We start from the raw sequence: 72,089 nt of genomic DNA on the forward strand, positions 1-72,089 counted from the left end.
CATGGATTCATACTCATAAAAGCAGAAGCCAGGAATGGTTATAATACACTTAATTAACTCTAAGCTTATTTAATGCCGTAGTCCAGATGAACTCTAGATAGAAAGACATAATACATATAGCTCATTAAAAAATAATTTGGAATTCTCTGCTTTATATTTGCATAAAGTTCAGGTTCTCGTCCTGAAGGTATTAATTATTTTCTAATATTATTGTTGAAAAATGGATTCCCATGAAAAAATGGCAATTACAAGAATGGCAGCTAACACAATTCAATTTCCCACAACATACTCCTGCCAATTATATGTAAGGTTTCTTTGTTTTGAGGAAACACCCTCCTAAAATGGGTTCTCATAGAAAATCATGTATATGATTTCCTGGCAAAGAGCAATGGAAAAATAAAACACACGAAATTAACCTATTTATCTCTGTTTATATGAATGAGAAATACACTTGCTAGATCCTTTGTGTTTCTAAAGGGTATAGCTTACTTTTGCCTCGATTGTGTTTGGAAACTCATTTCTTCAATGAGAGCATGCTTTATTTTTGAAAAAATATATGCAGTGAATTAAAAGAACCTGATTAACTCTCATATAACAAAATCTCATGTGAAATACTACTTAAATTTTACAGTAAATTGCCAACAGTGAACAGTCTGGCAATCAGCATTCAGCAAGGGAGACAGAATAGAAATAGATATGAAAAGCAACTTGAAGGCACTACTAAATGCTTCTTCCAATTTTATGTATGACTTTTTTCTCAAGTGTTTTCTTCACTTCATATGTATGTATCAGGTCTACTTTTTATTTTTTGTAAAGACACGGGTACAACGTTGCACCCAATATCTTATCTATGTATAAGCAAATAGATTAAAAAAAAAAAAAAAGCAAGTAGAGAACAAAAGGGTGAACGTGAGACAATGAGCCACCAGTTTTTATTCCCATACTATGGACACTTTGCCATGTGTGCAACCCCATTACACGATCTCTTATGTTTTAATATTATTGTGATTTTCTGCACACTATATGTCTTATACAAATGGGGGTACTTCTTCCAAATATCTACCTTCCCTCTAGACTACTAGGCTTTCCAAGGTCCTATATCTTATTTGATGACTTTCTCTTTAACAAAGATAGCTTGTACAAATAAACAAAGTAGGCAAAGCCGAAAGATACCAAAGAATAGGTTTTAAAATAGTCATTCAGAGGCAGAAGAAAGAGTCATTCGGGGACTGCCTCACCTGGGGATCCATTCTGTCAGCAGATACAAAACCCTGACACTGGTGCTATTGCAAAGGGGTGCTTGGTTACAGGAACCAGGTGTGGCTGTTCCCTGGGAGGTTCTGCCAGCACCAGACCAATGAAGATGCAAATGCTCGCAGCCTATCATCAAACTGAGCTCAAGACCCCAGTCGGGGAGCTGGTAGAAGGTCTGGATGAGTGGAGGGGGTTTCAACCCTATAGGAAGAAGAATGTCGGCAGGCTGGACCACCAAGGAGTGTACAGGAAGGAATCCATGGCTCCAGATACATATGTAGCAGAGGATGCCCTTGTTTAACATCAATGGGAGGGGAGGCTCTTTGATGCCCCAGAGTAGGGGGATGTTGGAATGGTGAGGCAGGGGTGGGTGGGTGAGTTGGGAGCACCCTCACAGAGACAAAGGGGAGGAGGGAAAGGGGGAATGGGATGAGGGTGCTGTGGAGGGGTAACCGGGAAGGCAGATGTCATTTGAGATGTAAAAGACAGGAATGATTAATAAAAAGAAAATATTCATTCAGTAAGTTTCTTTGAGTCTGAAGTATCATCTCAAAGTTTCCCTCAAATATGGTGGGAAGTTTCATTAGGTATATTTTCTTCTTTACATTCCTTCTTCCTCTGTTTCTAAAGTGATACCCTTCCCTGCCACCACAACCCTTCAAAGTACCATAGGTGTTACTGGTCATTCAATAGAGTTATGTTTCTATACTACTATATCAAAACTGCCGTTCTCTGGCACAGCAATAGTTATTGCTGTTGGTGCAGTCTCTTCATTAGACCAATTTGATTAATATTTAAGGAAAGAGAAGCTATTTTTCTCTTTATTGGTGAGCAGCTGAAATCCGTGTGCTCCAGCTTCGAGCACCCAGGGCAGCCATTTCATGTCTTGGTTCCCTCATTGAGGGTTTTTCCAAAAATCCCTCTCAGTTTTTGTTTGTTTGTTTGTTTGTTTTGTTGTGGTTTTTTTTTTTTTGAAGCCAAGTTATGTGGGACATGAATATGATGCCAGGAGGCTGGGATGAAGAATAGAGTACACACATTCCTAACCACTTCTTCTTCCTAAGTGGACATGATTATCACAGAGAAATCATCATTTACAAGGAAAAAAGTATTTTCTAGGGTATGGGAAAGTAAAATAACCTCTGGTGGGCTCAACCTGCACATTTTTTGCAGAATTTTTCAGTACAGTGGAAAGCTTGAGCACAGCTCATGACTGCACTGGGCACAACCTTCTCTTTCCTCTCCCCATTTTTAGCTCGTGTGTCATAAAGCCGATTTGCTGGACCAGATCTAATGACTTTATGGTAGTTCCATTTAACTAATGTTATTGTTTTCAGGGGATGGAGGTAAGTCAGGTAGAAAACAGGGCTTGAGTGTATGCTCATGAAATTCCTTCTGTGCCCGTTATTTCAGAGACATTTCAATTTAGTTCAGGCCATTTTTGCCAGTGTCCATTGCTGTAAAGGACTGGAGCCTCATTATGGATGGAGCAGTTGGCTGCCTGAGAGTTAACAGTGCAGCAAGACGTAAGAAAATGTCTCGATTTAGTGGTTGGAGAGAGACAAAGAAAATATCTAAGGTCAAAGATGTATGCATTTAAAAGCCACAAGGATAGAAAGGAGTAAAGAGCCTCTTCTGACTAATACTGAACTTCCGAGACAAGCAAGGAGGGTTGTCTGTGAAGCTTAGATAAGCAGCTAATCAATATGGGAAAGGATTGGTTATTAATAGTAACAGATAGGATTTTTGCAGGACAGTGACACATATGAGACTATCAATACTGATGAATATGAGCCAATATGAGCATGTGGAGCACAGAGAGAGATTTCCAGTGAGGTCTCCTTGGCAACAGTAAAAAAGAGACCCTTTATTTAGACTACTGAGGGCTGCTTTTTGTTTATTTCCACGTACATGAACTTGTCTGCTGAAAGTGCTTCAAGAACCCTTTTAAAATAAGTTGTATGTATCCTTTGAAGAGTCATGGGAGCCTCAGGTGAATCGTCTGCTGCCTACAGTGAAGCATCGAAGTCAGCCATGAAATAATAAACAGAAAAGCTCACAAAATGGGGCTTTCATGAGGCAGCTCTGTTCTTCCCAGAAAACAGAAGGCATACAATGACCTCATCACATACAGAACTTGAAACCATTTTTTATAGGTGATATCATCTCATAGAAGAAATATGAGGTTTTTAGTACTATGTAGGAGTACTAGAAATATTTCAAACTTTGACAGAGAGCAAAATAGTGCATTTAAATATCCACTGAATACCAGGTACAGTGTTGGCACTGTAGAAATATGATAGGGTACAAAATGTTACCATGTTTGCTTTATCATTTTAAAAACGTTTATTTATTATTTATGTGTGAGTGTGTATGTGATATGTGTTTGCATGTGTTTGGGTATGTGTGTCTCAATGTGTGGAACATTGGGACTCAGAGAAAAACTCTGTGGGAGTATTTCTGTCCTTATTCCACAGGGACTCCAGGGATCAGACAGACATCTAGGCTTACATGAGGAGCCATATCACTAGCCCATGACTTAATTTTTGCATATTAGCAGATAGTATTGCTTAAAGATAGCCACAGATATGTCTCCTAATATACTCCTATTTATTTTACCTATTTAAAAATCTTTATTATGCCCATGCATGTACTGTTGAGCTATTGTGGAGGTAAGGGGATGACTTATAGAGTTGGTTAAAACCTCCCACCAGGTTGTCATAATGGACAGACTATCCATCTGGAGCTGAGTCTGGATTGTCCTCTGCCTGACTGGCTAACCAATGTCATTTTGAATATCTGGAAAGAGCCCTAGACAGAATCACTGATTAAAAAGGAACGAGTGGCATATTGCTTGCTATAGGTTTTTGGTTTTAGGGGGCTTGAGAAAGATTTAGATTTCTCCAATCTGTTTTTTATTCAATATCACGAAAATAAGAATACATTTAGAACTCACAACTTTTTCATTGCAAATGAAACCTCTTCCTATCAACTGTTTCTTATTTTATTTAGCCATTTAATATGTCAACACTAGGATAGGGAGTTAAAAGATGAATAAATAATTTAAATGAGGTGACACTAGTAAAATCAAGTGAAGAAAGATATAAGAAAAAGGGGTATTACTATAATTATTAATAAAGGCCACAGTAGAAGGAAGTGGTGTCCAGTAGGGCAGGATGAGGTCTGAAACATGGGCCATCTAGGAAAAGTTTCAGCTGACTTGAGATGATCCATAAACTGGGAATTGACAAATGCATGCCTCCATTGACTGAGACTTTGCCAAAGGTTATGAATCCAAGCAAGTGTTTGTCTTCATGACCCACCACATCATTATCCCCACCATGGGTCTTAAGAGGTAATGTTGTATTTTTACACAATTAAATAATTATTTTAGCAAAGGTCCTTTGCTAGAGTTTAGTTTCTCTTGTGTTAAGATCTATATCTAGCAAGTGAGATTCAAATTTACTTCTCTATCATTCTAATGTATGTGCTTGTATTTATGTTAAGTTTGAAAAAGCAAAGTCACATGATTCCAGGTTAGTATTCATATAAGGTAATTATAATTTATTTCAGTTCACTATTTCAAGTTCATATCTGCATATGCTGAATTTGCTATGTAAAAATGAGATATCACCAATCTTAACTGTTTTGTTTGTTGTCAATTCTCTATATTAATTTTTACAATGTAACTGTTCTATAAAGATTTGGTATTTGTGTCATGAGTAGAAAATGCTAAAAAACAATTCTGTACATGTACACTATAGACTACTTGTTTTGAAAGTTTTAATCCACATTTGGTTGGTTGAGTCCATTAATGTGGAACCTACAGGGAAGAAGCAAATGTATAATATGTAAGTTGCTTCCAAATATCTGTGAATTCATTCAAATAAAATGTTTCTTTGTTCTATTCACATCTAGTGTGTACAATAGAAGTTTGCTTGTTTTTTTGGAAATCAAAATATTTAAGAAAAACAGTTTGTACCTCCCATGAGCTGGGAAGACATTTATCAGAGGACTTAAAAAAAATCTAAGTATTCTTTTTGAAAATTCATAGCTCTTTGCCAGGTAGATTTGCAGTTATCCTTATGGAGAGTTAGAGTTCATTTCTCTTTGTCTAGATCCTAAGTCTAACTATGTATTTTTTTATTAAACTGAAATTAGCAATTATGATTCATGAACTGGCTTAAAACACAAATATAGACTTAGACAACAAAGCAGACCCATGTCAAATCTATTGGCAATCTCATGATAAAATCTTGAACTAAGAGGGAAATTTTTACGTTGAGCAATGTTTACCTGTGAAACATGTAGGCAGCTGAAATAGAGTACATGGTGGGAGATAAGCAAAAGACATGGTATTTCTGCTTTCATTCATTCACTTTCCTCTCAATAATAGCTAAGATAGTTCATGTGTAAGAAACTCATGAAGCAGAACTACAGTGGTTTAGCTACCAGCTAGATAATACATGAATAGGCCACCAGACGATAGCCACAAGAACCCATAGAACCAAGTGAGCTCATCTGAGGCCAGAAGAAATGTATAGCTTAGCTCCAATTAAACTATCTCCCTATAGACCTTAATAAAAATGCTTAGTGTTGCAGACTGCAGAAGCATCCTTCTCACTTAGTCACAGCATTATTGTGTAAACAGACAGCAGATAAAAATGAAAAAGATGAAATTAAATGTGAGATCTTCTTTTTCCTATTTACACAAAGAAAGTCATAGCCAAGAACCATCACTGAGAGAAACAACATGCCCAGAACCTTGTGCTTATGAGTGTACCAAAGAGAAAACCAATTTACTAGGTGCTAAGAGATAGTTTTGTAATGAAAACTTTTGTTGGCCAAGTCTGGGTCTACGCGCCAACACTTAGATTTAAAGGTGATAAATATTTTGTTTGGTATTCAATGAAGAAGTATTTGTATTGATTTCCAAGTATGTGAATTGATATCAAGTTGCTTATATTATTTTTAACCCTACTCTTTCAGAACATAAACAATCATTTTCTGATATCAGGAGAAATATGTTACGCATACAAAGTAGGATGGTGGGCATTTCAGGACAATGGAAACAGAAGACAATGAGGTAGTGAAAACTGTGAAGTGCAGAGGTTATATATGTGTTTAAATTGGTGAGTTCATTCTTGTCCTACACAATACGGAGTAATGTGTTTATATGGATATACTTATATATTGAAATTAATTTACAAATGCATCTATTTACATATATATAATTATAATTATATAACACATTTATAAGTAAACTCTATTATGTTTATATATACTTATATGTTAAATTATATTATTTTTATGTAAAATATATTATTCTGGGAATATATATTCTTTCTTCTTTCCTTATTTTACCTAGAAGGCATACAAATGATGCAGGGGTATTTAAATAAATACTGAAAGTTAACATGAGTGAATCCAAAGAATAATGAGATATTATCACATTCAACTTAGAATAACTGTTATGAAAATTTATGTGTGATGATATAGGGAAAAGAAAATTTAAACTCCTTTTGGATCATGTAAACAAAACACAGTCGTTATGGCTATTTATTTACTTATTGCTGTGAAAAGAATATCTCAAAAATACTGAGGGAAGGAAGAATTATTTTGACTCACAGTCTGGGTGCACATCATTGTACAGACGCTATAATGGCAGGAGCTTGAGGAAGCTTAAGTTGCATCTGCAGTTCGAAAGCAGAAAGAGATGAGTGCTTGGGTTCAGCTAGTATTCTTCTCCTTATGCTACCTGGGACCCCAGTTTTTGGAATGGTACTGTCCACATCAAATACTTACTCACAGGCATGTCTATCTTTTTCTCTTTGGTTATTCTATCTCCTGCCAAGTTAACAATGAGTAATAACCATCACAATGGCAATTTCTATGTAGGCTCCCCTTAAAATTTAAAAATAAAACTATTAACCAGAAATCCCACTACTTAACGTGTATCCAGAGAAAATGCCATCAGCATGTTCAAGCCATATCTTCTCCCTGTCTTTGTTGCAGCACCATTCAAAACAAAATATCTATTTAACAAATATCTGAATATTTACTAAAAACTGGAGTAGGAATATTGTGGATAGTTTTTTTTTTAATGCTTTTATTTTTCAACTACCTTTCTTTGTGCTTTAAAGTTTTAGGTCTCCTTTGCACATTATTAGTTCTTAATTTCTCTTTGCTCCACTCACACAATTGTTCCTAGTATCAAGTACTCTTTCAGAAAGGACAATACAACGGCAATAAGATACAAGATGTCAACTGAGTATCCTCACTGTCCTAGGTAAGTTTAAAATATTTATTTAATTTTTGTGCTTCATTTTTCCTGAACACAAGAATAACAGTGATTTTACATACATGATATTTAAATGGTTTCCAAGTATTTGATTCTTCTGAAACCTGAAATGGAAAAGATTAATATTAGACAAATATATTGACCCTACTTCCTTGACACAAATAAAGAAAATGAGATTCAAAACAACTTAAATAATATAAACTCAGTCTCAGGATTCGTAGATAAAAAAGTGGGTTCCAGGATTCTGAGGTTATCCCTAGTACCTATCCTTTTCCATCTACTCTGATGAGTATATTTTGAGAATTTTTAAAATGTTGCAGGAATTGGATCTTTCCAGAAATTAAGCTTATGATCAAAGATCGTAATGAGAGAACTTCAGATGCTTTAGAGTCTTTCCAGTGGTTACAGGGAAACATTTTTATAAATAAGTATTGGTACAGGTAAAATCTGCTGATTTTCAATATATATATATATATATATATATATATATATATATATATATATATATGTACACATACACATACACACACACACACACACACATACACATACACATACACATATACATATATATATATATATCACAGTTATAGATGAATTATCATATTACCTGATGGGGAGAATTTTGACTCAGGAAGATCTCAACTTCATATGATATTGCTAAACCATAAGCATACATTGGGGCACTCCTAGGAAAACTAGACCACAAACACATGTATTAGGGTCAACAGTCAAAACACTGATGGTTTTAGAAACTGGTAATGGTTGGACATGTAAGGCATTTTCCTGAGTGAGGTAACCCAATCACAAAAGAACTCAAATGATATGTACTCACTGATAAGTGGATATTAGCCCAGAAACTTAGAATACCCAAGATATAAGTTACAATTTGCAAAACACATGGAACTCAAGAAGAACGAAGACCAAAGTGTGGACACTTTGCCCCTTCTTAGAATTGGCAAAACACCCATGGAAGGAGTTACAGAGACGAAGTTTGGAGCTGAGACAAAAGGATGGACCATCTAGAGACTGCCATATCCAGGGATCCATCCCATAATCAGCCTCCAAACGCTGACACCATTGCATACACTAGCAAGATTGTGCCAATAGGACCCAGATATAGCTGTCTCTAGTGAGACTATGTCGGGGCCTAGCAAACACAGAAGTGGATGCTCGCAGACAGCTATTGGATGGATTACAGGGCCCTCAATGGAGGAGCTAGAGAAAATACCCACGGAGCTAAAGGGATCTGCAACCCTATAGGTGGAACAACATTATGAACTAACCAGTACCCCAGAGCTCTTGACTCTGGCTGCATATGTATCAAAAGATGGCCTAGTCGGCCATCACTTGAAAGAGAGGCCCATTGAACTTGCAACCTTTATATGCCCCAGTACAGGGGAACGCCAGGGCCAAAAAGTGGGAGAGGGTGGGTAGGGGAGTGGAGGTGGGGAGGGTATGGGGGACTTTTGGGATAGCATTGGAAATGTAAATGAGGAAAATACCTAATAAAAAAAAAAGAAACTGACCCCGGACAAAAGCCCCTTCCGCTCCACTCGAGCCCAGAGCTTCCTGGCCAGCAGAGTTGCCTGACACCCTCAAGGGCCCACACAGGATTCCCCACGGGATCCTAAGACCTCTAGAGAGTGGAACACAACTTCTGCCAGGAGTCCGGTTCGAACACCAGATATCTGGGTACCTTCCCTGCAAGAAGAGAGCTTTCCTGCAGAGAATACTCTACCCACTGAAACCAAGGAGAGTGCTACCCACCCAGGTCTGCTTATAGAGGCTAACAGAGTCACCTGAAGTACAAGCTCTTAAAAGAGACAACTATAACAGCTAGCTTCAGAGATTACCAGATGGCGAAAGGCAAACGTAAGAATCCTACTAACAGAAATCAAGACCACTCACCATCATCAGAACGCAGCACTCCCACCCCACCTAGTCCTGGGCACCCCAACACAACCGAAAATCTAGACCCAGACTTAAAAACATTTTTCATGATGATGATAGAGGACATCAAGAAGGACTTTCATAAGTCACTTAAAGAATTACAGGAGAGCACTGCTAAAGAGTTACAGACCCTTAAAGAAAAGCAGGAAAACACAGCCAAACAGGTAGAAGTCATTAAAGAAAAACAGGAAAACACATCCAAACAAGTAATGGAAATGAACAAAACCATAATAGAACTAAAAAGGGAAGTAGACACAGTAAAGAAAACCCAAAGCGAGGCAACGCTGGAGATAGAAACCCTAGGAAAGAGATCTGGAACCATAGATGCGAGCATCAGCAACAGAATACAAGAAATGGAAGAGAGAATCTCAGGTGCAGAAGATTCCATAGAGAACATCGACACAACAGTCAAAGAAAATACAAAATGCAAAAGGATCCTAACTCAAAACATCCAGGAAATCCAGGACACAATGAGAAGACCAAACCTACGGATAATAGGAATTGATGAGAATGAAGATTTTCAACTTAAAGGGCCAGCTAATATCTTCAACAAAATAATTGAAGAAAACTTCCCAAACATAAAGAAAGAGATGCCCATGATCATACAAGAAGCCTACAGAACTCCAAATAGACTGGACCAGAAAAGAAATTCCTCCCGACACATAATAATCAGAACAACAAATGCACTAAATAAAGATAGAATATTAAAAGCAGTAAGGGAGAAATGTCAAGTAACATATAAAGGAAGGCCTATCAGAATTACACCAGACTTTTCACCAGAGACTATGAAAGCCAGAAGAGCCTGGACAGATGTTATACAGACACTAAGAGAACACAAATGCCAGCCCAGGCTACTATACCCGGCCAAACTCTCAATTACCATAGATGGAGAAACCAAAGTATTCCACGACAAAACCAAATTCACACAATATCTTTCCACGAATCCAGCCCTTCAAAGGATAATAACAGAAAAGAAGCAATACAAGGATGGAAATCACGCCCTAGAACAAACAAGAAAGTAATCCCTCAACAAACCAAAAAGAAGACAGCCACAAGAACAGAATGCCAACTCTAACAACAAAAATAAAAGGAAGCAACAATTACTTTTCCTTAATATCTCTTAATATTAATGGACTCAATTCCCCAATAAAAAGACATAGACTAACAGACTGGCTACACAAACAGGACCCAACATTCTGCTGCTTACAGGAAACCCATCTCAGGGAAAAGACAGACACTACCTCAGAGTGAAAGGCTGGAAAACAATTTTCCAAGCAAATGGTCTGAAGAAACAAGCTGGAGTAGCCATTCTAATATCAGATAAAATCGACTTCCAACCCAAAGTTATCAAAAAGGACAAGGAGGGACACTTCATACTCATCAAAGGTAAAATCCTCCAAGAGGAACTCTCAATTCTGAATATCTACGCTCCAAATGCAAGGGCAGCCACATTCATTAAAGACATTTTAGTAAAGCTCAAAGCACACATTGCACCTCACACAATAATAGTGGGAGACTTCAACACACCACTTTCATCAAGGGACAGATCGTGGAAACAGAAACTAAACAGGGACACAGTGAAACTAACAGAAGTTATGAAACAAATGGACCTAACAGATATCTACAGAACATTTTATCCTAAAACAAAAGGATATACCTTCTTCTCAGCACCTCACAGGACCTTCTCCAAAACTGACCATATAATTGGTCACAAAACAGGCCTCAACAGATACAAAAATATTGAAATTGTCCCATGTATCCTATCAGACCACCATGGCCTAAGACTGATCTTCAATAACAACATAAATAATGGAAAGCCAACATTCACGTGGAAACTGAACAACACTCTTCTCAATGATACCTTGGTCAAGGAAGGAATAAAGAAAGATATTAAAGACTTTTTAGAGTTTAATGAAAATGAAGCCACAACGTACCCAAACCTTTGGGACACAATGAAAGCATTTCTAAGAGGGAAACTCATAGCTCTGAGTGCCTCCAAGAAGAAACGGGAGAGAGCACATACTAGCAGCTTGACAACACATCTAAAAGCTCTAGAAAAAAAGGAAGCAAATTCACCCAAGAGGAGTAGACGGCAGGAAATAATCAAACTCAGGGGTGAAATCAACCAAGTGGAAACAAGAAGAACTATTCAAAGAATTAACCAAACGAGGAGTTGGTTCTTTGAGAAAATCAACAAGATAGATAAACCCTTAGCTAGACTTACTAAAGGGCACAGGGACAAAATCCTAATTAACAAAATCAGAAATGAAAAGGGAGACATAACAACAGATCCTGAAGAAATCCAAAACACCATCAGATCCTTCTACAAAAGGTTATACTCAACAAAACTGGAAAACCTGGACGAAATGGACAAATTTCTGGACAGATACCAGGTACCAAAGTTGAGTCAGGATCAAGTTGACCATCTAAACAGTCCCCTATCACCTAAAGAAATAGAAGCAGTTATTAATAGTCTCCCAGCCAAAAAAAGCCCAGGACCAGACGGGTTTAGTGCAGAGTTCTATCAGACCTTCAAAGAAGATCTAATTCCAATTCTGCACAAACTATTTCACAAAATAGAAGTAGAAGGTACTCTACCCAACTCATTTTATGAAGCCACTATTACTCTGATACCTAAACCACAGAAAGATTCGACAAAGATAGAGAACTTCAGACCAATTTCTCTTATGAATATCGATGCAAAAATCCTCAATAAAATTCTTGCTAACCGAATCCAAGAACATATTAAAGCAATCATCCATCCTGACCAAGTAGGTTTTATTCCAGGAATGCAGGGATGGTTTAATATACGAAAATCCATCAATGTAATCCATTATATAAACAAACTCAAAGAAAAAAACCACATGATCATCTCGTTAGATGCAGAAAAAGCATTTGACAAGATTCAACACCCATTCATGATAAAAGTTTTGGAAAGATCAGGAATTCAAGGCCCATACCTAAACATGATAAAAGCAATCTACAGCAAACCAGTAGCCAACATCAAAGTAAATGGAGAGAAGCTGGAAGCAATCCCACTAAAATCAGGGACTAGACAAGGCTGCCCACTTTCTCCCTACCTTTTCAACATAGTACTTGAAGTATTAGCCAGAGCAATTCCACAACAAAAGGAGATCAAGGGGATACAAATTGGAAAAGAGGAAGTCAAAATATCACTTTTTGCAGATGATATGATAGTATATATAAGTGACCCTAAAAATTCTACCAGAGAACTCCTAAACCTGATAAGCAGCTTCGGTGAAGTAGCTGGATATAAAATAAACTCAAACAAGTCAATGGCCTTTCTCTATACAAAGAATAAACAGGCTGAGAAAGAAATTAGGGAAACAACACCCTTCTCAATAGTCACAAATAGTATAAAATATCTTGGTGTAACGCTAACTAAGGAGGTGAAAGATCTGTATGATAAAAACTTCAAATCTCTGAAGAAAGAAATTAAAGAAGATCTCAGAAGATGGAAAGATCTCCCATGCTCATGGATTGGCAGGATCAACATTGTAAAAATGGCTATCTTGCCAAAAGCAATCTACAGATTCAATGCAATCCCCATCAAAATTCCAACTCAATTCTTCAACGAATTAGAAGGAGCTATTTGCAAATTCATCTGGAATAACAAAAAACCTAGGATAGCAAAAAGTCTTCTCAAGGATAAAAGAACCTCTGGTGGAATCACCATGCCTGACCTAAAGCTTTACCACAGAGCAATTGTGATAAAAACTGCATGGTACTGGTATAGAAACAGACAAGTAGACCAATGGAATAGAATTGAAGACCCAGAAATGAACCCACACACCTATGGTCACTTGATCTTCGACAAGGGAGCTAAAACCATCCAGTGGAAGAAAGACAGCATTTTCAACAATTGGTGCTGGCACAACTGGTTGTTATCATGTAGAAGAATGCGAATCGATCCATACTTATCTCCTTGTACTAAGGTCAAATCTAAGTGGATCAAAGAACTTCACATAAAACCAGAGACACTGAAACTTATAGAGGAGAAAGCGGGGAAAAGCCTTGAAGATATGGGCACAGGGGAAAAATTCCTGAACAGAACAGCAATGGCATGTGCTGTAAGATCGAGAATTGACAAATGGGACCTAATGAAACTCCAAAGTTTCTGCAAGGCAAAAGACACCGTCAATAAGACAAAAAGACCACCAACAGATTGGGAAAGGATCTTTACCTATCCTAAATCAGATAGGGGGCTAATATCCAACATATATAAAGAACTCAAGAAGGTGGACTTCAGAAAATCGAACAACCCCATTAAAAAATGGGGCTCAGAACTGAACAAAGAATTCTCACCTGAGGAATACCGAATGGCAGAGAAGCACCTGAAAAAATGTTCAACATCCTTAATCATCAGGGAAATGCAAATCAAAACAACCCTGAGATTCCACCTCACACCAGTCAGAATGGCTAAGATCAAAAATTCAGGTGACAGCAGATGCTGGCGTGGATGTGGAGAAAGAGGAACACTCCTCCATTGTTGGTGGGATTGCAGGCTTGTACAACCACTCTGGAAATCAGTCTGGCGGTTCCTCAGAAAATTGGACAGAGTACTACCGGAGGATCCAGCAATACCTCTCCTCGGCATTTATCCAGAAGATGCCCCAACTGGTAAGAAGGACACATGCTCCACTATGTTCATAGCAGCCTTATTTATAATAGCCAGAAGCTGGAAAGAACCCATATGCCCCTCAACAGAGGAATGGATACAGAAAATGTGGTACATCTACACAATGGAGTACTACTCAGCTATTAAAAAGAACGAATTTATGAAATTCCTAGCCAAATGGATGGACCTGGAGGGCATCATCCTGAGTGAGGTAACACATTCACAAAGGAACTCACACAATATGTACTCACTGATAAGTGGATATTAGCCCAAAACCTAGGATTCCCAAGATATAAGGTACAATTTGCTAAACACATGAAACTCAAGAAGAATAAAGACTGAAGTGTGGACACTATGCCCCTCCTTAGAATTGGAAACAAAACACCCATGGAAGGAGTTACAGAGACAAAGTTTGGAGCTGAGATGAAAGGATGGACCATGTAGAGACTGCCATATCCAGGGATCCACCCCATAATCAGCATCTAAACGCTGACACCATTGCATACCCTAGCAAGATTTTATTGAAAGGACCCAGATGTAGCCTTCTCTTCTGAGACTATGCCGGGGCCTAGCAAACACAGAAGTGGATGCTCAGAGTCAGCTAGTTGATGGATCACAGGGCTCCCAATGGAGGAGCTAGAGAAAGAACCCAAGGAGCTAAAGGGATCTGCAACCCTATAGGTGGAACAACATTATGAACTAACCAGTACCCCGGAGCTCTTGACTCTAGCTGCATATGTATCAAAAGATGGCCTAATCGGCCATCACTGGAAAGAGAGGCCCATTGGACACTTAAACTTTGTATGCCCCAGTACAGGGGAACGCCAGGGCCAAAAAGGCGGAGTGGGTGTGTAGGGGAGTGGGGGTGGGTGGGTATGGGGGACTTTTGGTATAGCATTGGAAATGTAAATGAGCTAAATACCTAATAAAAAATGGAAAAAAAAAATGAAAAAAAAAAAAGAAACTGGTAAAACTGATACTGGTGAAATAGCATTTAATTCTCCCCTTGTTAACAAGCATGCATTGATGTCTGTCTTCTAGGAGGCTCCATATACAGCCACCATTTGGATTTAAGTTAACTAAAACCTTATCCTTTGTCTTCCTCTCCAGGTGGTTTTTGAGATAACTCCTCTTTAATGGTATAATTTGTTCATTATTTTAGTTTAAGACTATGAACTTGCTGTTTATAGAGTTCATACGAAACCGTCTCTTACTGGTTGCAAATTTTCAATGGTCTCATAAAATTTATTATAGTTTCTGGGTCACCCAAAACCTTAAACACTTTCTCTACACAAAACAAACCACCCAAACCCCAGATTTCTGCCAAATCCCCACTTCAGCACAGTGGTTCTCTCTTGCTTTCAAAATAATGAATTAATCATTACAATATGCATTTGTCCCCCAGTTTATATGTGGAAACTCTAATTTCCTGTATGTGAGCCTGTGATTGCTTTAGGACAAAAGGTCATCTAAGTTTAAAATGAATGGTGTTATGAATGAGATTTTATCTAAGTTTAAAATGAATGGTGTTATGAATGACATTTTATCTATGTTTAAAATGAATGGTCTTTTGAATGAGATCTTGTCCATTCTGATTGATGTCTTTTTAAGAAAAGGAAAGTTTAGATATACTTGGAGATGCTGAAGTCTGTGTATGAGCATAGAAACAGGCAGCCAAACTCAGAGCAGAGACATCTGCTCCAATATTGGTCATCAATGCCATCAATATCAAGGTTTCCAAACCTGTTACAAAATCAAGTTCTTGTTCAAACCTAACTTGTGATATTTTGTTACAAAAATCTCAGATTACTACCACATTAATATTGTATATAACCTTCATTGTTGCTAATGTACATACTTATTTTTGTAGTTCTACAGGTCTGTGCTTTATCATTATTGGAGTTAACCTTGGTATTTCAGCCCTAGTTTATCACTGAAATATATTATAAAATGTACACATTAAAATCCCTTGGCACATTAATTGAAGATGATCCCACAGATCCTAGACAGAAGTGAAGTAGCCAGCTCTTCCAGGTAATGTCCAGTATCCTAGTTTTCTTAAGGTCTCCAAAGACAATGTTGCCTCCAGTCAGCAGGAAGTATTCAGATGGATCCCATAAACAACCACCAAACCCAGACACTATTGTGGATGCCAACAAGAGCTTGCTGACAGGAACCTGATATATAGCTTTCTCCTGAGAGGCTTTGCCAGTGCTTGACACAGCCATCCATTGGACAGAGCACAGGGTCCCCAGTGAAGGAGCTAGAGAAAGGACCCAAGGAGCTGAAGGGGTTTCCAGTCTCATAGGAGGAACAACAATATGAACTAACCAGTATCTCCAGAGCTCCCTGGGACTAAACCACCAACCAAAGAAAACACATGGTGAGACTCAGGGCTCTAGCTACATATGTAGCAGAGGATGGTTCAGTTGGTCATCAATGGGAAGAGAGGTCCTTGATCCTGGGAAGGTTCTGTGCTCCAGTATAGGGTATTGCCAGTGCCAGGAAGCAGAAATGGGTAGGTTGGTGAGCAGCGAGAGGAGGAAGGGGATAGGCGATTTTTCAGAGGGGAAACTAGGAAAGGAAATAACATTTGAAATGTGCATAAAGAAAATATCTAATAAAAAAATTAGTACAACAACCTACTCTTGTCCCACTGTAAATCTTTTCTAGTTCCTTATTTTTAATTGAACAAAAAGTTGTCTTGCTTGCCTCAGTGGGAACGAAGACTTGAAATGCCACGGTGGGATGTGCACCCCTCCCATTTAGAGAAGAAGGGGAGAGGGTGGGGGAAGTACTGTGGGAGGGCATGGCCCCGAGGGTGCAGTGAGTGGGATGTAAAATGAATAAGTAAAAATAAATAAATTGATTCTTTTTTTCTTTTAAGGGAGGAATGCTGGCTTATGGGCAATTCTTCTAGGCTCCTTCTGGGGACCTAGCAATGGCTTACACCATCATCTGTTGCCTCTGCCACATGCAAGCCAGGTGCAACAACTTATAAAAGGACTGTTCAGCACCCCAGCACCAGAAGTTGTCTCTTTTTCTTTCTGTTTCCACTTGTTCCCAGCCCATGCTTTCTGTGCTTCTTTCTGATCTTCTCTGCACACACTTCTCTGCTGCCCTGGCCCTGCTCCTGTCTGTCTGCCTCTACCTCTTCTCCAGTCCCTGTCTTGTGATGGAAAAAATTCCTTTAGTACATTTATATATTAAAGTGTTCTTAAATAGTTATTGTGAAATTTTAAAACATATGATTCTTTAAAATATGTGTTCATATTAAAAAATAAAAAATACAGACTTAAAAATGTCCATCCTAGATCTAGAAAATTTAAAACAGTAATGTGATAGATATCTCAGTGATTAAAAACAATTCCTTCTTTGAAGAAGATCCTAGTGTGGGTCTAAGCATCACATCAAGTGTCACAAAATTGTGTCTTCAGTTTAATGGGATAGAAACCATCCACATGAACTGTGATGGATTCTAAGATACTATATGAATTTAAGGCATCAAAAAAAGTTTCAAGTTAACTATGGATAAATATCACAGCCATTTATTTTACCCTAATATTTAGTAACTATTAGTAATTTCATCATAGCATTAACTTTTTATATATTTTTTAATTTTGGAGAACATAATGTAATCATATAATTTTTCCTTCATTTACCTGCTTTTAAGCCTTCCCATCTACTTTAATAGAGATAAAGCACCTGCATTTAAAAATCACACATACTTTAATCAGATATTTAAAAAGTGTTCAGACATATACAGTTTTTAGTTCCATAATTATCAAATTAACTTGTGGCTCATATAAAAGTAGTTTGTATAAGGTGCATTGTTTCATATTTAACAAAATGAGATATACCCACTCAAAAACCTCCACTCTAGATATTATAGAGGCAGTAGTGATTTCCAAATGTAGGTTGAAAATAGAACCATTAAACTATCCATTGACATAGCTGTAAGTCCACAGCTGTGGTTAGGCTATCAGTGTCTCTTTGAAAACTGAAGTAGTAAAGACATTATTTTCCTACCTCTTAGCTCAAGATGACAAAAATGAGCACTGCATCTGTTGTTTGGCATTATGAGAGATGCCATGATTGTTTATTGTATACTGCTGTTGTGTTCTGCAGAAAGCAGAGCATGTGCTAATCTCTGGGCTGTCTTGTAACACTCCAGTGGCTCTTGGATAACTAGGACTTTCTAAGATTCTGACTTCCTTCTTATTAACAAATGTCAGAAATTGAGATAAGAAAGGAGCTTGAGGTTGAAATTTTCCTCCCATAGGAACACATTTCTTAGCTCTTATGGATTTAGCCAAGTTTTAATATTTTAATGAAGGCTTTTTATGTGTCTATGCTGCTTAATATTGCAAATTAAGGTCTATTCTCCTCCCGATGTGCACATGTAACTCCATTATGCACCATCAAGAGGGGTGTGGGAGAAAAGCCTCTATCTGCACAGAGCAAGACATGCTTTAAGCACAGAAGGTCAACAATCACCCTTTGAGTCAGCAGGGCTACTTAATGAGAACTTGACTGCTTCAGTAAAAGTATTTCACATTTTAGTCAAAGCACCAGGACTGGATAATGATTAGTTTCAATATGCTCTAAAAAATAATTCTATAGTTATTCTAATGTCATTCTCCTTTCAAAAGAACAACACTTGCTATCTATGGTGTGAAGGTTACCTCAGGAATTTTTCAGCACACATTTAAACTTCAGCAGTTAAACTAACTTGCATAACTGCTATACTTTTTAAAATTCAGGTCCCCATGATCTGAGTTCTTTAGTTTCCTCACTAAGGCTCAGTGGTCTATCATCAAGAAATAAATACTTGAAATACAAGGAAGAACTTCCATAAGCGAATGAATGATTAAATGAACGAATAACTAGAGACTTTAAATATTGTTTAAAGAAGAAATAGTTCATCAATATATTGTCATCTCTAACAGTCGATTAAATAATAGATAGGCACAAGAGAGCACTTGAACAAATCAAACATATTTACTTAGTTTGAAATATCCAGATATATTTCAAACCCAGCAGTTCACTGATTTAATGGTGTTTCTGCATTGAAAGACGTGCTCACCTGAACACAGTAGGAAGGATATGTGATCTTTTGTGTAAAGAGACCATGTGGCTTATGTAATTCCTTACATAATTTAAGAAAGACTTGACATCTCTACCTTAAAAATGATCAGTTAAGACAATCACTAGAATAGAAGTTATCTTAGACTTATGAGAATAGTAATCAAATGGATGAATAAAATATTTTGTAATGAAATCATGCCCGCCCGACACCATAGATGCTTCAAATGAACATCTAGAAAGTGTCAATAAGGAAAAATTGAAAGGCTCCTAAAGGATTACATTGAATGTACTCCTTGTTTGGTAGGGAGAAAGGTGGAGATTCAGAAGCTGCAATAATTTTAACACACTAATATTTTATTATTAAGTGTATCATATCAATTTTAAATCATAACTGAGTATGATTATTTTTTGATGGATACATTGCTCAGAAAGAAAGAAAAGGAACTGGCTGATGTTTTGAGATGAGTTTCAGTTATTCCTGTTTGATGAGCTAAAAGAAATGTTAAGATGCTAAGGACAGAAGTAGCTCAGTGATTAAGAACAATTCGTAATCTTTTCAGCTCTTCCAGAAGATCATAGTTTAGGTCTAAGCATTCACATCAAGTGTCTCAAAATTGCTTGTATCTTCAGTTTAATGGAATACAAAGCTCTCTTCTAGACTATGGCTCTGCTGAACACACATGTACACACACACACACACACACACACACACACACAATTCATGCTCATAGTTTGACCAATGTATTGGAGATTACTTAAGAAAAGGCTGGACACTGTAACAGTGGAATGGAGAATATCCTCTGCACATGGTCACTCACTGCTCAGACACCTAGAATGAAAGAGTAAAAAATGGCATATACAGCTCAACTGTTGCTCAGGTTCCAAAAGTTCTAGGATAGAAGATGAGAAGTGTCTCATACATTTATGTGATCGAGCTCAGAAAGCCATTCAGCATAGTTTCATCGTCCAAACAATCACGACCTTGCCCGTTTGAAAAAGAGGTTTCGATTTGCATTTCCCTGATGATTAAGGATGTTGAACATTTTTTCAGGTGCTTCTGTGCCATTCGGTATTCCTCAGGTGAGAATTCTTTGTTCAGTTCTGAGCCCCTGAGATTCCACCTCAAACCAGTCAGAATGGCTAAGATCAAAAATTCAGACAGCAGATGCTGGCGAGGATGTGGAGAAAGAGGAACACTCCTCCATTGTTGGTGGGATTGCAAGCTTGTACAACCACTCTGGAAATCAGTCTGGCGGTTCCTTAGAAAATTGGACATAGTACTACTGGAGGATCCAGCAATGCCTCTCCTGGGCATATATTCAGAAGATGTCCCAACCGGTAAGAAGGACACATGCTCCACTATGTTCATAGCAGCCTTATTTATAATATCCAGAAGCTGGAAAGAACCCAGATGCCCCTCAACAGAAGAATGGATACAAAAAATGTGGTACATTTACACAATGGAGTACTACTCAGCTATTAAAAAGAATGAATTTATGAAATTCCTAGCCAAATGGATGGACCTGGAGGGCATCATCCTGAGTGAGGTAACACATTCACAAAGGAACTCACACAATATGTACTCACTGATAAGTGGATATTAGCCCAAAATTTAGGATACCCAAGATATAAGATACAATCTGCTAAACACATGAAACTCAAGAAGAATGAAGACTGAAGCGTGGACACCATGCCCCTCCTTAGAATTGGGAACAAAACACCCATGGAAGGAGTTACAGAGACAAAGTTTGGAGCTGTGACGAAAGGATGGACCATCTAGAGACTGCCATATCCAGGGATCCATCCCATAATCAGCTTCCAAACACTGACACCATTGCATACACTAGCAAGAATTTGCTGAAAGGACCCAGATTTGGCTGTCTCTTGTGAGACTATGCCAGGGCCTAGCAAACACAGAAGTGGATGCTCAGAGTCAGCTAGTTGATGGATCACAGGGCTCCCAATGGAGGAGCTAGAGAAAGTACCCAAGGAGCTAAAGGGATCTGCAACCCTATAGGTGGAACAACATTATGAACTAACCAGTACCCTGGAGCTCTTGACTCTAGCTGCATATGGGTGGGTAGGGAAGTGAGGGGGAAGGTATGGGGGACTTTTGGGATAGCATTGGAAATGTAATTGAGAAAAATATGTAATAAAAATATATAAAAAAAAGAAAGAAAAAGAGGTTTCATAAGACTGTCTATAAGAATGACCTAGCTAATATAAGGCTGTGTTGAAACATTTCAGGCTGCTAAACTTGACCTTTTGTTTGGGAGAAGTAAATAAAAAGCAAAAAGAAAAGCAGCAAGAACAAATCTCTGTCCTTAAATTTTTGGGTAGTTTTTTTAAGTAATGTTTTTTTCTCTGAGACTGTGTAGAAAGGTCAGACAGGACAATTTTTGGAAACCAAAGTAATGACAGGGAAATGACGATTGTGTGTATGTGTGTATTAGCTTATAATGAACACATACTTATGTAATATATATATATATATATATATATATATATATATGTTAGATAATGTATATGTGTAATAGATGAATTAGCTCATGATGATTACATATGTAAATACATATTACATGTATAGATATATGAATATGTGTATTTATATATGCTTATTTCTTTAAGTCATCTCCAGTAACTGGTGCAAACATGAGCATTAATTATGTGTGAGTGTGTGTGTTACTGTGTTTATCTGTAAGTGATGCATAGGTGTTTAGTGGAGGCAAAGGCTAGATGAGAACTTTGTATTCCATTAATCATATACATTTACATATACATATGATTATATATACATATACACATATATGCATATATATATATGTATATATATATTGTCTCTGTGTGTGTGTGTGTGTGTGTGTGTGTGTGTGTGTGTGTGTGTAGGTACAGTTATAATTCAGGGTGTTTAGCCTAAGTAGTTCATACTGCTGTAAATGCGCACTGGACAGGTATATTATTCATTCTGGGTTTGAAACTTTCTTTAGTTTTATTTATTTTTGTTTTTTTTTATCACTATAAATATACAATCTTGAAAAATTTGTAGTAAGACCAAATAAATTGACCTATCTATTTAAGGAGAATGAAAGATAAACATGACAAGATAATCCGTTTAATAACAGGATGAATCCTTCAACCTAGTCAAGGTATTTTGTACTATTTGCTTGCATGAGTCTTGGTATTTCACTGACCGTCTGCTGAACAACACACAGTTCCATGGAGTATGTGATTAAATCCTACAAACAGACCACTGAAATACTGAGGGAAAGAGACAAGTAAAATTTGATGTGTTATATTTTTACTGTTTTTATTTTCTAGACTAAAGGTGTCAAAGCTAGAATGGGTCAAGTGTTTTTTTTTTGAGTGAGATGTAAGTAGAAAGCTGTGTACACATATTTTTGTTATGAATTTGAGTAAACAGTGAAATGTGAGAACAAATTTGAGACTAAGAAGAGCGGTGGACAGGCCACAAAAATGAGTCAACAAACAACAATGAGGTATACAGACAACTGTCTAGCTTCCTAATGGCTTTTCAAAATCCTATTGTTATTTTTGTTGTGATTAGTTATGGAAAACAAGACTCTGGATATATTCATTTAAGTTTCATAATTATTCATTTGGAGTAGAGACTTCCTACTCTACCAGAGGTTATGCTGGCCACCAAAGGTCTAGCCCAATCATCAGAGTGGCTTTTTCTAGCAGCTGATGGGAGCAAATGCAGAGTCCAATAGTCCAATATTTGGTCGAGAAAGAACCCAATTTGTATGTTCCCATCATGTTGATGTGGGGGGGAAGGGAGTTAACAACTGTAGGATCCAAAATAGTGCAGAGCCTGTCAGTCTGCAGAATCAATTAAACAGGGATCATAGGGGTTGTCAGAGACTCAGTGGCAATCACAGAACCTGCCTAGGTCTATGCTTAGTCCTCTGCATATAAAATATGGTTGTTTATCTTGCTGTTTTTGTGGGACTCCTAACAGTGAATGAGGAGGCTGTCTCTGCCTCTTGCCTGTTACTGGGACAGTTTTCTCTTACTGAATCCCCTTGTCCAGCCTTGGTAGACTAGGTTTGTATCTAGTCTTATTGTATATTGTCATGCCATGTTAGACTGATATCCTTGGGATACCTGCTCTTTTCTGAAGGAAAGACAGAGGAAGAGTAGGTAAGGGGGTGGGGGATATACAGGGAGGAGTAAAGAGAAAGTCAATTGTAATTGGGATCTATTGAAAATAAAAGTAAAATAAAAATAATTACTTTTATTACAACAAAAATTATTCTTCAAAAGTAACTGTATCATCAACTAATTATACGTATTTAAAATTGTTTCCTTTGTGGGAAAATCACCCTAGTATTTAATCTGAGAATCAAATTAATGTGACCTTTTAATTTTCAGTTTACTTTTTCTTTTACTGTTTTCAAACTTAATACATTACCAGTTTGGGGCTTTTGAGTCACACCCTAGCTCCTGGTACATATTCCTCTGCCCTTCCGTGTGTTTGCAGGATCCCCAGGCCAGTAAGTGTATAAGGCAGCTGACTCTGCCCCTTTGGCTGCTCCTGGACCCTGGTTCCCCCACCTCTGACACAATTGGGTAGGCATTCATGTGGGCCTATGTGCCTTGTCATACCGGTCTGGGCCTGAACTATGATTTCCACTGCTCTGGTAAGGTGGCTCCAGGCCACAGAGAGCTGTATCTTGTAGGTGCAGACTCTGAGCTTATTTAGTTCAGGTTATCAGTGTCTCTCTCAGCAGCAGAGAGCTGTAGTGTTAGCCAGTTAAGAAGTTATGCCTGTGACATGTGCTGTGCCTCAGTTCCCCACATTTATACAGCAGCTGGCTGACTCTCTTAAAGAGACAGAGCTCAGAACCTGCCCTTTTCTCAACAAGTGCTAATTCCTGAGCCTCTTGCCCTGGACTTTCCAAACTTCGATTCTATATCCGAACTTAGGGGCCAAATGTAGCCACATGCTTTTATACCCTGGCTTTTTGTTCCCAGAATAATGACTCTGAGACTTAATTATTTACAAATAAATTCCTATTCCTTAAGTTTTGGCTAGTTCCATGACTAGCTTATGGCTTATACAACTCATTTATTCTATTCTATGTGTACCACAAGGTTGGTTACCTGTCCTCAGTTTGTGCATATATAATATACATATACACGCACATGCACACACACACACACACACACACACACACACACACATACACACACACACATATATATATATATCACCATCTCATCAAAGTCTCCCCCTCTCTCTCCCTCTCTCTCTCCCCCTCCCCCTCCCTCCCTCCCTCTCCCTCTCCCCCTCCCCCTCCCCCCTCCCCCTCTCCCTCTCTCTGCCAAATAAACCACCTTTCAATCCTCCCTCAACTTATTGGCCATTGGCATTTTATTGACAGGTGTTGCTTCTGTACTGTGCCCAAGAGATTGTCTCTCCCATGAAAATGGCAAAAGCAAAATCTCAATTTTGCCTTCATCAAAAACGAGGACAATGGTAAAAAGACATACAAAAGATTACATCCAGGCTTCTGAGTAAGTTTCTACAAGAATGATAATCTGCAACTGGAGCTGAGGGAAGAGGAATGCCACATGGAAGAACATGAGTTATGCTTTAAACTTCTTGTATTTGAAAAGCTTATTAAACTCTCTGAAGTGGTATCCTGTAGGCGACAAGAAACATAAATCTTGATAGTGATGAGAAAACTGAGTAGAACACATCAACTTATGAGTCATTGGCAAAAATATTTACAGATACAATGTAGAACAAGTTCACCAAATAAATAAATAAAGATAAGAATGAAAAGGTGGTCAGAGATTGAACTCTGGAGCATGATAAATTGATTCAAGGGGAGAGTGCTATCTGTTCAAATAATAAAGTTTGTGTAAAATAGATTGTTTAGAGTATGGAAACCTTTAGCCATTGAAATAGTTCAGCAGGTAAAATTGCTTGCCTCACAATTCCGAACAACCTTAGTTTGTTCATAAATATACACATAAAGAAACCCTTTGACTTTTACACAAGCACTCTAGCATAACCACAGCCATACTCATGCACAACAATTACAATACAGGAAATAACATTTTAAAAGAAAATTTCCTGATGAAGTAACATTTAAATTGAGTTCAAAGAGTGAGAAGAATTTTTCTAATGGTCAAATTTGGAAAGAAGTGGGTTATAGATATAAGGAGAATAAGAAAATGGGAATATTTGAAGAAGAATGATCAGGTGTTTCACCTAGCCAGATAATATTATATTTCAAGGCATATTCTTGAGTTCCATAAATAACATAGACTCTATGCTGTAGTTAATGGAGAACTATGGAAAAATCTTTGCACACAAAAAATGGTGAGGAGAGTGTTTTAGAGGGTTAGTCTGTCAGCTAAATTTTATTAGTTTCAAAAACCTTGGATTTATGTCTTAGAAACATAGAGTTAGAGAATATAGAAAGTAATACAGAGGGATGTTTTTTCTATAGTATTTCTTTTTGACCCCTCCTTAATCCTGTCTGTCTTGTTTGTAGTGGCACACTGAGTCTTCTTGGTAACTCTTGCTTTTTTTTTTTTTTTTCTACCATTTCCCTCACAGCTCCTAGAATATAAGTTTCATCAGTGTAGGTGAGCTTTCTACTTTGTCTTTCAATGTATACTCATCTCCTAACATAGTGCCTGGAACATTGGAAGTATTCAAGAAATAGTTGTTGATTAAATGACTGATTGGGTTAATGAATTGAAATATAAGGAATCTGATATTATATACATATGGTAAAGAACACATTTTATGAAATTGTCTTTTACACTGCATTTTTTTTCAGATTAAATATTTTCCTTGGTGGTAATAATCAGTTTAATGTTTTCTCTCTGCTTTGTAAGTGTTAGCAATTTAATATTTGATTTTTTAAAATTACTTTTTAAAATGTATAAGAGACCAAAGTAAGAAGACAGTTTAAGAGATCATATTAAAACTAGCTAATAAAGGTCAGCTATTTGTGTCAATATGGTTAAAATGTAAGTATATAATGTAGCAGATAAGACGGTGTGCTTGGGCTAGGATTAGGTGAAAGAGTCATGGGAAGTTCAAATGACCTCACAATTAATTGTAAGGAGGACTTAATAGTTTTATATGTCTAAAGCTTGGTGTATGAGAAAATCCCAAGCCATTAACTCAAATAGTGAATCCATCAGTAGAATTGATATTAAATATAGATCCATGATGGAGGTCTTTATTAATTTAGTCTCTGAGGTAGAGTATAAGGTAGTTAGAGATGAGGAAAAAGAGCTGTTGAGCATGCAGACTTGCTGGGGACACAAAGAAATGATACAGTAGAGCAAAGATAGGACTATCAATAAAACCAGAGACATAAAAATATGTGATGGGAACACATGTTTTGGAATATAAGATGAGAAAAACCATTTCTGTGACGACAGAGGATATATAGTTATAGAAGGTCAGAGGAGAATCTGAAAGGGACAGGATCAGGGTACCAAGCACTGAAGACTCTGGTAGATGTTTAAAGGTCATGAGAAATTGATATCAAATCATTGTTAACCTTCAGTATAAGAGTTTGAGTTCTCTGACAAGACTTATTGGGAATTAAATATGAGAATAAAGAGAAAGTTGTGGTAAAAGGCCAATGTTTTAGAAGGATTATTAACTTTTCATCTGAATCCAGGTTAAAATATCTGATTCTTTAAGCCTTTTGAGAATTCTTGTTTTATAAAATGTTTTGTCTCAGGATAGCTTGTTTTACTATGTCTGAATCAATTGTTCTTCTCATTGTCAATTTAAATATAGTATTGGAGAATCCATCTGAATAGACAGACACATTGTACAAGAGTTAATTAAGGAGAGCATTGATGAAAACATGATGTATTTCTGAAGTTTATCTACCAAAATGGATATTAATCACATTCTTGCAAGATAGCAGGCTCAAAACACCTATTTCCTAGTGTGCCAAATTGTGGTGATTTCTGAAATATTGCTTGTAAGACTTTATGATTCAATAATGTAAGTATATTGATATTGTTCATTACTTTATTATATAGCATAACATACCCATATCTAGCAATAAAATAAACTTTCAGAGAGTTTTCTTACTATCATAGAGCCTGAGTTTTGTTACTACCATAGAGCCTAGGATCACCTATGGGTGACTCAATTTCTGCAAAAGAGTGTCTTATGTAATTGCCTATATGCAGAAGTAAACATTACAGATTTCAAGTGTTCTGATAATTGTTTTCCTTCATTCACTGAAGGAATGGCATAAAAATATGACTGTTAAAACTCAATTTTGATTATTTTGTTTTAAATAAATCTACCCAAAAGGTATGGATGGCAGGAAATAGTCAAACTCAGTGTGGAAATCAACCAAATACAAACAAAGAGAACTAAACAAAGAATCAACAAACAAAAGCTAGTTTTTTGGGAGAATCAACAAGACAGATAAACCCCTAGTGAATCTAATTAATGGGCCCAGAGGCAGTATCCAAATTAACAAAATCAGAAATGAAAAGGGAGACATAGCAACAGAAATAGAGGAAATTCAAAAAATCATCAGATCCTACTACAAAAGCCTATACAAAAAAATTGGAATATCTAGATAAAATGGATGGTTTTTCTAGACAAATACCACATACCAAAGTTAAATCAATTGCAGATATACTTATCTAAACAGGTCCATATCTCATAAGGAAATAGAATAAGTCATTAAAAACCTCCCAAACAAAAAAAGCCCAGGGCCAGATAGATTTAGTACAGAATTCTACAAGACTTTCGAAGAAGGCCTGATATCAATATGCCTCAAAATATTCCATAAAATAGAAACAGAAGGAACACTACATAATTCATTCTATAAGTCACAATTACTTTGATAGCTAAACCACACAAGGATACAACCGAAAAAGAGAACTTCAGAGCACTCTCACTTATGAATATCAATGCAAAAATACTCAATAAAATTCTTGCAAACTGAATTCAAGAACACATCAAAATCATCATTCGCCACAATCAAGTAGGCTTCATCACAGGAATGCAGGGATGGTTTAATATATGCAGATCCATTAATGTAAACCACTATATAAACAAACTTAAAGAAAAAAAAATCACATAATCATCTCCTTAGATGCAGAAAATGCACTTGACAAAATACAACACTCCTTCATGTTAAAAGTATTGGAGAGATCAGGAATTCAAGCTCCACACCTAAATATAATAAAATCAATTTACTGTATACCAACAGCCAGTATCAAATTAAATGGAGACATACATGAAGCAATCCCACTAAAATAGGGGACAAGACAAGGATGCCCACTCTCCCCATATCTATTCAATGTAGTACTTGAAGTGATAGCTAGAACAGTAAGAAAACCAAAAGAGATCAAGGGGATATAAATTTGCAAAGAAGAAATAAAGGTATCACTATTTGCAGATGATATGATAGCATACATAAGCGATCCCAAAAATTCTACCATAATGAACCATGTTGCCCTATATATACTCAGGCTTATTTAATTAAAAAATATATTTTATTCCCTTTGTCAAGCTTATAATAGCATTGGAGTATGTGATATATATCACACATTAATCTCACCCAATTTTGGTGTAACAAGAATTTGAATTATTTTTGAATATAATTGTAGCAAGTGACTGACAGAGACAATAGATATCATAGCTGTAATTACTCTGCTTTAGAAATTGAGAAATTCTATTTTATAATTGAGCTATTTTAGCTAAACTATTTGAATATAATGGGTTTTTTTTACAAGTGACATCTAGAAATATATTTAGGAAATCTTTGATTCATTATTAATAATGTTTTTCAAAGATATAGACCTTTTATGTGAATTTTCACAAATACCACGTGAGTTTTCCTGCTACAAATGCAAAATCCAAACAAATAAACAAGCAAACCAATCTTAGTTAAGCCCTTTAACACCTATAGTTATACCTTATGTTTATTAAAAAATTTGTTAATTAAGAAATAATTTAAAAGTTACAACTTGGGTAGATTTTTCTAAATGTGTTACTCAGCTCTCATTAATGTGAAATAATTCATAATGATAATTTTATTAAGAAGGTAAGTTTTAGTGGTTTCGGTCTACAATTGGTTGTTTTTATTGGTATTGTGGAATTGGTAAAGTAGAAAGAATGCCATGGCTGCAAGGTGGGAAATAATGAGGAGGATGGAGAAGAAAGGAGAAAAAGGAGGATGATTAACTGAGCAGAGAAGAACATGTATTCGGTGATTAAACATCTATCAAGGCTCCCTTCCCAAAGCATCTAAGGTCTACCAATAATATTATTCTGGGGATGAAGTTCAAAATATAACACTATAGTAATAGTTTCACCAAAACAATTCAGTCATAATCATAATAATGATGTGTAAATTCTTGAAGTGATCGTTGTTATCATAGGTAGCACAATTAAATATATCGAAAGCAAGCTTTCTAAAATGTTCACAGATCAACTAGACAGAGCAGGACAATGTTGAAATTTATACTTGATGATTGCATAGTGACCAGGGTCAGTGAGTGTGTTGATCCATCACAGGAGAGGGAGACAGGAAGAAATAATCAAAATTTAAATCAGGGTGGAAGCTTCAGAGATTCCAAAAGACAGCGAACACTTGGCAAAACACAGAGGATAACTGCAGTCACATGGCATGGTATCATTTATAAACCATTGCTATACTGTTTTAGTATTTTACTATTGTTTGACCCTTAGATAATCCTAATATATTATAATCAAATATACATATTTTAATATGGTATGATATCAATTTGCTTCTTATGTATATATGTCCATTCTCTTTGCCTAAACGTTGCTGTACCTTAGACTTTAATCATTTCTTATTTTGTTTTTAACTTAACAGTGTATTTTATAATACCCTTTTATGTTGCTAAAAGTAATTTGGCTTATTGCTTCTACATGCTATCGTATATTTTGTGACATACACTTAATACCATTTACTCCTGCTTCCATGAGTATAATTGAATCTGGGGAGTGAAATTTCTATGCCTCAGTGAATTCCTGGACTGCTTTAAACCTAAATAATCATTCAAGGTCATCTTAATCTGCGTTCTCTGTGTGCAGCATTAACTTCCCAGGACTCTTTCAATGGGTTTTAAAATATTTTGAATCTAAAAGTTGCAGACCTGTTTTTTTTTAAAATGGAGTGGAATTGCTTTGGGAAATAGCTGTCTAGGTAAGTTCCATCTTGTCAGTATCATCTGCAAATAAGTGGAGCATCTCCAAAGTGATTCTCTGCAAGTTACCCAGTAAACACCCAGTGGGTGCCTTAGCAAAGAATCTTACTGAGGTCTTCATCTGGAAAAAAACAAACCTTACTCAGGAGATTGTTTATCATATATCTGACACAAAACCAATGAAAATCAGCCACAACAATAACAACAAAAAGAACAGGTGAAGTCTATAAGAGCACTGAACTGGATGCATAGGCTCCCAGTTTAGCTCTACCACCTGTCATGTTTTGCAAAGTACTATGAGCCTGCCTCTTTGTCGGTAAAGGTCATTGTTAAAACAAAATATGTTGTTCCTGGTAAAAACTATAGAACAGTAACAAACATAGCACTAGCAATATGTAATGTTTATGACAAATAGAATGTATTTTTAGAACAAATGTCCTGTGATTAAATGTGATTATTCCATTCAATTTAGCATTTTATGGCCAATGCTGGTTATGATATATTAAATCACTATGACCTCCCTTGAGACAGGATTGGAATAAGTTGACATCAAGTGTTCATTTATAATATAATCATAATGCTCATAAACTCATTGAGCATGGAGAGATTGTCTCCAATAAATAAAACTACTCATTATTTCTTTTTATTATTAGCCTGTATTTCTTGTACAAAATAATGGGATTCTTTGCTTGATTTTCAAACATGTGTTTTCTATACTTTGATCGTATTTCATTGCCCTGTCTTCTTCTCACATCTCTCCTGTTTATTTTATCTACTTTCTCTTTTCAAGTATCTCCTTTTGCTTTCATGTGTTATACTTTAAATATAGATTATAAATGAACTCCTCATCATAGTGTTCTATGTACCACATTTTGTTTATCCATCTCTAGGCTGATGGACATTCAGATTGCTTCTAAGTCTTGACTTATATTATTAGTGACCCTGTGAAGCCGCAAGGACAGGTATCTCTTTTATAGCTTATTTTCTATACTTTTTACCTGTCCTATTCAGATACATAAAGAATGAAAGCTTATCATTTTCAAAAATTATAAATTATTATTTCACAATAATTGAAATAAAGCAAGTGAAGAAAGGTTAGTGTCAATTCCAGACATATGTAAAATCCAAAGCCTATTGGTTTTTATTGAAATTTAAAGGAGAATTGTAATTATCAAAAAATAGGATCCACATATTCTTCTGTACAAACACATAGAAGGTTTACTATAGATAATAACAAAATGGAAATCAATATAAAATGTTAATTGTTTTATGAGATATACTTAAAATTAAATTATATAATGTATACATGTTATTTAATCATTTTGCACATGTTTTCTTATTTGTTTTTTTTTCTAGTAGTTAATAATAAACTTAAGAGCAATAAGTTTGTGGCTAGAGAGAGGATTCACGGAATAAAAGAACTTGTTCTTGCAGAGGACCCGAATTTTGTTTGAAGAAACCACACTAGGTTCTGGACAGCCACCTATAACTCCAGATCCTGGGGTTCTGAAACATACCCACACATATTCATAGTCATTGACAATATATACACAAAAGTATATGTGAAGAAAAATAAAACAAATCTTTTTTAAAGATAGTAAGTAAGTAAACACAAACATTAACGTGTTTATCCAAATCTCAGAGTCACTACTGTTTAGCAGCCTCCAACAAAGCATATTCTTCATCCTACAGTGCCAAAGCAGTGAATTCTGTGGACAACCTGGATAAGTGTGTAGGTAGATAATGCCTGACGGCCTGCAGGGAAAAGCCCAGCCTACCAATTCATTGCATTCCCCAGTCATGTCTTCCTCCATGATGGTGAGATTGTGAGGACGCTCTCCTCAGTTTTTCTGTATGTGGTAATTTTTTTCAACAGAACTGGAAAACTGATCTACCAGAACATAAAATTATAAATCTAAATAAAAATAGCATAATTGCAATTTAAAGATGCAAAATTTTTAGGAGGCTATCTAACTTGACTTTAAGTTTCATTATTTATCAATGGAATAACAGAAAATAAAGTGGAGAAAGAAAAACATTTATGGAAATGTTTGTATATAACAGTGTGGTAAATTGTGTTTCTTTGATTTAAAAGAAATAGTCATATTTATGACTATAATTGAGAAGTGAATAAAAAAGAAATGATCAGTAATTTCTCCGTGTGAACTCATGTTGCTTCTTACATCTATGAAGACATTTCCTCTATGCCAGAACCCTGAAGGCAGCTTACCCTTACCACATTCACCTCATTAGCATTGGGCCATGACTGTCTGTAAAGTTTTCTGGCCTAGACCTTGATATGCTTGTTGTTACATGTCCTGTGAAATTTTAAGTCAAGTTTCATCCACTTAGCACAGTATCTTCAAGAGTAAACTTCATATAGCTAAGAATATAATTCCTGACAAATTTAAGACTCTGGGTTTAAGTGATTAAAGAATTACTTATTTCCCAAAGCTGGCATACTGCTTTACATGTGTTCTAATACTGTATTAAGGTTCTAATCTTCCAAATATGAACTTACAACTATTATTAGAATGACCAAGTCCTACTAATTCTTCAAGGAGTGGTTCATATATTGTCACTTCTACAGCATCATTGTGTATTCATCAACAAAACATATATTCCATTGGACTTTCCATAGTTTCTTCTGATTTTTTTGGACTTACATGCTTTCCTGTTTAGATCCTTGTTAGAAAACAGCACAATGTCTCACTGGATTTTCGTGTTTTATAGCAGGCCTTGTTTCTAGCCCTACTATCACCCTGCAAAGCACCATTGCTTGTGCTAACATGAACATAAGGAGTCTAGATAATTTCTGTGGAGTATTGCATGTTAGAAAATGTATGAGATAATGGAGTTCAGTAAAGTTATTAGTTGGTGAAAATGCCTGTTATTATCTAGGGAGTTTTTCTATCTTATTTTTATTTGCATTGGCATAACGGAATTTAAAACTTGTGTTACCACTAATTATGATACTTTACAATGAGTTCTTAAATTTTCTGAGCTATTGTTTTTATGAATATGAATATTATATATTATGTGGACAATGTGAAATGTAGACAGTATAACCCAGGTCAAATAGCATATATTTGAGGCTCGTTTTAAAGTTAGTAAAATGATACTAAAAAGCAATTCAAATACAAAATATGGTATTTCTTTTCTATAGAAATTTTTCACTTACCATTCTATGTATTTAAGGCTTATTTGTTATTTTCCTACATTAAATTTATTTGTAGAAATAGCATTGTATTCTGGCCATTCGCACGAACAGCAAGTGAAGCCGGTTTGTCCTCATACTTGCAAATGGAAACCTTTGGTACGTGTGTCTACATGGATATGGGAGTCTGAAACTAGAGCAGGAATCTGAGAAACAGCCTGTTTTGCATCCTGAGCATTGGTTTAAACCTTAGCCCTGTGGTTCTCAAACTGTGAGTCACAACCCCTCTCAGAATTGAACAACCCTATCATTGGGGTTGCATATCTAATATCCTGCATATCAGAAATTTACATTTTAATTCTGAAGAGAAGCAAAATTACAGTTACGAAGTAGCAACGAAAATAACTTAATTGATTGGGGATCACCACATCACGCAGAACTGTGTTAAAGGGTCATGGAATTCAAAAGGTTCAAAACCATGGCCTATTTTTAGGTAGACTGAGTCTGTGACCTGTGGATATGATAACCTCCTCAAGGCTGGGGTAGGCAATAAAGCAATGCTACAGGGATTCATGCTGATGCTTTTGTGATCTTAGGCCTAATCCCTTTATTCTTTATGAGAGCATTTAATGGCTCAGCCCACTTATTAAGGTTCTAACATTGCTTGTCTATATCTTCTTCAGTCCTAACATCAACTGCTTCATGGCAAAGCACCCGTTCTTTGGAAAGTGTGTTACATCTCTTAGAAGATTCCCACTTTGGTAACTGGGATTTCTTGATGTCCTATCTGTGCTTTGGGGAACTGATTTTTCATGATGTGTTCATTGAACTTGGCCATGTCTGCATGGTCACTCAAGGCTCTGAAAGTGCCTGGGTGTGGAAGAACCGAAGTGATCTTCAGAATAGTCTAATATAGAGAGTTATTTCTATATGCATTTTTTTAAACTTGCAATAATTTTTGGCCATCCATGTTAGACAGGCTGTGTAAGATAGATAGCATAGCTCTGTGACTTTTACCTCCCTACAGTAGCTTACCTTGAAATATATTCAGTTCATGCAGATGTATCTCATAAATCACATTGCCTTTGTGCTCTGCACATTACCATCTGATACTAAAATCCCACATAGTAACCTTGCATGATATCCAGTAATATAAAAGTTTATAACTATGAATCATCTAGACTCCACAACTGTGGACTTGAGAGAATGTCACCAAGAATAAGAATATGTAACTGATGACAGTATCACTATATAATAGAAGATGTAGCATCTCCAGAACAGAAAAATAAAAGCTTTTCATAGACTCTTTAGTAGAAGAAAATGTAGCTCTTGTTAAGTCTATTATCAAAAGTATTCATTTTCACACTGAAAGGGAAAAGAAATACATTCTTTTGTTATTTTTTCTTCTGAGATAGAAAAGGTTTTGTTGTAGATTTATTGATTTCTGTGTCTAAATATTTTTAAACCTATTGGCTGAATTTTATTTTTATAAATCTTTGCTTTTGTATGGGTTTGATCATTTTGAAAAGATTAAATTGTATTGCAGAAATGAGCTAAACATAAAAACAAAGTTCTTTTTTTTTTAAATACATTCCTTCACTTGCTGCCTATGAAAATCTCTTTGATCCCCAGGTTTCTTATTTACCAACCAGAAGTATTAATGTTTTTCTTTTGTTAGATTTATTGAGAATACTAACTGAAGAACCAATGTGTACAAAGACAGTCTAAGAGCATGTTATAGTGAAATAGTAGGAAGTTGTGCCTTGGAAATACCTTTTCTCTCTAATAGCACCAGAAACAACCAGTGAAGCTAGAAACATCACCTTTCCACAGCAGGAAAGGTTGACTCCCTAACTCTGATTTTCTTTGGAAGATCCCTAGCCTTTGATAAAGAGTACTGTGGTTGTTCTGTAGAAGCCCTCCTTCTTGACACAAGTGCAACCCTCCCAGCCCTTTCCTTGTAATTTCAGCCCTTTGGGCTTCCTGTTGCACAATGCATCACACATTTCTCTATTGTCATCCTCACTTCTGACTTTTTCTCAGAAAATAGAAAGCACACGGGAAGAATTTCCACAGAGAATGGGGTGCTTACAGTAGTACTCTGAACAAGTTGCCACTGGCCTTTTTATTCTAATGCAAAAATTACACCATCATATTTTCAATAAAGACAGAGAAAATGCTGCCTGCACTGCCATGCACCCCGGTGGTTGGTGACAAGAGAATGACATCTTCACCTTGTTTAAGGCAAAAGTGCTGCTGACAGAAATGGCCTGTTATTCGTCATTGTTTCCAGATGTAGAAACTGCCTCCAGAAGAATCTAAGTAGTATGGCTGTCAGTCTTCTTACCCTAGAAGAAGAGCATAAAGAGTAGAGGAAATCATGTTCGAGTAGCTGCCATAATATCTAGATAGATCAGTTCATCTTGTCAGCTTTTCCTACGTGGCCCTGAAGCTTCTCACTCCCAAGCCATCATTCCCCTCACAGTTGTCAGCCACATGCAGGCAAAGGAATCTCACCTTGTGGCACCATCCTTAACTAAACTATAATTCCTTTACTTGTTATCAAGCAAACGGATGTCTTTTTAGTGGTAATGGAAAGAAATTATTGAGTTTTCATATTCTGAAAAATTATGCTGTATTTCCTGAAAGAAATAGTGTAAGATGTGTTTAATCGATCAAAAGAAAGATGTACTTGGATATAGAGAACTAGCATTTATTGGCTTTTCTTAGTTTAAATGATTAGAGTATTTATCTAAGTACACTGGTCTCCAAAAAACAGTAGTGTTATAGGAGCTCTTTTGTGAGTGCTGTATTTCGGAATCCCTTATCTTCAACTGAAGATAAATTAACATATGGATTATTGTCACATTAGGAACACATATCCGTAGTCTAAAGTAAAATTCAGATTGTCTCTTTGATGTTCATCTTATTGACAGACACTTCTATTTATTAAATATTTTATTTATTAACATTTCAATGTTATCTCCTTTCCCGGTTTCCCCTCCGGAAAGCCCCTATCCGATCCCCCTCCCCCTTCTATGAAGGTGTTCACCCACTGTACTGGCTAGTTTTGTGTCAACTTGACACAGCTGGAGTTATCACAGAGAAAGGAGCTTCAGTTGAGGAAATGCCTCCATGAGATCCAACTGTAAGGCATTTTCTCAATTAGTGATCAAGGGGGAAAGGCCCTTTGTGGGTGGAACCATCTCTGGGCTGGTAGTCTTGGTTCTATAAGAGAACAGGCTGAGCAAGCCAGGAGAAGCAAGCCAATAAAGAACATGCCTCCATGGCCTCTGCATCAGCTCCTGCTTTCTGACCTGCTTGAGTTCCAGTCCTGACTTCTTTGGTGATGAACAGCAGTATGGAAGTGTAAGCTGAATAAACCCTTTCCTCCCCAACTTACTTCTTGGTCATGATGTTTGTGCAGAAATAGAAACCCTGACTAAGACACCCACCTAACCACCCTCTCCTGCCTCCCTGCCCTAGCATTCCCCTACACTGGGGCATGGAGCCTTCACAAGACCAAGAGCTTCTCCTCACATTGATGCCTGACAAGGCCATCCTCTGCTACATATGCAGCTGGAGCCATGGGTCCCTCCATGTGTACTCTTTAGTTGGTGGTTTAGAATCTGGAAGTTCCAGGGTGTCTGGTTGGTTGATATTGTTGTTCTTTCTATGGGGTTGCCAACCCCTTCAGCTTCTTCAGTCCTTCCCCTAACTCCTCTGTTGGGGTCTCCGTGATCAGTCTAATAATTGTCTGCAAGCATCTGCCTCTTTGTCAGGTTCTTGCAGAGATTCACAGGAGATAGCTATATCAGGCACTTCTTGGCATCTGAAATAATGTCAGGGTTTGGTGTCTGTATATGGGGTGGATCTCCAGGTGGGGCAGTATCTGCTTCACACTTTGTCTCCATATTTCCTTCCATATTTTGTTCCCCCTTCTAAGAAGGACCGAAGCATCCACAATTTGTTCTTCCCTTTCTTGTGCTTCATAGAGTCTATGAATTGTGTCTTGGGTATTCTGAGCTTTTAGGCTAAGATCCACTTATCAGTGAATGTGTACCATGTGTGTTCTTTTGTGACCTCACTTAGGCTGATACTTTCTACTTCCATCCATTTGCCTATGAACTTCAGGAAGTTGTTGCTTTTTTGTTTTGTATTTTTTGTTTTGTTTTTTAAATATTTTTATTAGGTATTTTCCTCATTTATATTTCCAATGCTATCCCAAAAGTCCCCCATACCCACTCCCCAACTCCCCTACCCACCCACTCCCACTTTTTGGCCCTGGCATTCCCCTGTACTGGGGCATATAAAGTTTGCAAGTCCAATGGTACTCTCTTTCAAGTTATGGCCAACTAGGCCATCTTTTGATACATATGCAGCTAGAGTCAAGAGTTTGTGGGTACTGGTTAGTTCATAATGTTGTTCCACCTATAGGGTTGCAGATCCATTTAGCTCCTTGGGTACTTTCTCTAGCTCCTCCAATGGGGGCCCTGTGATCCATTCAATAGCTGACTGTGAGCGTCCACTTCTGTATTTGCTAACAAGAGACAGCTATATCTGGGTCCTTTCAGCAAAATCTTGATAGTGTATGCAATGGTGTCAGCGTTTGGAGGCTGTTCTGGGATGGATAACTGGATATGGCAGTCTCTAGATGGTCCATCCTTTTGTCTCAGCTCCGAACTTCGTCTCTGTAAGTCCTTCCATGGGTGTTTTGTTCCCAATTCTAAGAAGGGGCAAAGTGTCCACACTTTGGTCTTCATTCTCTTGAGTTTAATGTGTTTAGCAAATTATATCTTATATCTTGGGTATCCTAAGTTTCTGGGCTAATATCCACTTATCAGTGAGTACATGTCATTTGAGTTCTTTTGTGATTGGGTTACCTCACTCAGGATAATGCCCTCCAGGTCCAACCATTTGCCTAGGAATTTCATAAATTCATTCCTTTTAATAGCTGAGTAGTACTCCATTGTGTAAATATACCACATTTTTGTATTCCTCTGTTGAGGGGCATCTGGGTTCTTTCCAGATTCTGGCTATTATAAATAAGGCTGCTGTGAACATAGTGGAGCATGTGTCCTTCTTAGTGGTTGAAACATCTTTTGGATATATGCCCAGGATAGGTATTGTCGGATCCTCCGGTAGTACTATGTTCAATTATCTGAGGAACTTCCAGACTGATTTCCAGAGTGGTTGTACAAGCTTGCAATCCCACCAACAATGGAGGAGTGTTCCTCTTTCTCCACATCCTCGCCAGCATCTGCTGTCACCTGAATTTTTGATCTTAGCCATTCTGACTGGTGTGAGATAGAATCTCAGGGTTGTTTTGATTTGCATTTCCCTGCTGACTAAGGATGCTGAACATTTTTTCAGGTGTTTCTCAGCCATTTGTATTCCTCAGGTGAGAATTATTTGTTCAGTTCTGAGCCCCATTTTTTAAATGGGGTTATTTGATTTTCTGGAGTCCACCTTCTTGAGATCTTTATATATATATTGGATATTAGTCCCCTATCTGATTTAGGATAGGTAAAGATCTTTTCCCAATCTGTTGGTGGCTTTTTGTCTTATTGACAGTGTCTTTTGCCTTGCAGAAGCTTTACAGTTTCTTGAGGTCACATTTGTCAATTCTCAATTTTACAGCACAAGCCATTGCTGTTCTATTGAGTCATTTTTCCGCTGTGACAATATCTTGAGGCTTTTCCCCACTTTCTCCCCTATAAGTTTCAGTGTCTCTGGTTTTATGTGGAACTCCTTGATCCACTTAGATTTGACCTTAGTGTAAGGAGATAGGAAATGATCAATTCTCATTCTTCTACATGATAATCGCCAGTTGTGCCAGCACCATTTGATGAAAATGCTGTCTTTTTTCAACTGGATGGTTTTAGCTCCCTTGTCAAAGATCAAGTGACCATAGGTGTGTGGATTCATTTCTGGGTCTTCAATTCTATTCCATTGGTCTACTTGTCTGTCGCTATACCAGTACCATGCAGTTTTTATCACAATTGCTCTGTAGTAAAGCTTTAGGTCAGGCATGGTGATTCCACCAGAGGTTCTTTTATCCTTGAGAAAAGTTTTTGCTATCATAGGTTTTTTGTTTTTATAAATGAATTTGCATATTGTTCTTTCTAATTCATTGAAGAATTGAGTTGGAATTTGGATGGGGATTGCGTTGAATCTCTAGATTGCTTTTGGCAAGATAGCCATTTTTAAAATGCTGATCCTGCCAATCCAAAAGCATGGGAGATATTTCCATCTGTGAGATCTTCTTTAATTTCTTTCTTCAGAGACTTGAAGTTCTTATCATACAGATCTTTCACTTCCTTAGTTAGAGTCACACCAAGGCATTTTATATTTTTTTGTGACTATTGAGAAGGGTGTTGTTTCCCTAATTCCTTTCTCAGCCTTTTTTATTCTTTGTGTAGAGAAAGGCAATTGACTTGCTTGAGTTAATTTTATATCCAGCTACTTCACCGAAGCTGTTTATCAGGTTTAGGAGTTCTCTGGTGGAATTTTTAGGGTCACTTATATATACTATCATATCATCTGCAAAAAGGTGATATTTTGACTTCTTCCTTTACAATTTGTATCCTCTTGATTTCCTTTTGTTGTGGAATTGCTCTGGCTATGACTTCAAGTACAATGTTGAATAGGTATGGAGAAAGTGGACAGCCTTGTCTAGTCCCTGTGGGACTAGTGGGATTTTTAGTGGGATTGCTTCCAGCTTCTCACCATTTACTTTAATGTTGCCTACTGGTTTGCTGTAGATTGCTTTTATCATGTTTAGGTATGGGCCTTGAATTCCTGATCTTTCCAAGACTTTTATCATGAATGGGTGTTAGATTTTGTCAAATGCTTTTTCTGCATCTAACGAGATGATCATGCTTTTTTTGTCTTTGAGTTTGTTTATGTAATGTATTACTTTGATGGATTTCTGTATATTAAACCATCCCTGCATCCCTGGAATAAAACCTACTTGGTCAGGATGGATGACTGTTTTGATGTGTTCTTGGATTCGGTTAGAGAGAATTTTATTGAGTATTTTTGCATTGATATTCGTAAGGGAAATTGGTCTGAAGGTCTCTATCTTTTTTGGGTCTTTCTGTGGCTTAGGAATCAGAGTAATTTTGGCTTCATAGAATGAGTTGGGTAGAGTACCTTCTGCTTCTATTTTATGGAATTGTTTTTGCAGAACTGGAATTAGATCTTCTTTGAAGGTCTGATAGAACTCTGCACTAAACCCATCTGGTCCTGGGCTTTTTTTGGTTGGGAGACCATTAATGACTGCTTCTATTTCTTTAGGGGATATGGGACTGTTTAGATCCTGAACTTGATCCTGATTTAACTTTGGTACCTGGTATCTGTCTAGAAATTTGTCCATTTCGTCCAGGTTTTTCATTTTTATTGAGTATAGCCTTTTTTAGAAGGATCTGATGGAGTTTTGGATTTCTTCAGGATCTGTTGTTATGTCTCCCTTTTCATTTCTGATTTTGTTAATTAGGATGCTGTCCCTGTGCCCTCTCGTGAGTCTGGCTAAGGGTTTATCTATCTTGTTGATTTTTTCAAAGGACCAGCTCCTGGTTTGGTTGATTATTTGAATAGTTCTTCTTGTTTCCATGGTTGACATGGTTGATTTTGCCCCTGAGTTTGATTATTTCCTGCCATCTACTCCACTTGGGTGAATTTGCTTCCTTTCGTTCTAGATCTTTTAGTTGTGTTGTAAAGCGGCTTGTGTGTGCTCTCTCTAGTTTCTTTTTGGAGGCACTCAGAGCTATGAGCTTCCCCTCTTAGAAATGCTTTCATTTTGTCCCATAATTTTGGGTATGTTGTGGTTTCATTTTCATTAAACTCTAAAAAGTCTTTAATTTCTTTCTTTATTCCTTCCTTGACCAAGTTATCATTGAGAAGAGTGTTGTTCAGTTTCCAAGTGAATGTTGTCTTTCCATTATTTATGTTGTTATTGAAGATCAACCTTAGTCCATGGTGGTCTGATAGGATGCATGGGAAATTTTCAATATTTTTGTATCTGTTGAGGCCTGTTTTGTGACCAATTATATGGTCAATTTTGGAGAAGGTAACATGAGGTGCTAAGAAGAAGGTATATCCTTTTGTTTTAGGATAAAATGTTCTGTAGATATCTGTCAGATCCATTTGTTTCATCACTTCTGTTAGTTTCAATGTGTCCCTGTATAGTTTCTGTTTCCAAGATCTGTCTATTGATGAAAGTGGTGTGTTGAAGTCTCCCACTATTTTTGTGTGAGGTGCAATGTGTGCTTTGAGCTTTACTAAAGTTTCTTTAATGAATGTGGCTGCCCTTGCATTTGGAGCATAGCTATTCAGAATTGAGAGTTCCTCTTGGAGGATTTTACCTTTGATGAATATGAAGTGTCCCTCCTTGTCTTTTTTGATAACTTTGGGTTGGAAGTCGATTTTATTCGATATTAGAATGGCTACACCAGCTTGTTTCTTCAGACCATTTGCTTGGAAAATTGTTTTTCAGCCTTTCACTCTGAGGTAGTGTCTGTCTTTTTCCCTGAGATGGGTTTCCTGTAAGCAGCAGAATGTTGGGTCCTGTTTGTGTAGCCATTCTGTTAGTCTATGTCTTTTTATTGGGGAATTGAGTCTATTAATATTAAGAGATATTAAGGAAAGGAAATTGTTGTTTCCTTTTTTGTTGTTGTTAGAGTTGGCATTCTGTTCTTGTGGCTGTCTTCTTTTTGGTTTGTTGAGGGACTACTTTCTTGCTTTTTCTAGGGCATGGTTTCTGTCCCTGTATTGTTTTTTTTTTTTTTTTTTCTGTTATTATCCTTTGAAGGGCTGGATTCGTGGAAAGATAATGTGTGAATTTGGTTTTGTTGTGGAATAGTTTGGTTTCTCCATCTATGGTAATTGAGAGTTTACCTGGGTATAGTAGCCTGGGCTGACATTTGTATTCTCTTAGTGTCTGTATGACATCTGTCCAGGATCTTCTGGCTTTCATAGTCTGGTGAAAAGTCTGGTGTAATTCTCATAGGCCTGCCTTTATATGTTACTTGAACTTTTTCCCTTACTGCTTTTAATATTCTCTCTTTATTTAGTGCATTTGTTGTTCTGATTATTATGTGTCAAGAGGAATTTCTTTTCTGGTCCAGTCTATTTGGAGTTCTGTAGGCTTCTTGTATGTTCATGGGCATCTCTTTCTTTAGATTTAGGAAGTTTTCTTCTATAATTTTGTTGAAGATATTTGCAGGCCCTTTAAGTTGAAAATCTTCATTCTCATCTACTCCTATTATCCGTAGGTTTGGACTTCTCATTGTGTCCTGGATTTCCTGGATGTTTTCAGTTAGGATCTTTTTGCATTTTGTATTTTCCTAGATTGTTGTCCTGATGTTCTCTATGGAAACTTCTGCACCTGAGATTCTCTCTTCCATCTCTTGTATTCTGTTACTGATGCTTGCATCAATGGTTCCAGATTTCTTTCCTAGGTTTTCTATCTCCAGTGTTGTCTCACTTTGGGTTTTCTTTATTGTGTCTACTTCCCTTTTTAGGTCTTGGATGGTTTTATTCAATTCGATCACCTGTTTGGTCGTGTTTTCCTGCAATTCTTTAAGGGATTTTTGTGCTTCCTCTTTAAGGTCTTCTACCTGTTTAGCAGTGTTCTCCTGTATTTCTTTAAGTGATTTATTAAAGTCCTTCTTGCTGTCCTCTACCATCATCATGAGATATACTTTTAAATCAGGGACTATCTTTTCGGGTATGTTGGGGTGCCCAGGACTGGGTGGGGTAAGAGTGCTGCGTTCTGATGATGGTGAGTGGTCTTGTTTTCTGTTAGTAATATTCTTACTTTTGCCTTTCACCATCAGGTAATCTCTGGAGTTAGTTGTTTTAGTTGTCTCTGGTTAGAGCTTGTTCCTCAGGTGATTATGTTAGCCTATATCAGCAGACCAGGGAGACTAGCTCTCTCCTGAGTTTCAGTGTTCAGAGGACTCTCTGCAGGAAAGCTCTCCTATTGCATGGAAGGTGCCCAGATATCTGGTGTTCAAACCTGCCTCCTGGCAGAAGTTGTGAAACACTCACCAGAAGTCTTAAGATCCCATGGAGGGTCTTGTGGGTACCTTGGGGATGTCCACAGATTCTGTGCCCAGGTACCCTGGTGCTGGCGTGGACCAAAAGGGATTTGTGACCCTGATCAGACCAGGTTTTCTGCTTCCCTAATTAATGCAGTCTCAGGTCCCGTGAGATTGGATTGGAGCAGAAGCTGAGTTCCACTCACCAGAGGTCTTAAGATCCTGTGGAGGGTCCTGTGAGTACCTTGCGAGTGTCTGCAGACTCCGCACCCAAATTACCCTGGTGCTGGTGTGGACCGGAAGGGGAAGTTGTTATTTTAATACCTGAGTAGTATTAAAAACCTTATCACTTCTGAGAATAATTGCTGGGGAAGCAGTAGTCATATCCACCTTTTGTGCCTCAATCTTCACCATGATACCTATAAGCAATGCTTCCCAGGATGCTACTAGCCAGGAGCCAGTGACCAGTTAGAGTATTTGGCAGTCTGTTGGGACACAGGAATTCTGTACAAAGACCATTTTGCTCATCTATGTTGTGCCTGAGATTTCGTTATGGCTGTATTTTAGTCTGAGTCTCAGGCCAAGTCACTTTCTTCTTTTTTTCCTTCTACAACTCAAAAAACTACTCCTCTCTAAAAGCTCTTTCTTGGAGCTCTCATCTTCTGTTCTGTTCATTGGCATTTCCCCAGCCAGGGTTTTATTTATTTATTTATTTATTTATTTATTTAAATTTTTTTTATTTCTTCCCTTTTTAATTTTATTTTACATTTTATTTTTTTTCATTAGGTATTTTCCTCATTTACATTTCCAATGCTATCCCAAAGGTCCCCCACTCCCTCCCCCCCCATTCCCATACCCACCCACTCCCAATTTTTGGCCCTGGTGTTCCCCTGTACTGGGGCATATAAAGTTTGCATGTAAAATGGGCCCCTCTTTCCAGTGATGGCTGACTAGGCCATCTTTTGATACATATGCAGCTAGAGTCAAGAGCTCCTGGGTACTCATTAGTTCATAATTTATTTTTTAAGATCAACCAATGAGAAACAATGGTTTTGAAGAGACTGAAATTATAAATTGTTTTGCGTGAGCCTACAATTGTTTCCCCAAAGACAAGTAACTAGTTAAATGCAAAAATAATACTTCAAAATTAATTGTTATAAGGAAGTCTTGGCGACCTGGGGATGGAACCATATTAAAAAGTAAGCTAAAATACATCTTTTAGACCTGAGGCGGGCAGTCACCGTCTAGACACATTTGACCGATGTCTGACTTTGTTGTTGGCATTCTTCTTCACCAAGGGAACTGTCTTTTTGCTACTCTGTAATACTACAGTTGACACGATAGGAAACCATTACTCAACAATGCTTATCACCAACCGTTATATTATCTAATAAACTTTTATAGTATTTAAGTAAATGAGATTTGATTTCAAATATAAAATACAAGTTATAAGTTTTTGCAAAAACTACATTAAAATTTTTGCGTTAAAAATAATTGTTAACAATTATTTGATAAAACAATTATCTTTTCACGTTGACAAGTAATTCCTTCTGTGAAAAAATATTGTTGTCTTACATACAAATATTTTGTATAATTGCAAATTTTGAGTAAAATAACTAAGGTGAATATGATCATTTTAATTTTTCTCTTAGAGGACAACTTTATGTTTATTTTTATTGACACAATTAACTATATTTTCTGTACTTCTTTTTTGTGCTCTAATAGCATATCTGAGATTCATTCTAGCATGTAACTCGTTCCAAGGGCAATTTCAGTTCATTTTAAATTTTATGAACTGTGAGGAGTCTAACCTTCAGTATCTTTGGTTTGGAAAGAATATATTTGCATAAGTGTATTAAATATTATTTTACTCTTATCTGAAAGCAAATGTTGCTATGTTCCTTTCACAGTTTGACAATAAAGCTTCAAATCAAAATCTCTAAATAAAGTACTTTTTCTTCCTGGTTAAAGAGAAAAATATGTTTTCTTGCTTACTTAATATTGTCAGTGATAGAATGACTCTTTTAATGTTTCTTTTCTTCACAAGCTGTATCTCACAAGCAGGTAGACATGATGAGTCACATAACAAAGTACCTTGATTAAGAGTCAAGATGACATTGAATATCATAGTTGTCTCTGATTTTTCAAGTCAATACTCTATTTTTTTGGTATGTCTAGTCCCAAAACCTGTGTCAACAAGACAAATTTTATTTCCTTGGTGATTACAGATAATTGAGATATATTTATGATTGGTAATCATTAAAAAATTGTTTTCTAGCTTTTATTTTGGTAATGCTGGCTAATATTGAAAAAAAATAATGTAAGCAGAATAGGCAGTACATATCTGTAATCTCAGCATTCCTCAACCTGATGAAGGTGAGTTCCAAATTCAAATCCAGTCTGAGTAGCCAAGTGTGACTACCTGTTCCCAAGAGTAAAGTCAGGAAAATACATAAAATGCTTCTTGAAACTAGTGTAAACAGTGTCTGAAGGGTGATTATGTTTCTGTGTCTTATTTAAAGACACATTAAAAGCGTAGACAGTTAAAGCTTCAAGTGTGACTCTGATCACTGTATTTAAAGTAAAAATACTAAATTTTATTAGTCATTTATACTGCCAAATATATACAAGTAATTTTCTTTCCAATATATATCATAACCAAATCTATATATTGAAACTTCCTTTTCAATTTGTGCTTTGGTTTTGATACAATTATATTAACCATGTGCAGTAAGTGATGCTCATTTGCAATTAAGCTAGCAGTTAAAAGACTTCTCATCAGGTCTAACACATACTCTAGAATCTAAGATTCATACTCTTTGTTAAATAGTTTCTTCTCCAATTTAATTGTTGACAAAACATCATAGAGTAAGGTGTACACATAATCTTAGTGTGGTAAGATAGATGTTGACCTGACACATAATTTTTCAGTATTTGAACTGTGATTTTTGTTGTTGTTGTTTTGTTTTTTCGAGACAGGGTTTCTCTGTATAGCCCTGGCTATCCTGGATCTCACTCTGTAGACAAGGCTGGTCTCTAATTCAGAAATCCACCTGCCTCTGCCTCCCAAGAGCAGGGATTAAAGGTGTGGGTGACGACCGCCCAGCTCTGTGATCTTTTTTCCGACTACCTAGTGTGACCAGGGGATGTAAGATTGATGCCTTTTTTTTTTTATCACCATCTCATTCCCATGGCTGTAAAATGAGTACTCATATTTGATATTTCTCAGCAGTAGTTCTTAGTTTAAGATTCTACAGATTTTAACACATAATTATTATGGTTTATGCTTTCATTCCTGTTCTGCTTGTCTACATTATCCTATTCTTTACTCTTGAGTAAATTAATTGTGAATATCGTAAACACCAAAAATAGTGCAATTTCTTCAGAATCTCATATATTTGAGAATCTAATCAGAGACTAATGAATTGCTTATTTTAAATTAGGTATTTATTTCATTTACATTTCCAATGCTATCCCAAAAGTCCCCCACACGCTCCCCCACCCACTCCCCCAACCACCCACTGCCACTTCTTGGCCCTGGCGTTCCCCTGTACTGAGGCATATAAAATTTGCACAACCAATGGGCTTCTCTTTCCACTGATGGCTGACTAGGCCATCTTCTGATACATATGCAGCTAGAGACATAAGCTCTGGGGGCAGGGGGGGGGGGTTACTGGTTAGTTCATATTGTTGCTCCACCTAGAGGGTTGCAGATCCTCCAAGCTCCTTGGGTACTTTCTCTAGCTCCTCCATTGGGGGCCCTGTGATCCATCCAATTGCTGACTGTGAGCATCCACTTTTGTGTTTGCTAGGCCCTGGCATAGTCTCACAAGAGACAGCTATATCTGGGTCCTTTAAGCAAAAGCTTTCCAGTGTATGCAACGGTGTCAGCTTTTGGAAGCTGATTATGGGATAGATCCCAGATATGGCCTCTCTAGATGGTCCATCCTTTTGTCTCAGCTCCAAACTTTGTCTCTGTAACTTCTTCCATGAGTGTTTTGTTCCCAATTCTAAGAAGAGGCAAAGTGTCCACACTTTGGTCTTCAATCTTCTTGAGTTTCATGTGTTTCGCAAATTGTATCTTATATCTGGGGTATTCTAAGTTTCTGGGCTAATATCCACTTATCAGTGAGTACATGTCATTTGAGTTCTTTTGTGATTGGGTTACATGACTCAGGATGATGCCCTCCAGGTCCATCCATTTGCCTAGGAATTTCATAAATTCATTCTTTTTAATAGCTGAGTAGTACTCCATTGTGTAAATGTACCACATTTTCTGTATCCATTCCTCTGTTGAGGGGCATCTGGGTTCTTTCCAGCTTCTGGCTATTATAAATAAGGCTGCTATGAACATAGTGGAGCATGTGTCCTTCTTACTGGTTTGAACATCTTCTGGATATGTGCCCAGTAGAGGTATTGTGGGATCCTCTAGTAGTACTATATCCAATTATCTGAGGAACCGCCAGACTGATTTCCAGAGTGGTTGTACAAGCTTGCAATCCCACCAACAATGGAGGAGTGTTCCTCTTTCTCCACATCCTTGCCAGCATCTGCTGTCACCTGAATTTTTGATCTTAGCCTTTCTGACTGGTATGCGGTGGAATCTCAGGGTTGTTTTGATTTGCATTTCCCTGATGATTAAGGATGCTGAACATTTTTTCAGGTGCTTCTCGGCCATTCGTGTTCCTCAGGTGAGAATTCTTTGTTTAGCTCTGAGCCCTATATTTTAATGGGGTTATTTGATTTTCTGGAGTACATCTTCTTGAGTTCTTTATATATATTGGATATTAGTCCCCTATCTGATTTAGGATAGGTAAAGATCCTTTCCCAATCTCTTGGAGGCCTTTTTTTCTTATTGATGGTATCTTTTGCCTTACAGAAGCTTAGCAATTTTATGAGGTCCCATTTGTTGATTCTAGATCTTACAGCACAAGCCAATCCTGTTCTCTTTAGGAATTTTCCCCTGTGCCCATATCTTGGAGGCTTTTCCCTACTTTCTCCTCTATAAGTTCCAGTATCTCAGGTTATCTGTGGAGTTCCTTAATCCACTTAGATTTGACCTTAGTACAAGGGAATAGGTTGGGTCAATTCTCTTTCTTCTACATGATAACCGCCAGTTGTGCCAGCACCATTTGTTGAAAATGCTGTCTTTTTTCCACTGGATGGTTTTAGTTCCCTTGTCAAATATCAAGTGACCAAAAGTGTGTGGGTTCATTTCTGGGTCTTCAATTCTGTTCCATTGGTCTGCTTGTCTGTCACTATACCAGTACCATGCAGTTTTTATCATAATTACTCTGTAGTAAAGCTTTAGGTCAGGCATGGTGATTCCACCAGAGGTTCTTTTATCCTTGAGAAGAGTTTTTGCTATCCTAGGTTTTTTGTTATTCTAGATGAATCTGCCAATTGCCCTTTCTAATTCGTTGAAGAATTGATTTGGAATTTTGATGGGGATTGCATTGAGTCTGTAGATTGCTTTTGGCAAGATAGCCATTTTTACAATGTTGATCCTGCCAATTCATGAGCATGGGAGATCTTTCCATCTTCTGAGATCTTCTTTAATTTCTTTCTTTAGAGGCTTGAAGTTCTTATCATACAGATCTTTCACTTCCTTAGTTAGAGTCAGGCCAAGGTATTTTATATTATTTGTGACTATTGAGAAGGGTGTTGTTTCCCTAATTTCTTTCTCAGCCTGTTTATCCTTTGTGTACAGAAAGGCCATTGACTTGTTTGAGTTAATTTTATATCCAGCTACTTCACTGAAGCAGTTTATCAGGTTTAGGAATTTTTAGGGTCACTTATATATACTATCATATCATCTGCAAAAAGTGATATTTTGACTTCTTCCTTTCCAATTTGTATCCCCTTGATCTCCTTTTATTGTTGAATTGCTGTGGCTAGGATTTCAAGTGCAATGTTGAATAGGTAGGGAGAAAGTGGGCAGTCTTGTCTAGTCCCTGATTTTAGTGGGATTGCTTCCAGCTTCTCACCATTTTCTTTAATGTTGGCTACTGGTTTGCTATAGATTGGTTTTATCATGTTCAGGTATGGGCCTTGAATTCCTGATCTTTCCAAGACTTTTATCATGAATGGGTGTTGGATTTTGTCAAATGTTTTCTCAGCGTCTAAGTAGATGATCATGTGGTTTTTGACTTTGAGTTTGTTTATATAGTGGATTACTTTGATGGATTTCCGTATATTAAACCATCCCTGCATCCCTGGAATAAAACCTACTTGGTCAGGATAGATTACTGTTTTGATGTTTTCTTGGATTCAGTTAGCGAGAATTTTATTGAGTATTTTTCCATCGATATTCATAAGGTAAATTTGTCTGAAGTTCTCTATCTTTGTTGGGTCTTTCTGTGGCTTAGGTATCAGAATAATTGTGGCTTCATAGAATGAGTTGGGTAGAGTACCTTCCGTTTCTATTTTGTGGAATAGTTTGTGAAGAACTGGAATTAGATCTTCCTGGAAAGTCTGATAGAACTCTGCACTAAACCCATCTGGTCCTCGGCTTTTTTTTTTTTTTTTTGGTTGGGAGACTATTAATGACTGCTTCTATTTCTTTATGGGATATAGGACTGTTTAGATCATTAACCTGATCCTAATTTAACTTTGGTACTTGGTATCTGTCTAGAAACTTGTCCATTTCATCCAGGTTCTTCAGTTTTGTTGAGTATAGCCTTTTGAAGAAGGATCTGATGGTGTTTTGGATTTCTTCAGAATCTGTTGTTATGTCTCTCTTTTCATTTCTGAATATGTTAATTAGGATGCTGTCCATGTGTCCTCTAGTGAGTCTAGCTAAGGGTTTATCTATCTTGTTGATTTTCTCAAAGAACCAGCTCCTTGTTTGGTTCATTCTTTGAATAGTTCTTCTTGTTTCCACTTGGTTGATTTTGCCCCTGAGTTTGATTATTTCCTGCCTTCTGCTCCTCTTGGGCGAATTTGCTTCCTTTTGTTCTAGAGCTTTTAGGTGTGTTGTCAAGCTGCTTGTGTGTGCTCTCTCTAGTTTCTTTGTGGAAGCACTCAGAGCTATGAGTTTTCCTCTTAGAAATGCTTTAATTGTGTCCCATAAGTTTGGGTATGTTGTGGTTTCATTTTCATTAAACTCTAAAAAGTCCTTAATTTCTTTTTTTGTTCCTTCCTTGACCAAGGTACCATTGAGAAGAGTGTTGTTCAGGTTCCATGTGAATGTTGGCTTTCTATTATTTATGTTGTTATTGAAGATCAGCCTTAGTCCATGGTAATCTGATAGGATGCATGGGACAATTTCAATATTTTTGTATCTGTTGAGGCCTGTTTTGTGACCAATTATATGGTCAATTTTGGAGAAGGTACCATGAGGTGCTGGGTTCTGATGAAGGTGAGTGGTCTTGGTTTCTATTAGTAAGATTCTCACATCTGCCTTTCGCCATCTGGTTATCTCTGCAGTCAGTTGTTATAGTTTTCTGTTATTCTCTACCAGCAGACCTGGGAGACTAGCTCTCTCCTGAGTTTCAGTGTTCAGAGCTCTCTCTGCAGGCAAGCTCTCTTCTTTCAGGGAAGGTACACAGATATCTGGTGTTAGGACTTGTCTCCTGGCAGAAGATGAAGAACCAAAACAGTGCCTGTCCCAGAAGCTGTTAGCGTCTGTAGTCTGTACTCTCACCTGTGCAGACTAGTCTCAGCAGGATCCAGGAACCAAGATGGCTCCCTCAGGTGCTCCAGCAACTCCCTTCTGGGCTGGCTGGACGACTCTCCTCTGGCAGGGAAGGTGTCCAGATATCTGGAGCCAGAAAAGGGGTTTGCCTCAGAAGCTATGTAGCTCCTGCCTGTCCCAGAATCTGTTAGCTTCTGTAGTCCACACTCTCACCTGTGCAGACTAGTCTTGGTGGAATCCGGGAACCAAGATGTCTCCAGCAGATCAAATTGCTTTTTTTTTTTAATGTAAGAATTATTTTTTCTGATTTTCTATTTCTATCCAGGAATTGTGGCTGTGGATTGAATGCAATCTTAAGATATTGTCCAGCTCTGTGATTTCACAAATTGTAACTCGATAACTGTGTATAAGGACAAGATGATTTGTCCCGATTTCTCTTCTACTTCTTTCTTGCTCTTATTTCTCACAGGAAAACCATATTTCTTTCCTAGATGACCACAGCCTGTTGTTTTCATAATGAGAACATTCAAGGGCTGAGTGCCCCTGACTGCCATTGACTATCAAGGATCCCGAAGAAAGTTCACTGAGTTTGGAGGCTTATGCAGATTTTTATTCTTTTCTTCTTTGAAGAACATTAAGATGGTAATAATGAGCATGGTGTGAATATATAAGCTTTGTTGGAAATTTCTTTCAATGCTCATTATTCTGTGAATTTTGATTAAACACGATGGTCAACTTACTGAAAACTTTATAATTATGTATTTTTCTTCGTATTGTAAAAACAAGGTCTTGTGTAGAGGAACAATTTTATTCAGTATATTAGTCTTAGTACTTTTAGTGAATAACACACTTGTATTACAGGAGTTATATCCTTATCTGTTAAAAGCAGAAGAATCAAAAATATAAATAAGTTTCCTGGAATATTATTATAACTTTAATGCTTATGTCTTTCAAATTACTTTTCATGCTCTTCCCAGTGCAATCAGACTCTTGCTAGTTTTAGGGTCATGGGGAAGTGAACTGCCTCTGGTGACAGGGCCCATGTAAGAAAGTGAGGCAACTGAGCAAATACACAACACTTTGAAACTGCTCTGTGTTCCTAACTATTGGATTTCCATTTCTAGAAGACAATCACTCATTTGATTCTTCATTTAAAAAATTTGCCTAGTTTTACAAAATAGGTTTTCTTCCTGAAAAACTACTTCTTCCATCAGATTTTGAAAATTTGACATTAGATCTTATCTTGTTTTATTTATAATAAATAAAATAACTTGTAAATAAGACTTTTGAAAGCAGTTGTTCTTCCCTACTTCATTTGTATTTTACACACACTCACACACACACACACATACACACACACACACACACATATATATATAAAACAAAAGTGGGGTTGGGTAATCTACCAGACATAAAGAAGAGGAAATCTGCATTCTGCATTTCTCAGAGTGTAGGGAACAACCCAAATGGGAAACAAATATGAATAAATACAATTACACTTTATCCTAAAATCTCATTACAATTTACAACATTATCCTTAGAAATACAACTCATTTGCCAGAAGTTTGTAAGACCAAAACTTACCAAATTAAAAATATCTAATTCTCCATTCTGCTGATTCTCATTTCCCTACAAATATAATTAGCAGTAACACATAAGACAAAGGAAACAAAAACCTTCCAAATTGGTAGCCATTTTCTGCAATGGTTATTGGACTGTTGTTGTGTCTTTTTTTTTTTTTTTTTTTTTTGATATTTTTATTTTTTTATTTTTTTTTTCCATTTTTTATTAGGTATTTAGCTCATTTACATTTCCAATGCTATACCAAAAGTCCCCCTTACCCACCCACCCCCACTCCCCTACCCACCCACTCCCCCCCTTTGGCCCTGGCGTTCCCCTGTACCGGGGCACACAAAGTCTGCGTGTCCAATGGGCCTCTCTTTCCAGTGATGGCCGACTAGGCCATCTTTTGATACATATGCAGCTAGAGTCAAGAGCTCAGGGGTACTGGTTAGTTCATAATGTTGTTCCACCTATAGGGTTGAAGATCCCTTTAGCTCCTTGGGTACTTTCTCTAGCTCCTCCATTGGGAGCCCTGTGATCCATCCATTAGCTGACTGTGAGCATCCACTTCTGTGTTTGCTAGGCCCCGGCATAGTCTCACAAGAGACAGCTACATCTGGGTCCTTTCAGTAAAATCTTGCTAGTGTATGCAATGGTGTCAGCATTTGGAAGCTGATTATGGGGTGGATCCCTGGATATGGCAGTCTCTACATGGTCCATCCTTTCATCTCAGCTCCATACTTTGTTTCTGTAACTCCTTCCATGGGTGTTTTGTTCCCACTTCTAAGGAGGGGCATAGTGTCCACACTTCAGTCTTCATTTTTCTTGAGTTTCATGTGTTTAGGAAATTGTATCTTATATCGTGGGTATCCTAGGTTTTGGGCTAGTATCCACTTATCAGTGAGTACATATTGTGTGAGTTCCTTTGTGATTGTGTTACCTCACTCAGGATGATGCTCTCCAGGTCCATCCATTTGGCTAGGAATTTCATAAATTCATTCTTTTTAATAGCTGAGTAGTACTCCATTGTGTAGATGTACCACATTTTCTGTATCCATTCCTCTGTTGAGGGGCATCTGGGTTCTTTCCAGTTTCTGGCTATTATAAATAAGGCTGCTATGAACATAGTGGAGCATGTGTCCTTCTTACCAGTTGGGGCTTCTTCTGGATATATGCCCAGGAGAGGTATTGCTGGATCCTCCGGTAGTACTATGTCCAATTTTCTGAGGAACCGCCAGACTGATTTCCAGAGTGGTTGTACAAGCCTGCAATCCCACCAACAATGGAGGAGTGTTCCTCTTTCTCCACATCCTCGCCAGCATCTGCTGTCACCTGAATTTTTGATCTTAGCCATTCTCACTGGTGTGAGGTGGAATCTCAGGGTTGTTTTGATTTGCATTTCCCTGATGATTAAGGATGTTGAACATTTTTTCAGGTGCTTCTCTGCCATTCGGTATTCCTCAGGTGAGAATTCTTTGTTCAGTTCTGAGCCCCATTTTTTAAGGGGGTTATTTGATTTTCTGAGGTCCACCTTCTTGAGTTCTTTATATATGTTGGATATTAGTCCCCTATCTGATTTAGGATAGGTAAAGATCCTTTCCCAGTCTGTTGGTGGTCTTTTTGTCTTATAGACAGTGTCTTTTGCCTTGCAGAAACTTTGGAGTTTCATTAGGTCCCATTTGTCAATTCTCGATCTTACAGTACAAGCCATTGCTGTTCTGTTCAGGAATTTTTCCCCTGTGCCCATATCTTCAAGGCTTTTCCCCACTTTCTCCTCTATAAGTTTCAGTGTCTCTGGTTTTATGTGAAGTTCCTTGATCCACTTAGATTTGACCTTAGTACAAGGAGATAAGTATGGATCGATTCGCATTCTTCTACATGATAACAACCAGTTGTGCCAGCACCAATTGTTGAAAATGCTGTCTTTCTTCCACTGGATGGTTTTGGCTCCCTTGTCGAAGATCAAGTGACCATAGGTGTGTGGGTTCATTTCTGGGTCTTCAATTCTATTCCATTGGTCCACTTGTCTGTCTCTATACCAGTACCATGCAGTTTTTATCACAATTGCTCTGTAGTAAAGCTTTAGGTCAGGCATGGTGATTCCACCAGAGGTTCTTTTATCCTTGAGAAGAGTTTTTGCTATCCTCGGTTTTTTGTTATTCCAGATGAATTTGCAAATTGCTCCTTCTAATTCGTTGAAGAATTGAGTTGGAATTTTAATGGGGATTGCATTGAATCTGTAGATTGCTTTTGGCAAGATAGCCATTTTTACAATGTTGGTCCTGCCAATCCATGAGCATGGGAGATCTTTCCATCTTCTGAGATCTTCTTTAATTTCTTTCTTCAGGGACTTGAAGTTTTTATCATACAGATCTTTCACTTCCTTCGTTAGAGTCACGCCGAGATATTTTATATTATTTGTGGCTATTGAGAAGGGTGTTGTTTCCCTAATTTCTTTCTCAGCCTGTTTATTCTTTGTGTAGAGAAAGGCCATTGACTTGTTTGAGTTAATTTTATATCCAGCTACTTCACCGAAGCTGTTTATCAGGTTTAGGAGTTCTCTGTTGGAATTTTTAGGGTCACTTATATATACTATCATATCATCTGCAAAAAGTGATATTTTGACTTCCTCTTTTCCAATTTGTATCCCCTTGATCTCCTTTTGTTGTCGAATTGCTCTGGCTAATACTTCAAGTAATATGTTGAAAAGGTAGGGAGAAAGTGGGCAGCCTTGTCTAGTCCCTGATTTTAGTGGGATTGCTTCCAGCTTCTCTCCATTTACTTTGATGTTGGCTACTGGTTTGCTGTAGATTGCTTTTATCATGTTTAGGTATTGGCCTTGAATTCCTGATCTTTCCAGAACTTTTATCATGAATGGGTGTTGGATCTTGTCAAATGCTTTTTCTGCATCTAACGAGATGATCATGTGGTTTTTGTCTTTGAGTTTGTTTATATAATGGATTACATTGATGGATTTTTGTTGTTGTGTCTTAATATAGCTGCATGTTTTTCCTTTCCTTCATGTAAACTTGTTATGTTCTATATTTATCTTACAGAGCATCTAGCACCTGATGGTATCCCTAAATGCAAACGATAGTGTCATGATTCTATTATCTATGCTTTTTATTAGTTCTGGAAAGTAGCACATAGCATTATCCCTTTCTCTACAGCTGAAGGAGAAATAAATAAGTAAATTAAATGACGGAGTTACTTAGAATAGACGCAGACTTCTTTCCAAATACAAAGCCTATTAAGCAGTGGAAGTCATAAAAAGAAATCTTAAATTCTAATGAAATTAGTTGATTTCCCCATTCTAGATTGACTATGTGTATTCTTGTCCTTCAGAAGCAATAGTATCTCCTCACACTAACTTAACAGTGAAATCTAAGGACAAGATTAAATGATCTTTAAAAAGTCTCAGCTAGACAAGGCTGTGAATTTGTCTTAAAATAAAGGACTTATTTGGAACTTAGTTCCAGGCCCAGTGGGGCATTGCCACTTTTACAGAAATTACGTAATTATCACGAGGCAATCCAGTGAAACCAATGCTTTTGTTAGCTGGGTCTTATGGGGAAACGGAGGCTTAAGGATTCATGTATCTTGTATAAGTTATACATGTTTATGAAACATGAGAGTTTTGCATTTAAACTAAACATTCTTGCCTCAGTCTGTCACTGTAAAGGCAATATACCAATCAGAACCCGCAAGTCAGAGATATATGTGAAATATATTTTCATCAAACATTTTTTGTCCCTTCAATGGTTGTTTGCCCATCAGGTCAGTCTAGATTGTGCTACATGCTACAGTGAGTCATTCTTGCTCGTTGGCTAATCTGTTTACCTTTGCTGCCCCTCCAGCTATTATCAGGGATAGTACATCTTCTAAAATGATATAGTTACTAAATATTTCCCAAGGGCTGCCCATATAGTCACTGAGCATGGATGAGAGGAGGTTCATAGAAATTATAAATAAGAGTCAAGGGAATTTTTTTTTGTGTGTGTTAAAATTATAGGAATGTCTCTTCAGGTCAAAGTCAAAGTAAGGAGGAATTAACTCCCAAAGCAATTTCAAAAAGGTGAAATTCAATGATATTGCAGTTGTTGGACCAGGTGTTAAAATGTTATTGGGTGTTAATTTAATTTTCATCCTGTCAACACTCATCTGAACTGTAACAGCTGCTAAACACGGTTCCAGTAGAGCAAACCATTCTCACAGCAGAAGCAGATGCCTAATCAATAGGGCCAATAGAATTGTATGGCTTAGCCAGGCAACCACATGACAGGGAGTGAATCCCAGAGGACTCTGTCTAACCTGAATGGTAAAGAACTTTAATGATAGTGTGCTCATTCAAGCATAAAGAACGAGAGGCTGAGAGTGCTGGACTGGCTTCTTAATCATTCCCTTTCTATTTTTTTCTTTCTTTTTAATAATTGAGCATGACCTTGTGCTACACAGCACCCAGGTTCTGGTCCTCCCAGCTCTGTGAGCTATTGTAGAAGGTAGTTCAAGGCTCTTGCTATTTTTACTCCTCCTCTCATCTCAAGGGACTTTCATAAGTCATGTTAAAAATCAAATTTTAAAGACAGTATTTACATTCCTATAGATTCTAATGTTATGAGATATTAATGGTGATGCACAACTGTTAATACTAATAAAGATCACCACTATGATCCATCCAGGTGAATGCTAGCCAATGACATCACAGCTAACAAAGAACACCTGAGGTGACTAGTTTCTTGATAACTACCATTATGAATATAGTGAGATATATGGTCTCCCCTTGTTTTATTTTCAAACAGAGGCGTAGGTTAGTATACTTAAAATTTTTACCCAGAACCTAAGATCTGTAACAGCTTAATGTTACATAGGCAGGCCTTATGTGCCTGGGAGTCATAGAAACAACCAGAGAGTTAGAGGATCCTAGAGCTCTAACATGATCAGATTATTTGAGATTTTAAGTAGTGGGAAATAGCTGTGCATTTGCACAAGTAGAATACAAATATGGCACAAGTGTTAAAATAATGTACATTTCAAAAATTTCGAATGCCTAGCTAGGAAAGAGACCCCCTTTACTCATAAATCATCACTTGGCAATTCTCCTTTTGCAGATCATCAAGGGAGTGGTGGCAATGGTTCCTTGTCTAGAATGTTATGCTGGAGAACATAGCCTTCCTATTTGCATACTTTCAGAAATATTAAATAAGTCAAAACTGAACCCGACAAACCTGCAGATGGAATTTCAACATCTTCAGCCTTGAGTTTCAGTGTCCTTTTCTGCTTATATGCCTACTGAAAGTACACCATTTTGCGAGTATATAAACTTTTGACCACTAAGCCTGTCACCACACTACAGAAAAGGCTACATTGAAGATGGCAAAAGGAGTGGCAACCAGGCATATTATTAGGCGAGAGTCCTGGAAGAATTCAGACCTTCAGGTTCATACTGGTTTGTTACAGCACGGAAATCTCATCCAAAGCAACAATGCCAGTGGGGCCAAGAAGAGAGGCTTAAGAGACAAGTTTTATAGAAAACGGCCATCTAAGATAATGAAAAGTCACATGATACTACACAAAATATATAGCTAGGTCTTTAGCCTTTGAAAATGGAGACAAGAACCACTATTGGCTATGTTAAGCATTACATATGGGATAGATCCCATTTTGTGCCAAATATTTGTGATTGTGGAACAGGCAATACTAGTAGGAATTCGTTCTTTCTTCCCATTGTCCTCTAGTTCTGCTCCCCTCCCACACTGGTTTATTTTCCTCATCATTAGGAAATGGATGTAGACGGAACAATTTGGTGAATGGATTTAGAGCAGTTGTGAAGAAGAAGTATGGGCTTACAGGTTAAATTGGGTTTCTCAGTGTGTTAACACATTATCAGGCTCATTTATAACCTTCTTTCTTATGGATGCAAATGGGTTTCATTATATAATTTATATAAAAGATAATAGATTAATGAATGTTATTATTTTTTTACTTTCACTAATTAGGTTATTACGACATAAGATTAGTTAAATTGTGAAGCTTTTAATGGAAAATTAATGCAGCTATTCTGGGTCCTGAAAATCCTATTTTTTTGTTCTTTCACTGGAGTGCACATAGAGTATGTGTGTGTGTACATCTGTGTATGGTGTTTGTACAAATGTCTATTCATTTATCACCAAAACATTATATTTAAATTAAATTAGAGAAAAATTAGTAAGATGATCATTTTTTATAATTTATGCATTTAGAATAATAAAGCTAATAGAGAAATTTATGGCTCATTTTTCTTCACACTGGATGACTCTTTAGGGAGAAGACAGTTTATACCTATTTATTGAGCCTTGAGGAAGGACTTAAATACAGCATGGAACAAGGGCAGGTACTTATTTATCTTGATGATTATAGTAACTAGTATAGTTGATTGAGAAAGGAAAATAAGGTAAGCAAAAATACAGAGCAAAGGGGCTGGGGATGTTAGTCAACTCTTCCCCAACCATATGACACAGTTTTCTCTAAATCTAAAACTGTTTGGTTCATTTATTGGTGCAGTGTTAAGTCCCTTCATGTCCACTTTGATGTTACTTAAATGGGGTTAGGGATTGTTGTGAGTTTTTTGACACTATGTTATAATAATATGACCTCCATGACTGTTGTCATATATCAGCTTGTTATCTTTCCTCCAAGGAACTATAAAGATCCAAATACGACAGTACTTTCTCATACATGTTCTTCTCCTTCACATTGATGGCTAGCTGTTAGGATGTTCTGTCTTTCCTATAGTTAGGGATTGACATCCACTTTGTAACATATGTAATGAATTATTTAGCATTTGCTATTCTCAATACATCCTTACCCTAATCACAGTACCTGTACATTGCAGTGGAATTAAACAGAATTTTATAGATAATTCCTCATATTTAATTAAAAATATATTCACATTTGCTAGTTGGAAAGAAACGAACACAAGGAGATTAAGATTTTTCTCACGATCTCATGATCTCTTAAAACTTCAGAATTCTCAATTACTGAGTTTTATTCTAATACTCTTCTGAAGGTAATACTATAATCCTTAAACTTAAGTGTAGCCGATGGCTAGTGAAAACTGTGACACACATCTAAGCATGAGTCTAGCATTTTAAAATATTGAATCTTATGTTAATCCTATTTCTAACAAATTCAGAAAAGTTAATCATGTAAGTGTGAATAAAAATGATCTCTAAGAAAATTGTTTTTTCATTTTGTAATTCTAAAACCTTATACTAAAGTTAAAGTATTTTTAAGACATATGGTATAATGTGGATACATAATGTATAATAACATGCATTGCTTTGCCTGCAAGCAGTTTGAGATAATATATGTACATGTGTATGTGTATGAGTGTCTTGGTGGTGTGTACGTTATTCGTGAGGATTGATGTATTCAACATAGAAGTTCTATGAATGCACAGAATGTTGAATCTCTTCTTTTTCTCTGATGCATCCCACCTTTTACAACAGAGTCTGTAGCAGCAATGGGATGTCACAGAATGAGTAGACGAATGAGGTAAGGAATGGTTAGGAACAACTCATAGCATAGTCTTGGTCCTTAGGCAAGCAACCCCTACCTTACATGACTCCATTGAGTTTCTTGAACAATAACTTTGGATAATTTTTCTGGAAGCATCCTCATTCAGCTTTTCCTTTGATTATTTCTTTTACTTTACCTATTATCCAAATGCATTAACTGAATAATCATTTGGTGGTTTAGCACTAATATAACTCTCCTTCTGCTGTTACTGTGGGATTATAAATTGTGACTTTTTTTTATTTTAAGAAACAGTTTTTAGGACAAACAGATCAAGCACGACAATTTAATAATGTTCTATGTGCAAATTCAAGGATATATCTTCAAAGATTTTACTAGTGAGATATACTTCAATACTCATAACTGAAATGGTTCAAGTAAACTACACTCCAAATAAAATAGTAGTGTATTTTTCTAACTGATTTCTGGAAAAAAGAAATGTTTGGGTTTTTTTGTTTTGTTTTGTTTTGTTTGTATTTTAAGGAACAAATACTCAACTATAAATGATCTAGCTTATCCTATACTGTAAGAACTACTCATCGGTGTCATATAATTCCAAATCTCAGTAACCTACTCAAGGCACATCTTTCAATTAATTTAGAGGCCTTTTTTTTTTTTTTCTTAAAACATAAAACATTTTTTTCAACATGCAGATACTGAATATTTACTTTACTAGGACAAATGGTGGAATTTTAATGTCTATGATTTCCAAGATCACAAGAATCATATAACTGGATGCATTCATAAGTCATTTAGAAATAGGTTTTATTGAGCAAATGTATTCATCGCATATGCCTCATCAGAAAAGTGGACTATAATAGGGGAATGTGTATTAGCATTCTGATTGATGCAAAGGAGAACAACAGCAAATTCACTGCTATGTATTGCTAATGGCAAGTTCCAAGAGGAATAATAGGTTAAAAAAATCCATATAAACTGCCCATGATTTATACACATTTCTGAGTTCTGTTTAGAACACAGCCGTTGATTACAAAATGTGATTTGAGAAGGCAAAAGATGCCAGTTTTCCTGCTAATAAATTAAGAGAAGGATATTGACTTTAGAAAAACTCATTATCACTGAGAAATCAAAAGAAATGAGACTTTGGGAAGTCAAACTGCTATCTAGGCAAATCAAAATTGTCTTTATACTTGGATGTTTGAACCCTTTTAAAATTAATTAATTATTTTATTTACTTACATCCCAAATGCTGCAGCCCCCTCCCAGTCTCCATTCAAAGAGTTCTTCCCCCATCTCCTCACTCCTTCACCTCTGGGAGGGTGCCACCCCTTTCAGCTCCTTCAGACCTTTCTCTAGCTCCTCCATAGGGGACCATGTGCTTAGTCTAATGGTTGCTTGTGAGCATCCACATCTCCGTCAGTCACTGGCAGAACATCTCAGGAGATAGCTATACCAGGCTCTTGTCAGCAAGCACTTCTTGGCCATTCATGTTAGTGTCTGGATTTGGTAACTGTACAAAGGATGGATCTCCAAGTGGGACAGTCACTGGATAGCCTTTCCTTCAGTCTCTACTTCACACTTTGTCTCTGTATCTCCTCTCACGGGTATTTTGTGCCCCCTTCTAAGAAGAAAAGAAGTATCCACACTTTGTTCTTCCTTCTTCTTAAGCTTCATGAAGTCTGTGAATTGTATCTTTGATATTCTGAGCTTCCAGAATAATATCCATTGATAAGTGAGTTCATACCATGTGTGTTTTTTGTGACTGGGTTACATCACTCAGAATGATATTTCTAATTCTGTCCATTTGCCTAAGAATTTCATGAAGTCATTGTTTTTAATATCTAAGTAGTACTCCATTGTGTAAATATACCGCATTTTCTTCATCCATTCCTCTGTTTCGGGATAACTGGGTTCTTTTCAACTTCTGGCTATTATAAATAAGTTTGCTATGAACCTAATGGAGCATGTGGCCTTCTTACAAGTTGGAGTATCTTCTGGGCATATGCCAAAGAAGTGGTATTGCTGGGTCCTCAGGTAGTACTATGTCCAATTTTCTGAGGTGACACCAAACTGATTTCTAGAGTGGTTGTACTGGCTTTCAATCCCACCAACAATGGAGGAGTGGTTCTCTTTTTCCACATTCACACCAGCATCTGCTGTTACCTGAGTTTTTATCTTAGCCATTCTGACTCTGACTGTTGTGAGGTAAAATCTCAGGGTTCTTTTGATTTGCACTTCCCTGAAGATAAAGGATGTTGAACATTTCTTTAGGAATTTCTTAGCCATTCAATATTCTTCAATTGAGAATTCTTTGTTTAGCTTGGTACCCCATTTTTAATAGGGTTATTTGGTTCTCTGGAGTCTAACTTCTTGTGTTCTTTCCATATATTGGATATTAGGCCTCTACAGGATGTAGGATCGGTAAAGATCTTTTTTCAAACTGTTGGTTGCCATTTTGTCCTATTGTCAGTGTCCTTTGCCTTACAGAAGCTTTGCAGTTTTGTTAGTTCTCATTTGTCAGTTCTTGATCTTAGAGCATAAGCTATGGGTGTTCTGTTCAGGAAAATTTCCCCTGTGCTCAGTGCTGAAGACTCTTCCCCACTTTCTTGTCTATTAGTTTTAGTGTATCTGGTTTTATGTTGAGGACCTTGATCTACTTGGATTTGAGCTTTGTACAAGGAGATAAGAATGGATCGATATGCATTCTTCTACAAGCTAACCACCAGTTGAAAAAGCACCATTTGTTGAAAATTCTGTCTTTTTTTTCTATTGGATGGTTTTAGTTCCTTTGTCAAATATCAAGTGGCCATATGTGTGTGGGTTCATTTCTGGGTCTTAAATTCTATTTCATTGATCTATGTGCTTGTATCTATACCAATACCATGCAGTTTTTAATCACAATTTCTCTGTAGTACAGCTTAAGATCAGGGATGGTGATTCTGCCAGAACTTCTTTTATTGAGAACAGTTTTTGCTACCCTGGGTTTTTTGTTATTCCAGAAAATTTTGAAAATTTCTCATTCTAACTTTATGAAGAATTGAGTTGGTGTTTAACTGGGAATTGCATTGAATATGTAGATTGCTTTCAGCAAGATGGCCATTTTTTGTATATTAATCCTGCCTATCCACGAGAATGGGAGGGAGGTCTTTCCATCTTCTGTGATCTTCGATTTCTTCCTTCAGAGACTGGAAGTTCTTGTCATACAGATCTTCCATTTGCTTAGAGTCACAACAAGGTAATTTCCAGTATTTGTGACTATTGTGAAGGGTTTTGTTTCCCTAATTTCTTTCTCATCCTGTTTATCCTTTGAGTTGTAGAAGGTCACTGATTTGTTTGAGTTAATTTTATATCTGGCCACTTTGCTGAAGTTGTTTATCAGTTTTAGGAGTTCTCTGGTGGTATGTTCTGTGTCACTTAAGTATTCTATCATATCATCTGCAAATAGCAATACTTTGTCCTCATTTCGTTGTCTAATTGGACTTAACAGATATCTCTAGAACATTTCATCCTAAAAGAAAAGAATATACCTTCTTCTCAGCACCTCAGGGTACCTTCTCCAAAACTAGTGCTATAATTGGTCACAAAACAGGCCTTAACAGATACAAGAAGATTGAAATAATCCCATGCATCATATCAGATCACCATGGAATAAGGCTGGTCTTCAATAACAACAAAAGCAATAGAAAGCCCACATACACATGGAAGCTGAACAATACTCTACTCAATGATAACTTGGTCAAGAAGAAATAAAGAAAGAAATGAAAGTCTTTTTAGAATTTAATGAAAATGAAGCCACAACATACCTAAACTTATGGGACACAATGAAAACAGTCCTAAGAGGAAAACTTATAGCTTTGAATGCCACCAAAAACAAACTAGAGAGAACATACACTAGCAACTTTACAGCTTCTTGAAAATTCTAGAACAAAAAGAAGCAAATGCATTCAAGAGGAGTAGATGGCAGAAATTAATCAAGCTAAGAGTTTAAATCAACCAAGTAGAAGCAAAAAGAACTGTTCAAAGAATCAACCAAACCAGAAGCTGTTTGAGAAAATCAACAAGATAGATAAACCCTTACCCTGATTAACCAGAGGGCACAGAGACTCTATCTAAATCAACAAATTCAGAAATGAAAAGGGAGACATAACAACAGAAAATGAGAAAATCCCCCCCCCAAAAAAAAATCATCATATCCTACTACAAAGGCCTATACTCAACAAAACTGGAAAATCTGGATGAAATGGACAATTTTCTAGACAGACGCCAGGTACCAGAGTTAAATCTGGATCAGAATAACAATCTAAACAGTCCTATATCCCTTAAATTAATAGAAAAAGTCATTAATAGTCTCCCAACCCAAAACAGCCCAAGACCAGATAGGTTTAGTGCAGAGTTCTATCAGACCTTTAAAGAAGACCTAATACAAATACTCCTCAAACTAGTCCACAAAATAGAAGCAGAAGGTACTCTACCCAATTTGTTGTATGATGCCACAATTACTCTGATATCTAAACCACACAAAGACTCAAAAAAGAAAGAAATCTTTAGACCAATTTCTCTTATGAATATCGATGCAAAAATGCTCAATAAAATTCTTGCCAACAGAATTCAAGAACACATCAAAAGGATCATCCATCATGATCAAGTAGGCTTCATTCCAGGGATTCAGGGATGGTTAAACATATAGAAATCCATCAATGTAATCCACTATATAAACAAACTCAAAGGGAAAAAAAACAATACATCAATCCCTGTATTTGTGGGCTTATCATATAATCATCTCATTAGATGCAGAGAAAGCATTTGACAAAATCCAACACCCCTTCATGATAAAGGTCTAGGAAAGATCAGGAATTCAAGGCCCACACCTAATCACAGTAAAAGCAATATACAGCAGACCAGTAGCCAGCATCAAAATAAATGGAGAGAAACTTGAAGCAATCATTGCTAGTATTCTGTTGGTGATGGTTGCATCTGTAGTTCCTGTTCCCTTTTCTAGATTTTCCATCTCCAGGGATGCCTCCTTTGGGTTTTCTTTATTCCATCTACTTCCATTTTTAGGTCTTGGAGATTTTCCTTCATTTCCTTCACCTGTTTGATTATATTTTCTTCTATTTTTTTTTATTTTTGTCTCTTTAAGTGCCCCTACCTGTTTGACTATGCTTTTCTGTATTAAAAAGGGAATTATTTATATGCTCCTTAAAGACCTATGTTATCTTTATGAGATGGAATTTGTGGTCAGAATCTTTCTCTTCAGGTAAATTCACAAATACAGGGCTTGCTTTAGAAGAAGAGCTGGGTTCTGATGATGTTATAGTCCTTTAGCCTCTGTTGATCATGTTCTTGTCCTGGTCTTTCACAATCTGAGTGTCTCTTGTGTTAGCTGGCCTGGGTGTTGAGGATTGCAGCAGGCCTCCTAGGAGGTAAATGGATCTGTGTGTCCTGGGTTAGAGCAAGCCTCCTGGGAGGAAGGCAGAGTTGTGTCACTGATTCCAGCAGGGCTCTTGTACCCCTGGTTAGAGCAGGCCTCCTGGGAGACAGGACAGATGTGTGTATGGGGCAGGAGGAAGGAGAAAGGCAATGTGTCTCTCTGAGGCAAGTGAAGTTTGAGGTGATGTCTGAAATGAGATGTCGCTCAGGCAGGTAGGACGGATCCTATGTCTGCTGCACTCTGTGGAGTCCCAGCTGGTATTGGAACTGAGTCAGGGGTCTTACTTGTGTCCCAGATTAGAGCACTCCTCCTGAGAATCAGGCAGGCATGGTGGGGGGGGGGGCACACCAATCCCCAGTGAGTGACTATTTGAACCTTTTCTAGAATGTACACATTCTCACCAGCAATAAAATTCTTGTTTTTATAGAAAATCTATGCCAGAACATAAAGGGGACACATTAGAATTCTGACCAATACACATTTTGTTATCAGAGACCACAGAAATACAGACTGTCTCCTAAAATACCATATAAATTACTGTTTATATTTTAATGATTTTTTATTTTGATCCAGGGATATATGTTCCTCAGTGACTAGTTTCAGTACTGTTGAGAGGGCATAACTTTCTCATCTGAGAATAACCATATTGTCACAGATTATAGTGACACATATGATTGTGTCACTTGGGGAGAGAGGAGGGAGAATTCAGAGTGTGATGTTATCTTTGGCTATGGACTGGATTTGAGTACAGCCTGGACTTTGTCAGATTCTGTCTGAGAAAAAAAATAGCTAACAATAACCAGATTGTCACATTTAAAATCCTTTGGAGACAGAAAATAATCATGGTTTTTAACATAAATAAGACAACTGAATGACATTGTAATCAGATTGACTTGAAGAAAAATGTAATTTATTCCTATTTCAAGGTTATTTATTTTTGTGTATGAAGTAATTGTTGGAAAATAATGTTAATGAGGAAAATTCTGGTAACAGCATCAGTTAGCTCTCAGGTATGTAAGAGATCATTCTTTTTAGCAGATGTAAACTGTCATAAGTCATTGCAGGACTAAGACCACTGCTTTGGTTTTTGAGATAATAGTCCAGAGGACTTAGAGTAAATACATGTATAATATGAATCCAAGTTTCTTACCTTCATATTAATGATATATTCTTTTCTCTGAAATCTTATGAAGCAACAGTTAAATTGGGCTTGAGGTAGAGAATAAGTCACTCTTACACACTTCAATTTACCTTGGGTTTCACTGAGTACTTCTGTGAAATGCTGCAGTTAAGTGTTGCAAACTACACTTATTTTAAAATTCCCAAAGAGGTTATGTACCAACCAATATTGTTTTTAATAATTATAACATAGTCTCAGTTAATAGTGACACAAGTCTATCCTCTCTCCCTCCCCTTCATCCCTCTGTCCCTCTATCTTTTCTCCCTTTCTTTTTCCTTTCATTTGTCCTTCCTTTTTTTCTTTTCAAGATCAAGGACAATTTTATTAGAATTTAAAAGAAGAAGGAGGAGGAGGAGGAGGAAGAGGAGGAGAAGAGAAGGAGCAGAGGAGGATCAGAGGAAGAGGAAGAGGAGGAGAAAAGGAGGAGGAGGAGGACGATGACGACGACAAGATAACGAGGACTACAACAAAGATGACCCTTCAGGGCTGGAAATACATAACTTAGCAGCTGCCTATAGAATGTAGGAAGAAAGGAGAAAAAAACATGTAACCTGGGTTAGTATGAGGGTTCTCCATATAACAGAATAAGCCACATTGTAAGGACTGAGGTTTGAGAAAAGATTAAAGAATCCTACAATATCATGAAAGGCATACATAAGATCTTGCTAGGATCCAAAAGAACATGTGCAAAAAAGCAAAAGTACAAGTTGTTCCTTGTTAAGAGCTTAGAACCTCATGGTTACTTGTACATGTAGGGGCAATATTTTGGAAGAAAAAGTATAATACCAAAGGAAGAACTGTTTTACCAATCTGAATATAGCTTTGTAAGAGTGATCCTGCACCTGGCAGTGGTGGTGCACACCTTTAATCCCAGCACTTGGGAGGCAGAGGCAGGCAGATTTGTGAGTTGCAGGCCAACCTGGTCTACAGAGTGAGTTCCAGAACAGCCAGGGCTGTACAGAGAAAGCCTGACTAGAAAAACAAAACAAAACAAAACAAAACAAAACAAAACAAAACAAAACAAAACAAAACAAAACAAAACAGAGTAATACTGCCTCCCTAATGGGTGGTCCTTAGCCAGGTGAGTGACTGGCCCAAATAGAATATTAAGTCTCTACTCAGGACAAAGACTATTCTCTTGCCTAGAAGACATTTTTTCCTACTAATATGCCAGAGATTCTATTCTCTTGAAATATCTGAAAGGATATTTTTTCCACTAATGGGCCTTTATTGTTCTAGCATCTCTCTCTGAAGAGATAGTGAGAAAATTCCAAATTTTATCTATAAGTGGTACTGGACAATAAAACCATCATTTACATAATATAGATTTTAAATGTTTCTTAGCATTATAAATAACAAAGATAATAATGGATGTGGATGATTTCATTGTTACACAAGTGTCATTTATTTTGAGTGAGATATTCATATCAAAGAAATTAGTTTTGTAAAGAAAAATAAGACGCTCCCCCATGCCATAATAGATCATGTTCCCCTCTGTCCCCATTTCCTTTCCCTCCCAGGTGCCTCTCTCCCTCCCACCTTTTGGTTGCTTTCTTCTCCCTCACAAGTGAGATGGAGGCATCCTCACTTGGGCCCTTCAGCTTGTCCTTTTTGAGTTCTGTGGATTGTATCTTGGCAATTGTGGTTTGTTGTTTGGTTGTTTTTTTTGTTTGTTTTGTTTTGTTGTTTGTTTGTTTGATTGATTGATTTTTGTTTAGGTTTGGTTTTTTGTTTGTTTGTTTGTTTTTTTTTTTTTTTGCTAATATCTACTTATTAGTGAGTACATGCCATGCATGTCCTTTTGGGGCTGTTACCTTACTCAGGGAAGCCCTGAGGGCCAGACAAAAGAATGGAAAAAGGTAATCTCAGGAAGTTGGAGGTCTGGGGGGTGGGGGGGCTCCAGAATGTACTAGAGACCTGGGAAGTGAGAGCCTCTCAGGACACAAAGGGAGTCCTTAAATGAAATGACCTCCATTGGAGAGAGGGAACTTTTTGAGCCCACCCCCAGCAGAAAGACAGGGAATCAAGTGAGGGATGGGGTTGCCATTCCACAGTCAAAACTCTGACCCATAACTGTTCTTGTCTGAAAGAACTACAGGGATGGAAATGAAGAAGAGCCTGAGGAAAAGAAGGCCCAGTGACAACCCCAAATTAAGATCCAGCTCAATGGGAGGGCCCAAGACCTGACACTATTACTGAGGCTATGGAGCACTCACAAAAAGAGACCTATCATGACTGCCCTCTGAAAGAGCCAACAAGCAGTTGAAAGATTCAGACGCAGATATTTGCAACCATCCAATGAACAGAAGCTGCTGACCCCTGTGGTTGAATTAGGGGAAAGCTGGAAGAAGCTGACGAGGTGGACAACCCTGTAGGAGGAACAGCAATCTCAATTAACCTGGACGCCCAAGATCTCTCAGACACTGGGCCACAAACCAGGCAGCATACACCAGCTGATATGAGGCCCCCAACACATACACAGCAGAGGAGTGTTGGGTCTGGGTTTAGTCAGAGAAGATGCTCCTCACCCTCAAGAGACTGGAGACCCCAGGGAGTTTAGAGCTCTGCTGGGGTGGGGGTAGAGGGTGGGGACATCCTCGTGGAGACAGGGGCTGGGAAGAATGTATGGGGTGTGGAACAGTAGGATGGTGGACCAGGAGGGGAATAAAATTTGGAGTTTAAATATATATATGTATATGTATGTATATATGTATATATGTATATATATACATATAATATTATATATATACACATAAATAACACATGAATAACTCTATGACCCAGTTATAAAGACAGTAAATGCAAAGGTAAGATGTTAACTGTTGTCAACAAAATATATTGTTAATGTTTTCTCCAGTTTTGCTAAAAGATCTCTGGATAAACTCATGCTTCAACTTTCCTTTCTACCCTTGAATTCTTAGCAACAATCATAATACCACTCTTTCTCTCTCTATGATAAAGAAAAATATCTGTTGTTGTGTTCCATTAAAATTATATTGTATGAGAATGAAGAAGGCATAAGTATAGGGAACCACTGTAGAGTCTGCTTATGCAAGACAGAGATTGCTCAAAAATTGTCTCTAAAATAAGGTAGTGCTTAACCTTATCATCCACTCTCATCTTGTGGTTTTATATAAACTTAGATGAATATTTACACCAGTGTTAGCCAGGGAAAGAAATATATGTGTGCTATAATATGCAGTATAATATATTTCTGAAACATTTTCAAAATGAAAATGACTAATATATAATACTTTATGATGTACTTCACAATATATTTGTTTCTAGTAGTGTAATTAATTAATTTATTTAAAATAGATTTTTATAATTTAAGCAATGCTATATTAAGCATCTGCTAAAAATCTAATTGCCTTTTCTCAGTATGCCTTTTTATAAATTATAAGTTTGTATCATTAAAGTAAAATATAATACTTATATTTTTGTCATGTTTTCTTAATACCTACATTAATTTGGAGAAAAATTTTAATCTTTAGGTTTAATTTTTATAATGATGATTCTTATTTTATTCAAGTATTTACCCAACTCAACACTTATATTTTGTAATATTTTAAAAATTGTATTTATTTGTTTACCTAGTTAATTATATTAAAGATTTATTTTGTTTTTACTTATGTATATGTTTGTGTGTGTGTTTATGTGTCTGTGTATTTGTGTGTTTGTGTGTGTGTGTTTGTATGTGGGTTTTTCTGTGTGTTTATGTATTTGTGTATTTGTGTGTGTGTTTTGTGTGTGTGAATGTGTGAGTGTGTGTGTGTGTGTGCGTGTGTGTGTGAGTAATTCATGTATGTGGCTTGTGAAGAAGATGGTAAGGGACACTGAATCCCTTGGAGATGGAATTATAGGCAATTAACAGTTACTTGACATGGGTGCTGGTTATTAAACTTGTATCCTTTTGAACAGTAGCAATTGCTTTCATGACTTTCAAATTTTCTTCGTTTTTCATAAATGTTTTAGTTAAATTTAATGCATACAGATTTTTATGTTTTTGCAATGATTTTCCATTTTGTAAGGTATCAGCACGTATGTAAGTTATGGAGTTTTGTAGATTTGTTTTTAAAACTATATGCCTTGCTAAACTCTCTTATTCATTTTAATAAACTGGGCTTGGCTAAATTCATTTTAAGTCTTTGTGTGCTCTCAGAGCTGCTTCTGATTGCCAAGTGTCCTTTTCTCTAACAGGCATCTCACTCCAGCTGTATGCATCTGCAATATCTGATTTTAACCACACACTCTTCATCCTATTGACCCAGAGTGAAAATTGATACTCTTATCTGAAGGACTGTTCCCTTGAGTATATTTAAACCAGACCAATCTCTGTATTTAATCTGGGTTCATCAGGAACCATTAGCTTTGATTGGTTTGTTTTTCTCCCCCTCCATCTCTGGACTTGATTTGATTGAGTTAACAACTATTTTCCCCTGAGAATATCTACCACAAGCCTGTCCAAAGCAATTCCAGTATTTTACTTATAGAAACCTGAACTCATCTTTTTCCCCCTTTACTTTTATGTGAAGAACTGTAGTGAATTCTGGATTTGTTCTGCATTTTGAATATCTGTGAGAATTAAACAGTTACTTAAATCTATATCACTTTCGCATGATATTTATCAAAACTATCCTTCATATCTGTATTATACAATCCAATTAAAAAACATCATTTATTGAAGAATTACATGTTTTAATTCAATTAATTCTCATTAATCATGATTTTGCTACCATGATTTATGAAATTTCAAGAAAAATTGTTTGTTTACATTTTCAAAATACCAGAAAAATAGATTAGTAATCATTTCAGTATATAAATAAGACTGGAAAGAATTATGAAGAATTGAGTATAACTCTGAGAATATATAGAATCATTCATTATTCAGGAAGTGATAATCTATTAAACCTTGAAAAATATCAATCTATGAGACTTCTAACTGTTATAAAAATGGTAAGTGAGCTGTGCTACAGGTATGTGCATTTTGTCTTTCTGTAAGGTTAAAAATCTCATCTGTATTTTGCTTTAGTAATTTAGAAGGTATTAGCAAATAGAAAACTCTAAAGTTATTATACAGAACACACACTAGTAGTTCTTTAAGTGTCTGTGACTTATGAC

Source organism: Mus musculus, chromosome 12, assembly GCF_000001635.26.
Source record: "Mus musculus strain C57BL/6J chromosome 12, GRCm38.p6 C57BL/6J".
Lineage (NCBI taxonomy): Eukaryota > Metazoa > Chordata > Mammalia > Rodentia > Muridae > Mus > Mus musculus.